The 72,089-nt window shown below is 44.5% G+C and overlaps 1 long non-coding RNA gene across 1 annotated transcript; it reads left to right on the top strand.

Annotated features, from left to right (window-relative positions):
* The first annotated feature begins 13,885 nt into the window (after window positions 1-13,885).
* On the top strand, window positions 13,886-42,308 carry LOC115481134. The gene is made up of 3 exons (XR_003943894.1): window positions 13,886-13,960; window positions 40,664-40,803; window positions 41,875-42,308. It is a non-coding gene; the product is annotated as an uncharacterized LOC115481134 (long non-coding RNA).
* The last annotated feature ends 29,781 nt before the right edge of the window (window positions 42,309-72,089 follow it).

Here is a 72,089-nt window from a genome sequence, read left to right as displayed (position 1 = left end):
GTGCCTTTCTATCTTGGTGACAAATTTATAACTCAAAATAGCAAACCTCCTGCTGTAAAATAAACACCATTCTCTGTGATACAGTGAGAGTTTCCTGAATAAAAGGAGATGCAGATTTTGCTCATGTTCTGATACAATAATATTATTATTATGGTTATTTATATAGGTCTGTCTGCATATGGAGCTCTGCAGCTTTGGGAATGAAGAGCTATACTATCCCTTTCACAAAGGGTTTACTTGTATCTTTTGGCTCTGGGTAAGTTATTTGCTCTGAGGGGTTGCAAGCATGAAATGACTGGCTAAAAGAAAATTGTACAGTGATTCCATCTCACCTGGAACAGGCTAAGCAAATCAGACTTTTTGGCTTTCCTCCTCCCTTGCATTCATGGAGATGTCACAGCTGTTCTAACCAAACCTCAATTTACACTTAAAAACAATTTTATACAAATACATAGAAATAGAGGTTACTATGCTTTCGAGTGGACTAACATGGCAGCCACACATATACTCAAAGCAAGTTACATCTTATAATATACAGTAATACATAAACATATTTTAAAAATCCATAATATATGTCAATATATCAATATACAGTATATAACAACAACAGCATATGTCAAGTCACCAATATCAAAAACAAAAAGTTGCATGTAGTCATTCCTCTAATAAGTGGGGCTGAGGGTGACCCCTGAAGTGGCTATGAAATTGTATTTTGGAGGCTGGGGGTCTCACTATCTCTTCCCATGCTCACAGAACATAGATAAACCCCCCCTGTTTACTAAGCCATGCTAGCAGCTGCCACGTGGCGATGCTGACACAGCCCATTCAAAGGGCCTTTGGGGGGGGGGATGTGAGTGGGGGTTAGGGGGGCTGGAGATCCACCAGATCTCCAGCCCCCAATGAACTTGTGTTGAGGGGGTCAGGGGGACTGGAGGTCCACCAGACCTCCAGCCCCTGTGTTGCTGGCTTGGGGTGGGGGTTCCTGCTCATGCTGGAGGGGGCTGCATTGGGGGGGCCTGCTAGCATGCAAATGCATGCTGGACATGGCTCACCATTCCTTCCCAATGGTCTGCAAACCCCTAACATCAGCACCAATATGGTGTAGGGTTTGCCATGGACAGCACGCCAATGTTTGGCGCACTGTCCGCTGCTCATTTGGGAGGAATATGTTTAGCATGCATTTGCATGCTACTTGTGCAAAGAGCCCTGTTTAGCATTTGCATGCTAGTTGCAGTCAGAGCCTGTGAGCGTGTTGTTTCACATGCTTGGGAGCTCCGATCATGGGGAGAAAGCAAATGCAGGCGTTAGTATGTCACTAGTAGCCTCTAGCACCTGTGTTTGCTTCTCATCATTGGCTCATTAGAGTACTGTGTACAATTCTGAAGACCATGTCTTCAAAAAGATATAAACAGGACAGAGTTGGTCGACAGAAATGAATCCTCACATGGGCCTAATGGGCACAAACGTTTGGGGAGCATTTCTCATTATTAAGCGGGCTGTGCACAACAGGCTACTTGTGCAGTCTTGTGGTTTTGTTTTCCAGGAATGAGATAAATCTATTTATAAACTCAGAGATGCCAAGGGTGGCCCATCCCAATGCTGGAGATTTACCAACACAATGCTGGAGATTGAAGACCAAATGAGTGAGATTTTCCTCGCGAGCCACAGCCATGTCTAAAACTAGTTCTTACAGATGCACATTCCAAAAACTGACATATTCAATCAATAAATAGAAAATATAATTATTTTTTCTAAGAGTGACATGTACCTTCCCAATAAGTGAAACTGAAGGTCAATAACTGAGGTTTTTCTTGCAGTGCGTTCAATATATAAATTTGAAATGATGGTGAAGAGACTGAAGTCCAAGAGACTGCTAGCTACACTTATTGAAAAATAATGTGTCTTCATGGATGACGTTACATATTTTAAACATAATTATTTCAAACACTTAACACAAAACCATATGGAAACACTTCAACTGTATTTAAAGATCCCTCATCTGGCAGTATCTCATGATTTAAACTTGATCACACACATGTCTACTATAAAGACAACTAGCTCAACACACAACAGATTCTGCAACATTTTCCAAAACCCTGTCTGATGTTATAACAAACTAAAATTAGATTAAAGTTTTGGTATCACCTGAAGTAGAGAGGTGTGGTGTTACTCCACTTTTAAAGGTAATCAATAGAAATAAAACAAAATAAAACATGGAAAAGAAAATAAGATGATACCTTTTTTATTGGACATAACTGAAGAGTAGTAAATCACCGGGACCTGATGGTATTCATCCCAGAGTATTAATAGAACTAAAAAATGAACTTGCGGAGCTACTGTTAGAAATATGCAATCTGTCCCTAAAATCGAGTGTAATACCGGAAGACTGGAGGGTAGCCAATGTTACTCCGATTTTAAAGAAAGGTTCCAGAGGAGATCCGGGAAATTATAGACCGGTGAGTCTGACGTCGGTGCCGGGCAAGATGGTGGAGGCTATTATTAAGAATAAAATTGCAGAGCATATACAAAAACATGGACTGATGAGACAAAGTCAGCACGGATTTAGTGAAGGGAAGTCTTGCCTCACCAATCTAATGCATTTTTTTGAGGGGGTAAGCAAACATGTGGACAATGGGGAGCCGGTTGATATTGTATATCTGGATTTTCAGAAGGCGTTTGACAAAGTGCCGCACGAAAGACTCCTGAAGAAATTGCAGAGTCATGGAATCGGAGGTAGGGTATTATTATGGATTAAGAACTGGTTGAAAGATAGGAAGCAGAGAGTAGGATTGCGTGGCCAGTATTCTCAGTGGAGGAGGGTAGTTAGTGGGGTCCCGCAGGGGTCTGTGCTGGGTCCGTTGCTTTTTAATGTATTTATAAATGACCTAGAGATGGGAATAACTAGTGAGGTAATTAAATTCGCCGATGACACAAAATTATTCAGGGTCGTCAAGTCGCAGGAGGAATGTGAACGATTACAGGAGGACCTTGCGAGACTGGGAGAATGGGCGTGCAAGTGGCAGATGAAGTTCAATGTTGACAAGTGCAAAGTGATGCATGTGGGTAAGAGGAACCCGAATTATAGCTACGTCTTGCAAGGTTCCGCGTTAGGAGTTACGGATCAAGAAAGGGATCTGGGTGTCGTCGTCGATGATACGCTGAAACCTTCTGCTCAGTGTGCTGCTGCGGCTAGGAAAGCGAATAGAATGTTGGGTGTTATTAGGAAGGGTATGGAGTCCAGGTGTGCGGATGTTATAATGCCGTTGTATCGCTCCATGGTGCGACCGCACCTGGAGTATTGTGTTCAGTACTGGTCTCCGTATCTCAAAAAAGATATAGTAGAATTGGAAAAGGTACAGCGAAGGGCGACGAAAATGATAGTGGGGATGGGACGACTTTCCTATGAAGAGAGGCTGAGAAGGCTAGGGCTTTTCAGCTTGGAGAAGAGACGGCTGAGGGGAGATATGATAGAAGTGTATAAAATAATGAGTGGAATGGATCGGGTGGATGTGAAGCGACTGTTCACGCTATCCAAAAATACTAGGACTAGAGGGCATGAGTTGAAGCTACAGTGTGGTAAATTTAAAACGAATCGGAGAAAATTTTTCTTCACCCAACGTGTAATTAGACTCTGGAATTCATTGCCGGAGAACGTGGTACGGGCGGTTAGCTTGACGGAGTTTAAAAAGGGGTTAGATAGATTCCTAAAGGACAAGTCCATAGACCGCTATTAAATGGACTGGAAAAATTCCTCATTTTTAGGTATAACTTGTCTGGAATGTTTTTACGTTTGGGGAGCGTGCCAGGTGCCCTTGACCTGGATTGGCCACTGTCGGTGACAGGATGCTGGGCTAGATGGACCTTTGGTCTTTCCCAGTATGGCACTACTTATGTACTTATGTACTTATGTATGTACTTATTAGCTTTCGAAGGTTGCCCTTCTTCGTCAGATCGGAAATAAACAAGTGTTGGTAGATGACAGCATATTTAAGTGAAACATCAAAGCATTTCAGTGACAGTCTAACAGGGTGGGAGTGGATAGGTGAGAGACCAGGAGGTATCACCTCAGTAAGGCCAACACATAATCCCACCACTACAAAACACTATGCAGAAACTTGTGAAAAAACACATTCAGAACCTTACCATATCTTAACAGCACTAGCTCCAAAGACACAAAAAGCGACAACCTTGCGCGTGAAAAGGCAGCACTGTAAATATTATATCATGCCCTAAAACATCTATACCCTACCCATTGAAAAAAACAAACACGACTGAAACAAGATCTCTACACAGGCACTACATGCTAGCAGAGTACCATACCTTATTCCAGTGATTCCCAAACTGGGTTTTTCAGAACCCAAGGGATCCTCAAACTCTCTTCCGTAAGAAGATTGTAGAATCTGTTTGTATGAATATATACATGTTTACATATATTGAGGGTTCCTCGGTGTATGAAAAAATATTTTAGGGGTTCTGCCATAGTAAAATGTTTGGGAATCACTGCTTTATTTGGAGACAAAAAACCCAGATAGCCCTCAACAAATATGAAACAAGGGACCACACATCAGTAATAGAGGTATGAAGGCATGAAACTGAACTGTAAACCATGCCAAACTCTGCACACAACAATAACAGAGAGATACAAACTGAAATGCAAAATACCAGAGATGAGCATTTTCAAAAGCTGACATATTTCAATTAATAAATTCAGAATAACATACTTTTTTCTACCCTTGTTGTCCGAGCATTTTTTGTCCTATTCATGTTGCTCCTGGTGTCTCTTTTCTGCTTTTTTCCTGTCATTGCAGGGTCTCCTGTCTATTTGGCTTTTCTTCTCTCTTCACATCCACCATCCATCTTTCCTCTGTATCCCTATCTGTCATGTCCAGCATTTCCCCTCTGTATCTGTCTCTATACCTCCCTCACTCCACGTTCATTACCTGCCCACTCGGTGTCCTTATCCTCCTCTATTTTCAGCATAGGGACCTATCTTAACCTGTCCTGCAGTCTATATCCCTTCCTCTGTGATCAGCAACCCCCCTCCCCCAGTGTCCAATATTGTCCCTATGTGTCCCTATTTCCTCTTTGTCCTGGTTTGCTCTTGTATCCCTGTCCCTGTGGTCCCTCCATGGCTAGTATCTCTTCTCTGTCTTCCTGTCCCTCCTCTCTCTTTTCCCTTCCTCCCATACCTCACACCCCCTACCCCCTAATCTCTACCCTGGGGCCAATATCTCTATCCTTCACTGTCTCTCTTCCTCCCCCCCCCCCCCCCCCACCTCATTATATCTCCCTCTTGGGTCCATTGTCTTTCCCCCCTAACTTCCTGTCCTCCAGTCTCATTCTCTTCCTCCCTTCTACTCCTCCCCCCCCCAAGCTGGTCCAGCACCTATCCCTCTCCCTCCAGCTCCTTGGTCCAGCACTTCTTGTCTGTCCCTCCCTCCACCCCCTTTCTCTGGTAAAGCAGCACCTCCATCTTTCTATCCCTGGATCCAGCACCTCCTTCATCTTTTTATGCCTAGGTCCAGCACCTGTCTTTCCCTCTCCATCTTGCAGGTCCAGCGTCTGTCTAGCCCCTTTCCTCCCCCTTCCCGGTTCCAGCATCCCTCCCCTTTCTCTCCCCACCCTTCCAGGTTCCAGTGTCTGTCCCCTTTCTCCTTCAACCCTATCCTGGTCCAGTGTTTGTCCCCTTTCCTCCCCCTGCAAGTTCCAGCATCCATCCCATTTCCTTCCCTTCCCTTCCTTCCTTGCCCCCCACCATACTGCATCTCTCTCCCTGTTTGTCCTCCCCCCCGCCCACAATCCAGTACCTGTCTTCTTCTTTTAAAAGTTCTTCTTGCCACAATCTATGAAGTGCTGCCACTTTCAGCAAGAGCAGCCTGCTTTAGCTAATCCCAGGGCCTTCATCAAGGGCAGGGTTGCCAGGTGGAAAATTTTTTTCCCACCCAAAGGAGCCCAAATCCAGCCCAAAACCCGCCCAAAGTCAAACCCCGCCCCTGACACCCCACCCCCGCGTCATCAACCCCGCCCCCGCTGTCATCAACCCCGCCCCCACCGTCATCGACCCCGCCTCCCCCATCATCAGCCCCGCCTCCCCCGTCATTGGCCCCGCCCAGAATGTCACTAATCCCACCCAAAATGTCACTAGCCCCGCCCCCACTGCTGAAAAAACCGCCTAAAAAACCGCCCAAAAGACAGAAAAGAAGCCCAAAAAACCGCAACCCGCCGCGGGCAAAAATTACCCGCGGCGGGTCGCAAAAAAACGCCCACCTAGCAACACTGATCAAGGGTGAAATGCAGCTGAAAGAAGGCCCCCGGGATTGGCTGAAGCAGCTATTGCTGAGTAGCAGGCAGCTTCAGCCAATCCTAGGGCCTTCCTTAACCAAAAGCAGGATGCAGCTGAAGGAAGGCTCCCGGGATTGGCAGAAACAGCTACTGCTGAGTAGCAGGCTTCTTTAGCCAATCCCTTGGCCTTCTTTCAGCAAGGGCGGAATGTAGCTGCAGGAAGGTCCTGGGGGATTGGCTAAAGCAACCTGCTATTGCTAAGAGTGCTGGCACTGCACAAATTGTGGCAAAAAGAACTTTTAAAAGTAGAGAAGAAGTACTGGGTAGCGGGGGAAGATGCCAGTGTATGAGATCAGGCTCCTTAAGCGTGTGAGCTGGAGAAGGAGCCTGATTGCATGTGTCACATGCTAAATGTATGTGACTTGGAATGTCTGTAAACTTTTCCAAAACTCTGATGTTTACCATTTATTAATGCTCATGTCAATGTAACCAGAGTAGAACAATATATTTACCCGGCTCTGGGACTCTGGGGGGGGGGGGCTCTGGGGGTTTTTCTGCAGCCAGTGGCAGGTTTGCTGCAGGATAACATTTCCAACATGAACCACGGGGTTCCAGGCCACCACTGAGTTGTAGGGAGTCAGGCATGGCCGGCAGGAGGAGTCCCAGACTTGCTGGGGCCTGCTGGGGCTTGGGAATAGTAACATATACATGGGCAGCACTGGCGAAGCATGCTGATGTCATCGATCATGTCATCCATGCATGTGTGGTAGAAAAAATATGCTTGATGGTTCTGGAGGTGTACTGGGGTCTCAGGAACGCTGAAACATCAATGATTTAATTAAAATATTAGCAGGGGTCACTTGTTTTGAACCTAGGAAAGGTCTGATTATTGTAGCTGTATTTATTTGATTATGTGTGATCACGCATGCGTGAACGGATGCGCGTATGGTGCACTTTTAATTAATTTGAGCCCAGAGGCTGCTGGGAGTTGAGAGAGGCTATTTGGTGACCCGGGTGACCTTTAAACGACGCAAAAAATCATGCAGCTGTAGTGAGGTCACCGGAAACCTGCACTGACACCTACAATATAAAATAAATAAATATTAAAGTTTAAAAGTGTGTGCAAGAGTTTTGATGATAGTATTTAGATGTGAGAAGCTTGCATATGTGTGTTATGGTTTCATTTGGGGTCTGGCTTTATGTAAATCAGTCTGTTTTTATAGAGTTCTATTTTGGGTATTTAAGGGTCTAGTTAAATGCAAATTTTTACATAATTCATGTTAAGGCATTGTGCTGATCTTAATTATATAGTTTAAATCCAAAAATGAAGGTTTTAAGTAGTATTTTTAATTAAAACAGCATAATGGAATGTTAGTGTTGGCCTAAGGGTTTGAAACGAGCTCTCTGATTGGCTGCACTGCTCAAGAAAGGAGCCTGACAAGAAACAGTTAGAGAGAGAGAGAGAGAGAGAGCAATTGAAGACTTCAAAGAGAGAAGAGGTGTTTCTTGAGATGTCGAGAGAGTGGAAAGTGAGAAATAATGTAAAAGTTTGAAATAATAAAGGAATATTTGAATGTGTAGCAATTGAGAATATTTAAAGTTTGTGGGGTTTATTAAAATTTTTGAGAAGAACTTAACTTTAATTCTTCTCTGAAGAAGAAACTTGAAATTTAGATGGTTTAATCTAAGGAAAATTGATAGTATTTAATCTGAAGAGTAATTTGAATATAATTCTGAGGAACAAATCTATTTCTCACTGATTAGTTCTGTGTTGGTTCAGAGTATGTGGAAATAAACTGGACAATTTTGAAATATTATATAAGGAACTAATATAATACTGTTTCTGAGAGAAAATAAATTGTCCTCAGAGATTTAAAAAAAGTTTTGAACCTAATTGAAGAAAAGAAATTTGGAGCCATACAAATTTTCTCCATTAAGATTCAGAATCGGAATCAACCATAAGATTCACTTGAGTCCAGAGAAAACTAAGGAAGATTTTTTCTAATTTAACACCTCCTAGAACATTTTGAGAAGTGAATGAAATTTGGTGTGTATTTATGTGAGTGCCAAAAGAACTTCATTGAACAGTCTACATCAGTGAAGAGGACCTGCTCTCCTCAGACAGATTAAGGAACCAATAGTAAAATAAAGTCAGTCAGGAATCTAGAATAGGAGATGTGAATTTATTTTATTTTTATTTAATTAGAATTTACAATATAGGCATATATCCATATAATCTACACACACTGAAGGGAAGCAGATTCTCTCTAATTATTTTTATTTGAAGAAAAGGTTTAGGGTGAAGATAAAGATAAAATCATCCAAGACAGATGAAAAAATGAAAGCCAAGAGAGCTGGAAGATAAAGATAAGTAAAGAAGAAGAAGAAAAAACAGTTACAAAGGACTTTAGGACTTATAAAAGAATTTACACATTAACATTTTCACATATACTTACCTATACTTACCCTGAAGGACCTGAGTCCTGGAAAAGAGAGAGAAATGTGTTAAGATATTTTAATTTTTAATGTAATACAAATGTAAGAAATTAACTGCAAGTTATACTTATTTTTATAGAACACCCTGTAAGAAAAGGGACAAGAATTTATTAGTATAAACTCGTTTAGCTTTGTTAATGTAAAAATTATTTAACATGCTTTTTGTGCAATATTTACCTAAATGTTCTGTGTGGATATATAAACACCTGTGAAAGAAAGAGTATTAGAATTGTAGAATCTGGATCCAGTAGGTTGAATTTTAATTATTTATTGTGAACGTTTTAAGATATTTAAGTTTTAATATTTTAATTAGTTATATTTAATGACAGGTGCAATAAATGTAGTGTTTGCACTTTATTTAAGTGTTTATCTATTCTTATCTGTTTGTGATATATGAGACGTCACATCAATTGATTTTCTTAATAGCTTTACACTTACACACAATAATTTATATTAGTTTTCATCCGGACATCTTTTATGGATGGAGTAATTTCTTTTGTCATATCTCCCTCCTGTGAGTTGAATGCAGTCTGAGGTAACTCAGCTAATCCATGACTACAAAACAGGTAAAATATAGGGCTGTGTGCATCTCATAGCTGGCTTTTTACATCAATACCCTATAATAGTAACTTGACCAAGCAAAATATTTTCTTTTCTTCCATTTACCAGTATCTGTTTTCTCAGAGTCAGCTCAATCATTCTGCAGAAATGGGTTGTTATCCTTTCCTATTAGCAGGTGGAAGGAAAGACTAAATTCTACCAGTAACATTACCAGTAATAAGCTGTGATGCCCCCTGGAAGATTCCAGTATGTTTCTCTACCTTCAGCAGGCAATAGGCTGCTGTTCAGTGAGTCCCTGGCCTAACTCCCTGCTTTGCTGGTCATGACCGCGCAGCATGGTTAAGTCTAAGGACCACTCCTAGGCTTACAAATTTGCTCTGTGCCAAGTCAAGCACGGAGTTTAGCTTCTCAGTGCACATTTGATAGTGCTACTGGTTGTGGCTTTGAGCTCAATCCCCTGGGACCTTGTCAAGGGGTATGGGTCCCCATCCTCATCCCCCCTCCCCTGCCTTGCCCAGCACCCCTGAGGGGTGGACTTTCCCCAGGCCTCTCTTTAACTCCAAATTCCTTTTTTTTTTTTTGGAGCCTGTCAGTTCTTCCCTATGTAGGGAATAGAACTATATTTTTTTCTGCTACCGCAGCTTTAAGAGCTCTGTAAAAAAAAAAAAAAGAGCAGCATAGAGCTTAATTAGAGAAATCCATTGAGGGATTTCCACAATTAGCACCCAAGGAGAGCTCAATGAGCATCAAGGCTGCCCGGACTTCAGGCTGAGGGAATTCCCTGAGGTTTGGCAGGCCCTCCCGCACTTGCCACATGGTCAGAAATGCTATTGGGCAGGCGTTGCAGATCCTGCAAGGGCCGGCAGCTTAATACAGCTGTTAGTTTGGTGTGTCCAAATTGTGATGGGCTGCTTCCAAATTTAGAAATGGCGTTGGGGGGGGAGGGGATGGAGCGAAAGCATGGTTGGGTCCAGCTCTGCTTCTCCCTCTCCCTGGACGACTGGTTGGTTCAGACCGATTCAGAGGTGGAGTCTGTTCAAGCTACTGCTCAGTTGATTTATCTTCTGGAGTCCTTGGTCTGTGTAGAGAATCACACCAAGAGTCACATAGTTCCTTCTTAGGTGTTGGAGCATCTGTGGGTCTTGTTTGACATGGTCCGGGGGATGGTGTTCCTTCTGGAAGAGCGGGTACAGAAGCGACGGTTGTGCAAGCTTCAGATGCCCCTGGTTTGGGTCTACTTGAAGCTTCTGGAATCCATGGCGGCAACTCTTGAGGTTATCGCTTGGGTGAGGGCCCACATGCATTCTTTGCAGCGGCCTCTTGTAATGCAGAGGTTTCCAGTCGGTCAAGACTTTCACCGTCCTCTTCCTCTCACACCCAAGGAGAGGCTCAGTCTTGGCTGGTGGAACAGTACGCCCATCTGTTGAAAGGGGTCCCTCTGAATCTCCCTCAGTGGGTTTTGATCACTACGGATGCAAGTCTCCTCCATGGGGGAGCTCACTTCCTGGGTCATATAGCTCAGGGACTTTGGTTGAGCCAAGAAGCAGCTTGGACCATCAACCACCTGGAAACCCAGATGGTAAGCCTGGTCTTGCTAGAATTACGGCCACTGCTGGAGGGCAAGACAGTCAGGGTGATGTCGGACAATGCCATGGCTGTGGCATACATCAACAAGCAGGGAGGTACCCAGAGTCAGGCAGTGGCTCTGGAGGTGGTGAATCTCTGTCACTGGGTGGAGAACCATCTGCGATTCACATTGAGGGCAAGGACAATGTGCAAGTAGACTTTTCAGCAACTCTCTCCTGGATCCAAGGGAGTGGGAGCTGGGGCATCAGGCCTTTCAGATCATTCTGGACCACTGGAAGCTCCCACTTTTCGACTTGATGGTGACATGGGCCAACATGAAGATGGATCACTTCTTCAGTTGGTGGAGGAATCTAGCCTCCTAGGGAATTGATGCCCTGGTTCAACCATGGCCAGAGGAGGAGCCCCTTTACATCTTCCCTCCATGGCCCCTCATAGGGCGTCCTTTGCCCACGATTGGCCCCGTAGACCTTGGTATGCAGACCTCAGGCATCTTCTCATGGAGGACCCACTTTCTCTGCCAAGAGGTTGGGGTCTACTTTGGCAGCAACTAGTAGCAATGGAGAATCCGGATCCCTTCTGGCTTTCACTTTGGCCATTGAAAGGAGGTACTTGGAGAGGTGAGGGTACTGCTTGTGGGGATTTCTATGCTGCTTCATTTCTAAAACTCTTCTATAAACCTAGCCTATGTCAGGGTCTGGCGCTTGTTTCAGTCCTGGTGTGAGGAGCATGCTTTGTCGCCTTGGAGGGCTCAGGTTTCCAATACTTTGGGGTTCTTGCAGTGAGACCTGGACCAAGGATTGGGCTTGAGCTCCCTGAAAGTTCAGGTGGTGGTACTCTCCAGTTTCTGTGGGAAAGTGAATGGCAGCCATGCACAGAGAGGTAGCGCAGTTTATGAAGAAGGTGGCACACGTGTGTCCTCCGCTTTCCCTTCTTTTCTGGGACCTCAATCTGGTGCTCAGGGGACTGTCTGAGGCTCCATTTGAGCCCTTGCGTTCATCCTCTATTAAGGATTCAACCTTAAAGCTGTTTTTTTTGTGGCCATTACTTTGGCTCTGAGGATGTCAGAGCTCAAGGCTCTTTCCTTTTCGGAAGATTCCTTGTCCTCCTTGTGGAGTGTTCCCTCCTTTCTGCTGAAGATGGTTTCTCCATTCCATGTGAATCAGGAGATCTGCTTGCCTTCCTTTGTGGAGGGTGGTTCCTTGGCCACAGATCAACGCTTCACAGGTTGGATGTCCAGAGGACTCTTCTCCGGTACCTGATGGACACGAATGAATTTCATCTCTCTGACCACCTTTTCATGCTTTTCCATGGCCCTCAGAAGGGTCAGGTGGCCTCAAAGGCCTCCATTGCGAGGTGGATTAAGGTGATGATTGATTCCGTCTACATAAGCAAGAATAGACTGGTTCCTCAAGGGCTGAAGGCCCACTCTTCCAGGGCTCAGGCCGCTTCTTGGGCAGAGGCTCGGGCGGGGCCCCAGAGGAGATTTGTAGAGCGGCGATGTGATCATCGCTTCATTCATTTATCAAGCATTACAGTTTGGATGTGCTGGCCAGAGCCCAGTCGGACTTTATTGCTGTCATTCAGGGGCCCTGTCTTCCCCGACCCAGTAGATCTGCTTGGGTACATCCCATTTGTGCAGAACGGTTGAGCTGATGCAGAGAAAGGAGAAATTATGCCTTACTTGATAATTTTCTTTTCTTCAGTCAGTGAAACAATTCTGCAATCCTGCCCTTGGAAGGCCTCAGCCCAGGGTTCTAGATGTGCTTAGTATTCTCTCATTTGCTTGACACAATAAAAAAAAGAAAGAAACAAAAAACAAAATAGAATGATTAATTCTTCCCCCCCCCTCCCCAATTTATAGCTAAATTTTGCATTACTCTGGTGTATGCAGGGAACGAGTACCACACTGTGGTGTTTTGCTCGCTTGCTGCTCATTGCAGTTGCAGTAGTTGATGGGGCATGGGTGCATTGCAAAGAGACTTTTTGCTTTGACAGATGCATACAGGGGGCACCACAGCTTATTACCATTGATGTCACTGGAAGAATTTAGTCTTTTCTCTATTTTATTTATTTATCGGGCTTTATTAACCGCCTTTATGAAGAGATTCACCCAAAGTGGTGTACAGTAGGTACAGTTTAACATCAAACTTACAATTTTGTTAACAGCAAAACAATAATAAAATGTATAAGCATAAACATAAATACAATGAAAGAGGAAACTTGAAAACAGCAAATTGAAACCTAATAATAAGACTACCTTGAAACAGGCTCAAAAATATACACGTTTAACAACATTGAAATTCAAATAACGGAGATTTAATATGATGCAAGCGTAGTAGTGATGGAAAATCTAATAAGCACACAATTAGAACATTTAAATTGCATTGCTATGATACTAATGCTTTTCTACAATACAGCTCACTATATAGCTGAGGGCCAAATGCAGATATATAGTAAAACACAGGTCAAGCAGGCTTTTAACTGTCAGCTAGGCTTGAAATAAAATCATAAGACCATCTCTGAGTCTAACAAACTGAAAACCAAGTTACACAGTATTACAGAAACCTAATGCAATAGAGTGCAATAAAGTGTTGTGACAGATTAAGCATTACTGAAACTTGGCAAGTGTACAGAATGATGTACCAACCTTTGAAATGCCAAGTTGTACAGAGCAAAATAGGACAAAACATGGCAAAAGGGGAAATTTGTGGCTATGGCATTCTGTCAGATAATATGAGTAGTTGGCAGGTGCAAGAAAACAAACAGAAATTTAGGGAAATTCAAAGGGGCTACAGGAGGGGCTAACAAAACTTTGAAGGTCCGAAAGTAAAAATTCATTGTGGTCTGAGTAATGATTTCTACATAAATTGCAATAAGTGACTAATTGTTAATAATGAAATTGATAGGACAGAAATAGGTATATAAGATGTCTGATTGACCAATGTCACAGAGCTTACAGTACAGATGAGAAATGATAGCTTCACTTGCTGTATCTCTCCAGTAGAAATGATTAATGACTTGTGATTTATTTTGGGTAAGTACAAATAAAAGCTATTTACTTTATTTCTCATATCTACTGCTTCCATTGATTTATTTATTATCTCCTATTTATTTATTTATTACATTTGTACCCCGTGCTTTCCCACTCAAAGCAGGTTCAATGCGGCTTACATAGTAATTGGGATTACAAAGTATTGATGAAGAGAAATTAGTTGGGTGTAGAGTCTTCTCTTTGGGTGGTGGGACACTATGCAAAGGGATTTCCTTTCACCCTCACTGTTGGCTTTAGGAAAATATTAGGCCAGTGATGAACCACAGGTTTTGGGCTTGAGAGAGCTCCACCTATTCTTGGGGACCCCATGCAGAATGACAACAGACATTATGAATTTCTCCACATGGACATATAGGGATGTTCCCTCCAAAGTTTACCACAAGATAGTACCAGATTTAGTATCCTGGATCCCTCACTGACAGGCTCTTTCACTTTGGGTTAGCCATGATCCCAGTGACATGTTGGTCAAGGAGTAATAAATTTATATATTTGACTATTTAGGAATGAGTCAGCACAGGAGAGTTTGATAGTAACCAGGGTTCTGAAGGATTAGAACTCCTGCACTGATTAGCATGAAAAACAATTTTGTTCTTCCTAGTTTCTGGAGCATAGGAGTGCCTCTTGTCTCACAAGATGAATATGGTCTTGTGGCCTTGGACAGAGTCCTTCAGAGTTACTGCACAACTCTGTTGCATAAGGGAGTTTAGATAAACAAGGGAAAACTTACCAGAAGCAGCCTTGGAGTTATTTATCATTCTCATATATCAGTGGCCTTACCACTATATTGGGAGTGATAGATAACCCCAAAACTTTTCAGGGCAAAATGCGTTGTACAGAGTCAGTTGGGATAAATAAAGTTCTTTATATAGTTAATCAAGATATAAGGAACTGGTCTAAGTTATAGTGTATATAGAAAGCTAGTTCAGGTGCAGAATGGGTATATAGTCAGTTACCCTATGTATTAAAGGCTTAGGAGAAGAGCCAGACTTTTACCTGCTTCCTGAAGTAGAGGTAATCTTGAGTTATAATATGTATGTATGTATGTCTCTTTCTCTCTCTCTCTCTCTCTATCTATATATACATACAAACATACATATCTATCTCCACCTGCGTTTAACTATAGAAAAGGTGATTACGACAAAATGAGAAAAATGGTGAAAAAAAGACTGAAAGGAGCAGCTCGCAGAGTAAAAAACTTGCATCAGGCGTGGATGCTGTTTAAAAACACCATCCTGGAGGTTCAGGACAAATATATTCCACGTATTAGAAAAAAGGGAAAAAAGACTAAACGTCAGCCGGCGTGGCTAAACAGTAAGATAAAGGAAATCATTAGAGCCAAAAAACAATCCTTCAGAAAGTGGAGAAGAGAACCAACTGAAAGTAACAGGATAGATCATAAGGAATGCCAAGCCAAATGCAAAGCGGAGATAAGGAGGGCAAAAAAGGACTTTGAGAAGAAATTAGCGTTGGAAGCAAAAATACATAGTAAAAATTTTTTTAGATACATTAAAAGCAGGGAAACCGGCCAAAGAGTCGGTTGGGCCGCTGGACGAAAATGGTGTTAAAGGGGCGATCAAGGAGGACAAAGCCGTAGCGGAGAAATTAAATGAATTCTTTGCTTCGGTCTTCACCGAGGAGGATTTGGGGGGGACACCGGTGCCGGAAAGAATATTTGAAGCGGGGGAGTCGGAGAAACTAAACAAATTCTCTGTAACCTTGGAGGATGTAATGGGTCAGTTCAGCAAGCTGAAGAGTAGTAAATCACCGGGACCTGATGGTATTCATCCCAGAGTATTAATAGAACTAAAAAAATGAACTTGCGGAGCTACTGTTAGAAATATGCAATCTGTCCCTAAAATCGAGTGTAGTACCGGAAGACTGGAGGGTAGCCAATGTTACTCCGATTTTTAAGAAGGGTTCCAGAGGAGATCCGGGAAATTATAGACCGGTGAGTCTGACGTCGGTGCCGGGCAAGATGGTGGAGGCTATTATTAAGAATAAAATTGCAGAGCATATACAAAAACATGGACTGATGAGACAAAGTCAGCACGGATTTAGTGAAGGGAAGTCTTGCCTCACCAATCTAATGCATTTTTTTGAGGGGGTAAGCAAACATGTGGACAATGGGGAGCCGGTTGATATTGTATATCTGGATTTTCAGAAGGCGTTTGACAAAGTGCCGCACGAAGACTCCTGAAGAAATTGCAGAGTCATGGAATCGGAGGTAGGGTATTATTATGGATTAAGAACTGGTTGAAAGATAGGAAGCAGAGAGTAGGATTGCGTGGCCAGTATTCTCAGTGGAGGAGGGTAGTTAGTGGGGTCCCGCAGGGGTCTGTGCTGGGTCCGTTGCTTTTAATGTATTTATAAATGACCTAGAGATGGGAATAACTAGTGAGGTAATTAAATTCGCCGATGACACAAAATTATTCAGGGTCGTCAAGTCGCAGGAGGAATGTGAACAATTACAGGAGGACCTTGCGAGACTGGGAGAATGGGCGTGCAAGTGGCAGATGAAGTTCAATGTTGACAAGTGCAAAGTGATGCATGTGGGTAAGAGGAACCCGAATTATAGCTACGTCTTGCAAGGTTCCGCGTTAGGAGTTACGGATCAAGAAAGGGATCTGGGTGTCGTCGTCGATGATACGCTGAAACCTTCTGCTCAGTGTGCTGCTGCGGCTAGGAAAGCGAATAGAATGTTGGGTGTTATTAGGAAGGGTATGGAGTCCAGGTGTGCGGATGTTATAATGCCGTTGTATCGCTCCATGGTGCGACCGCACTTGGAGTATTGTGTTCAGTACTGGTCTCCGTATCTCAAAAAAGATATAGTAGAATTGGAAAAGGTACAGCGAAGGGCGACGAAAATGATAGTGGGAATGGGACGACTTTCCTATGAAGAGAGGCTGAGAAGGCTAGGGCTTTTCAGCTTGGAGAAGAGACGGCTGAGGGGAGATATGATAGAAGTGTATAAAATAATGAGTGGAATGGATCGGGTGGATGTGAAGCGACTGTTCACGCTATCCAAAAATACTAGGACTAGAGGGCATGAGTTGAAGCTACAGTGTGGTAAATTTAAAACGAATCGGAGAAAATTTTTCTTCACCCAACGTGTAATTAGACTCTGGAATTCGTTGCCGGAGAACGTGGTACGGGCGGTTAGCTTGACGGAGTTTAAAAAGGGGTTAGATAGATTCCTAAAGGACAAGTCCATAGACCGCTATTAAATGGACTTGGAAAAATTCCGCATTTTTAGGTATAACTTGTCTGGAATGTTTTTACGTTTGGGGAGCGTGCCAGGTGCCCTTGACCTGGATTGGCCACTGTCGGTGACAGGATGCTGGGCTAGATGGACCTTTGGTCTTTCCCAGTATGGCACTACTTATGTACTTATGTTGGTAGGAAGTGTGGTAGGAAGGGATGACAACCCACTTGTGCAGAACGGTTTCGCTGACTAAAGAAAAGAAAATTATCAGGTAATTAGATTGTAAGCTCTGTCGAGCAGGGACTGTCTCTTCATGTTCAAGTGTATAGCGCTGCATACATCTAGTAGCGCTATAGAAATTTCTCCAACAATGGGACGACAAATGCAAAACCGTACTAGACAACATAGCACCGCTACAAACCAGAACCTCACGCAGAAAAAACTTAATACCATGGTTTAACAAAGAATTGAAAGAACTAAAAACACATGTCAGAAGACTAGAAAGAGCATGGAGCAAGAAAAAAGACGAAACCACACTCAAAAACTGGAAACTACTACAAAGAAAATACAAATACATCATTAGACAAACTAAAAGAACATATTACAAAACCAAAATAGGACCAAACTACAAGGATACACACAAACTCTTTTCACTCGTAAACAAACTACACCGGACACTTCCAATAATATGGACACCCCATCCGCAACCAATCTTGCGAACTACTTTAATGAAAAAATTATAAAGCTTCGACTTATGATACCAACCAACACAACTGATTACACAAACCTCCTCGAATGCCTAGACCCAATACCGGGGGAACATCCAGCAGATCGATCATGGACCAAGTTTGATACGCTCTCGCTCGACGACATCTCACAATCGCTTGGCAGATACGCCAAGTCGCAATGCAAACTAGACATTTGCCCGACTAGCCTAATTAGATCAGCCCCTAAACAATTCAAAACAGACTCATGAAACACATAAACTACAGGCTTTTTCCATGGAGAAAAGAAACATCTTACTCACTCCTCTACCTAAAGATGCCAAGAAAGACACAATGGACATAACCAATTACCGCCCAGTAGCATCTATTTTTTTTTTGTTACATTTGTACCCCGCGCTTTCCCTCATGGCAGGCTCAATGCGGCTTACATGGGACAATGGAGGGTTAAGTGACTTGCCCAGAGTCACAAGGAGCTGCCTGTGCCTGAAGTGGGAATCGAACTCAGTTCCTCAGGACCAAAGTCCACCACCCTAACCACTAGGCCACTCCACCCCTCATAACCAAACTCATGGAGGGCATAGTGACGAAACAACTCACTGAATACTTAGATAAACACTCAATTCTGCATGAGTCCCAATCAGGATTTAGGACGAATCACAGCACCGAAACTGTTCTAGTGTCTGCAATGAACTCATTCAAACAAGCAATTGCAATGGGCAATAGCATACTCCTCCTACAATTCGACATGTCTAGTGCCTTCAACGTGGTCAATCATGGAATACTATTACATATACTAGAACACTTTGGAATAGGAGGTACAGTTCTCAAATGGTTCAGAGGATTCCTGACCACAAGATCATACCAAGTAACAACGAAGACGGACATATCAGAACCATGGACACCTGAATGTGGAGTCCCCCAAGGATCCCCCCTTTCACCAACCCTCTTCAATCTAATGATGACACCTTTAGCCAAATTACTAGCCAACCAAAACCTCAACCCTTATATATATGCAGATGATGTCACGATATATATCCCGTTTAAATACAACCTAAATGAAATCACCAACGAGATCAACCAAAGCCTCCAAATCATGCACTCCTGGGCGGATGCATTCCAGCTAAAACTCAACGCAGAAAAAACACAATGTCTTGTACTCACATCACAATATAACACAAACAACTTCACCACCATAACCACACCATATTGTTGCCTTCCCATCTCACAAAATTTGAAAATTCTCGGAGTTACCATTGATCGAAACCTCACACTCAATGCCATGTGAAGAATACGACGAAAAAGATGTTCCAATCCATGTGGAAACTCAAAAGAGTAAAACCTTTCTTCCCGAGATACATCTTCCGTTCCCTGGTACAATCGATGGTACTGAGTCACCTGGACTACTGCAATGCACTGTACGCTGAATGCAAAGAACAGAACATCAAAAAACTCCAAACAGCCCAAAATACCGCCGCCAGACTCATATTTGGAAAAACTAAGTATGAAAGTGCAAAACCCCTAAGAGAGAAACTTCACTGGCTCCCACTTAAGGAACGCATCACGTTCAAGATCTGCACGATTGTTCACAAAATCATCCACGCAGACGCCCCAACCTATATGCTAAACCTCGTGGACTTGCCTCCCAGAAATGCCAAAAGATCATCGCGCAAATTCCTGAATCTACACTTCCCCAGCTGCAAAGGACTAAAATACAAGCAGATGCATGCAACCACCTTCTCTTACATGAGTACGCAACTGTGGAATGCATTACCTATTACCTTGAAAACCATTGAAGAAATAACCACCTTTCGAAAATCTTTGAAGGCACACCTCTTCAACAAAGCTTACAAAGAGAACCCATAACCTTACTAAATCACCCCGCCAACTAGCCCAGCTACGACAGTCTAATCTCTTTACCTATCCACCTAATCCTTTTCTTCTCTCCCTATCTAACACTTTTATATCACTAATCATATCTAATATCCTGGAATGGCAAAGCCATAACAGAACTCTGTAAGCCACATTGAGCCTGCAAATAGGTAGGAAAATGTGGTATACAAATGCAATAAATAAATAAAAAGTAGTAGTAGTGGTAGTAGGTAAGGCATAATTTCTCCTTTGTACTTTATGCAGTGCAATCTACTTCTGCTTACATCATTTATTCTTGTCATTAACATTTTGTCACAAGATGGCTGGATTAACACTGTATGGGGCCCTAGGCAAACATATATTTGTAGGCCTACCAAGGGCTCCTCTCCAGATTTACTTCTTTTCTCATCACTGCTCTCATCCCTCTCCTTTGCCCCTGCATTTAATGAAGGACTACCAAGTTACCCAGTTCCAGGAGGGAAATTTTGAGCCCATCCTGGATTTCCGACAACCCTATCCTGGTATATTATGGGCCTAAAGCACTGATTTCAGTTGGTGGTATCAGGGACTACAAATAAAACACTGAATTAGGGATAAAATTTCAAAAACAGGACTGTAAAAAGTCTCCCTCCTGGAAATGGGTAACTTGGCAGCTCTGGAGCAGTGGGCTGAGAAACAGGAAAGTAGGGCAAGTCATTTTCACTTTCCATTGCCTTTAGTAAAACCAGGGATGCCAAGGGTGGACTCTCCCAAAGAGTAAGATTTAAGGGCAATGTATCTGAGGTATAAATTTACAAAGTGTTACATGTGAAAAATGCTTCACAAATGAAAGCTTTCTTTGGTGCTTCTGAAAGGAAGCATCAAGAACGTATGGGAGAATGTGTGAGAAGTGAAGAGTACAGGAGTTTCATGCTCCCCTTGCTGCAACGAAGTTCTGGAGCTACTGTGAATTATAGGCTGTATCAGCAGGTCATGGAGAAAAGGTGCTATTGGCAGGAGTGTTTTGAAGAGAGTGGTGGTGGTAATAAAGTTTTTGACTAAGAGGGGACTGGCTTTTGGGGACGATGACAAAATAATAGGGTTGCCAAAGAATGGAAATTATCTGAGGATTCTGGAGTTACTGACAGAGTTCGACCCATTTTTGAAAGAGCACTTCAAGAAATACAGCCAGCAGGGCCGCAGCAGTGTTTCATATCTGTCATCAATCATTTGTGAAGAATTCATTCAGCTAATGGGTGACAAAACAAAACAGAAGATAAAGGAAGAGCTGCAAGAGGCAAAGTATTTTTCTGTGATTGTTGCCTAATACCTGACTTGTTAACATTTATTTTCAGATTTGTGAACAGCAACAGTAAAGCTTTAGAATTATTTGTAGCATTCCAGCCAATCTACAGACACACTAGAGAAAGTCTGGCAGACTTTGTGGAGTTGATGGTAAAAGATTTGGGGATAGATATACAGAGCTGCCACAGCCAGATGTACAATAGTGCCAGTAATATGTCTGGAACCTACAATGGTTTGCAACCACACCTCATGAGAAACAATCCTTTGATCCATTATGTTCCTTGTGCTGCACATTTGTTTAACATAGTTGATGTGAACAGTATTGATAAATTCAACACGGTAGTTCATAACTACTTTGACCCCCCCCCCCCCAAAAAAAAAAATGAATAATGTTCAATGGACTTTTCCCTCAGGAATCTGTCCAAACCCCCTTTAAATTCCACAAGGCCAGCTGCTGTCATTACATTCTCCGGCAACAAGTTCCAGAGTCTAACTACATGCTGAGTAAAGAAAAAACCTTTCTCCTATTTGTTTTAAATTTACCATATTCTAGATTCATCTTGTGTCCCCTGGTTTTGTTGTTGTTTGAAAGTGTAAACAATCCCTTCACATCTGTCCGCTCTACTCCGCTCATTATCTTGTAGACTTCTATCATATCACCCCTCAGCCGTCTTTTCTCCAAGCTGAAGAGCCCTAACCTTCTCAGCCTTTCCTCATAGGGAAGTCGTTCCATTCCCTTTATCATTTTCGTCGCCCTTCTCTGCACCTTTTCTAATTCCTTTATATTTTTTTGAGATTCGGCAACCAGAATTGGACACAGTACTCGAAGTGCAGTTGCACCATGGAGCGATACAACGGCATTATAACATCCTCGTGTTTGTTTTCCATCCCTTTCCTAATAATACTCAACATTCTGTGCGCTTTCTTAGCCACCGCAGCACACTGGGCAGATGTTTTTAACGTCTTATCAATGACTACTCCCAGATCCCTTTCTAGGTCCATAACTCCTAACGCGGAACCTTACATGACATAGCTGTAATTTGGGTTCCTCTTACCCACATGCATCACTTTGTACTTGTCAACATTGAACTTTATCTGCCACTTGCACGCCCAATCCCCCAGTCTCGCGAGGTCCTCCTGTAAACTTTCACACTCCTCCTGCGACTTGATGACCCTGAATAATTTAGTGTCATCTGCGAATTTAATTACCTCACTAGTTACTCCCATCTCTAGGTCATTTATAAATATGTTAAAAAGCAGCGGTCCCAGACCCCTGCAGGACCCCACTAACTACCCTTCTCCACTGAGAATACTGACCATTCAACCCTACTCTTTGCTTCCTATCTTTCAACCAGCTCTTAATCCATAGTAATACCCTACCTCCGATCCTATGGCTCTCCAGTTTCCTCTGGAGTCTTTCATGAGGCACTTTGTCAAACGCCTTTTGAAAATCCAGATACACAATATCCACCGGCTCCCCATTGTCCACATGTTTGTTGACCCCCTCAAAAAAATTAAGTAGATTGGCGAGGCAAGACTTCCCTTCACTAAATCCGTGCTGACTTTGTCTCATCAGCCCATGTTTTTGTACGTGCTCTGTAATTTTATTCTTAATAATAGCCTCTACCATTTTGCCCGGTACTGACGTCAGACTCACCGGTCTATAATTTCCCAGATCTCCTCTGGAACCTTTTTAAAAAATCGACGTAACATTGGCTACCCTCCAGTCTTCCGGTACCACACTCGATTTTAAGGATAGATTGCATATTACTAACAGTAGCTCTACAAGTTCATTTCTCAGTTCTATTAATACTCTGGGATGAATACCATCAGGTCCTGGTGATTTACTACTCTTCAGTTTGCAGAACTGGCCCATTACATCCTCCAAGTTTACAGAGAATTCGTTTAGTTTCTCCGACTTGCCTGCTTCAAATATGCTTTCCGGCACCAGTGTCCCTCCCAAATCCTCCTCGGTGAAGACCGAAGCAAAGAATTCATTTAATTTCTCCGCTACGGCTCGGTCATCCCTGATCGCCCCTTTAACACCATTTTCGCCAGGGGCCCAACCGATTCTTTAGCCGGCTTCCTGCTTTTAATGTATTTAAAAAAAATTTTTACTATGTATTTTCGCTTCTAATGCTAACTTTTTTTCAAAGTCCTTTTTTGCTCTCCTTATCTCCACTTTGCATTTGGCTTGGCATTCCTTATGTTTTATCTTGTTACTTTCAGTCGGTTCTCGTCTCCACTTTCTGAATGATTGTTTTTTGATTCTAATGACTTCCTTTACCTTACTGTTTAGCCACTCCGGCTGATGTTTGGTCTTTTTTTCCCTTTTTCTAATACGCGGAATATATTTGTCCTGTACCTTCAGGATGGTGTTTTTAAACAGCATCCACGCCTGATGCAAGTGTTAATTAAGGTGTGGGGAAGTAGAATACTTGCATAGGTTGCTGAGTCAGCTTCAAAGAGTCTGTTTAAAAGAGGCCCCTTAGATTCAAAACTATATAAAGAGGAAAGGTCCCACTGAACTTTCTTTCTGAGAAGTTACAAGAGAAGAGGACATTTCTCTGGTAAGTGAACATTATTTTGCTTTGTGCTTTGGGAACTTATAGATTCGGGTTTAAAGGAGGAATTGTAGGTTAGTGTTAGGCAAAATAAAAATATAAAAAGCAAATTTTATCAACTAATCTCCATAGTCTTTTCCACTTAGTTTTAAAAACATTGTACCACAGCATTAACAGATAGAATCTAGCAGGATCCAGTTTAGTATTAAGGGGGAATAAAAAGAGAGAGAGAGAGAGAGGGAAAAGCAAGCAGGACCTAATTTAGTATTAAGGGGGGAATAAAAAGAAAGAGAGAGAGAAAAGCAAGCATCATTAACTAGTTGCCATAGTGTACAAACCCTTTTCCCATAGTTTTAAACTGAAACCTTTTCTAGAGGTAAAAACTAAACAGCCAAAAACTCTTGTTCTAAAAGTCAGTTATTTTCTGTTCCTTGGCTGCTGGAGAGGTAGATCATCCAGCGACCTCAAATAAGTGTTAATTAAGGTGTGGGGAAGTAGAATACTTGCATAGGTTGCTGAGTCAGCTTCAAGGAGTCTGTTTAAAAAAGGCCCCTTAGATTCAAAACTATATAAAGAGGAAAGGTCCCACTGAATTTTCTTGCTGAGAAGTTCCGCGAGAATAGGACATTTCTCTGGTAAGTGAATGCTATTTTGCTTTGTGCTTTGGGATCGTAAAGATTGGGGTTTAAAGGAGGAATTGTAGGTTAGTGTTAGGCAAAATAAAAATATAAAAAGCAAATTTTATCAACTAATCTCCATAGTTTTTTCCACTTAGTTTTAAAAACTTTGTACCACTGTATTAACAGAACCTAGCAGGCACTGCAGGATTTAGTTTAGTCTTCCCACCCACCCTCCCTAACATCCGCCCACCCCTAGGACAACTCTTCATTTAGAGTCAGTTATTGTAATTAGGGTAATAAGCAAGGAGTGCTCTAACAGAGTTTTAAATACATTTCAATACCATCTAAGAAGGAAACACTAAATAAATCATACAATATACTATATAATCTAAAAGACACATTTATATTAGGCTAATATCCTTAATACTGTAGCAAGTTTTAAATTATTGAAAAACTCAAAAACACTAAGATGGAGTCAGCAGTCCAGCAGCAAGAGGGGTGCTATCCAGTCTTTTCCATTGAGTGTCACATGTATGATTATCTCCCAGTTGGTGAGATGTCATATGGGTGTGCCCGATGCAAAGAGCTCCTAGCTCTCAGAGAACATGTCCGTTCTCTTGAGGCTAGAGTAGCAGACTTGGTGGAGCTGAGGGAGACAGAGAGGTACATAGAGGAGACCTACAGGGATGTTGTAGAGAAGTCCCACCTCCACTCTGGTAGCCTTTGTGCTACCTTGGAGGAGAGAGGTCTCCTAGAAGGAGAGCATCACCCTGGTGAAGTAGGAAGTACTCATGTAGCCAGGACCTGCCCACCAGAGGATGTACTATCCTCTCGCACCGAGGATATGTCTTCAAGTGCTGCCCGGGAGAGAAAGGTTAGGACAGCTGTTGTAGTTGGTGATTCGATCATTACGCATATAGATAGCTGGGTGGTTGGTGGACGTGAGGATCGCCTGGTGACTTGCCTGCCTGGTGCGAAGGTGGCGGACCTTACGCGTCACCTAGAGAGGATTTTAGATAGTGCTGGGGAGGAGTCAGCTGTCTTGGTACATGTGAGTACCAATGACATAGGAAAATATGGGAGAGAGGTTCTGGAAGCCAAAATTAGGCTCTTAGGTAGAAAGCTCAAATCCAGATCCTCTAGAGTAGCATTTTCTGAAATGCTACCCGTTCCACGCTGTAATAGGTTGCTGGGCGTTGCTCAGCCTCTAGGGCTATTCGCCCTTCTCAGCAGCCTTTAGCATACAAGTCTTGTTCAACAAAGAAACAAACAAAAAAACACATCAGGATCAAATACAACCTTTTCCCTTTTATTGTTCTCTCATTCAGCTTGGGAGAACTCAGCCCAGGCTTCAGCCGCTGGTTCCCCTTTTCGGTTTCCTGGGGTGGAGCGGCTCCAAAAGAGAGAAACCCTAATTCAGTCCCCCCCCGGGCTTGTTATAACCCAGGCACCATACAGCCTGGGTTCAAAAAAAAAACACCCAAAAACAAAACAGCTCAGGACACCTTGGTTTTTATAAATCCACAGTTCAGGTAACCAAGCGCTCAAAACAGCACTATACCTTGGCTCTTTAAATCCACAGTTCAGGTAGCCAAGCGCTCAAAACAGCACTATACCTTGGCTTTATAAATCCACAGTTCAGGTAACCAAGCGCTCAAAACAGGACTATACCTTGGCTTTATAAATCCACAGTTCCTCTGGCTTTGCGCGGGCTCAAAGCCTGGGGTCCCACCCACTTGGTCAGACTTTTACTTACTCTTCTGACCTCCTCCCGCTTGACCCCTTTTTCTCGGGCCCGTTTAGCCAGGGACTGTCCTACCTCTGTGTGTTTCTCTGGGCCAGGGCTGATATATCCATGGGCTCCTCCAGGGTTTGCTCTGGTACTGTCAGCTCCATGGGCCAAGGCCCAAACTCCTCTTTCTCCTTTCCAGGAGCCCAGTCCATACTCTCCTCGCCCCACCCTCTCCCCAGCTGCTCCTCATTTTCCTCATTAACCCTTTCGGGCTTTTTCTCTTCTTTTTCCCACCTGTTCCACCTCTCTTTCCCCAGGTTGGAGAATTAGTATTACTCCTTCTCCTGTAGCCCCCTTCTGGTGACTCTTGTGAATGCACCCTGGTTTGTCTCTCTTTTTCCCAAGGTGGCTGCTGGGATTTGTAGTTCTTGCCCCTAAGTTGTCTCTTGGGAAAAAGCGGCCGGTAAGGGAGAATCTCCTCTGTGTCTTTTTGGGGGTTGTAGGATCTGGTTCCCTGTGTTTCTCTCAGGTCCCTATGGTTTTCCACATTCCCTTTACATACCCCCCCCCTTAAGCTCGCCTCTCTCCCTTTTCTTTCATTTGCTCCCTTTTCTTCGTCTACCCGGGATAGGGCGTCCACATGAGCCAAACACTTCCCAGGACGATGCTCCACCTCATATTGAAATGGCTGTAAAGCTAGGTACCATCGCATTAATCGTCCATTATTGTTTTTCATCATGTTCAGCCATTTCAATGGAGCATGGTCCGTTACCAGTTTGAATTTTTTTCCTTCCAAATAAACATTACATTCCTGTATGGCCCACCGTATGGCCAAGCATTCCTTCTCTATTGTGGAGTAATGCTCTTCATGGGGCAATAATTTTCGGCTCAAATATAACACGGGATGTTCTTCCCTGTTATGCTCCTGGGATAGTACCGCCCCCAACCCCCTCCCTGAAGCATCCGTTTGCAGGATAAAGGGCCTCTCGAAATCTACTGCCTTCAAGACCGGCTCTTGACACAGGGCCTTCTGCATCTGTTCAAAAGCCGTCAGTTCCCCCTCCCCCCATCTCAAATGATCAGGGTTCTTCCCTCTTAGCATGTCCGTTAAGGGGGTGGCCATAGCTGGAAACCGAGGGATGAAACGGCGGTAGTACCCTACCATTCCCAGGAAGCGCCTCAATTGCTTTTTGGTGTTTGGGCGGGGAAACTCCTGTATGCTTTTAACCTTATTTATCAAGGGCCTCACCTCCCCTCGGCCCACATTGTAACCTAAATACTTCACCCGAAATTGCGCAAAATGACATTTCTTTGGGTTCAGGGTGAGTCCTGCCTCTCGGAAAGCCTGCAGCACCGCCCCTACCTGTACCACATGGGTATCCCATTCCCCACTGTGTATGACCACATCATCCATGTACGCCGCTGCGTAGGCCTGATGTGGTCTAAGAACCCGATCTAGCAATCTTTGACAGCTCGCAGCTGCTGAATTCAGGCCAAAAGGCAACCTTTTGAACTGGTACAGGCCCATGGGTGTGCTAAAAGCTGTCTTTGCCTGAGCCCCGGGAGTAAGTGGGATTTGCCAATACCCTTTTGTTAAGTCCAGGGTGGTGAGATATTGGGCGGTTCCTAACCGGTCCACCAGCTCCTCAATATAGGGCATAGGATAGGCGTCTGCCCGAGAAATGGTGTTCAGCTGGCGGAAATCGATACAGAACCGCCACTCCCCCTCGGGCTTGGGTACTAGCACCACGGGGCTGGACCAGGGGCTATTGGATTCCTCAATCACCCCAAAGTTTAACATTTCCTGCACTTGTTTTATTACCTCTTGCCTTTTCATGGGAGAAAGCCTATAGGGTTTTTGTCGTACTATCTTTCCCCTCTCCGTTACTATGTCATGCTGCACTAGCTAGGTACTTCCAGGGCAAGCTGTTAATACGTCCTTAAACCTTCTTAGTAAGCTCCCTAACTCCTTTTTTTGTACCGGGGTCAAATGGGGATTAACCCCCGGCTCCCCAGGCTGGAAGATATCCCTTATTTGGGGGCCCAACTCCTCTCCCTCTTTTTCTTCCACCCTAGCCTGTAAGCCTACCCTGGCTACCCAGGGTTTTATCAGGTTTACATGGAAAGTTTGGACTCTTCCCTTCTCGTTTTCTACCTCATACGTGAGGGGGCCTAGTCGCTTCTTCACCACCCAGGGGCCCTTCCACCTAGAAGCGAACCTATGCGGGTCCTCCGAGATTAAGATGAGGACTCTATCCCCTGGTTGAAACTCCCTTTCTTTAGTACCCCTATCATAATATTCCTTTTGGAGAATTTGGCTCTCTTCGAACCTCTCCTGGGAATATTCTTGTATCTTACCTAATCTTGCCCTCAGATCCTGTAAGTACTCGACTACTGACTGATCAGTGGCCTCTGGGGTTACCCACTGTTCTTGCAGTATGTCCAAAATGCCCCGGGGCCTCCGGCCAAACAGGAGTTCAAAAGGGGACACTCCTAAGGAGTCGTGCACCTTTTCTCAGTAAGCGTATAACACAAAAGGCAGCAGTTGGTCCCAGCTGGTCCTATCTTCCCCTAGAGCTCTTTTTATCATGCCCTTTAAGGTTTTATTAAACCGCTCTACCATCCCATTGGTTTGGGGATGGTAGGCCGCTGTACGGAGATGTTGTATCCCAAACGCCTCCCACACTTGCTTTAGGGTCCTGGACATGAAGTTGGATCCCCTATCTGTCAGAGCTTCCCGGGGAAAACCCACCTCACAGAATATTTTTATTAGCTCCCGGCCAATAACTTTAGCGGATATGCTCCTTAAAGGCACAGCCCATGGGTATCTCGTGGCCATATCCATTACCACCAACACATATAAGAAACCCCTTTTTGATTTCGTGACTGGGCCAATAATATCCATTGCTATCCTTTTCCCCGGCTGTTCCACCCTCGGAATAGGATTTAAAGGGGCTTTGGGTGGGAACCTGTCTGACACCTTCTGACAGTTGGGGCAGGACTTACAATAATTTTCCACCTCCCTATAGACTCCCGGCCAATAAAATCTAGCCAAAATCTGAGTCAAGGTGGCTTGGGTGCCCTTATGCCCACCTAACGGGTGATCATGCGCGAGCCTTATGACCAGGGGACGGAAAGCCTGGGGAACTACCAGCTGTCGCCCCCCCTCAGGGCTCTCCCAGTTTGGCACTTGCCGATATAAGATGTCCCCTTCTATCCGGAACCCCGGAGCCTCTTGATCTTCCCCCTGTCGAGCCCTCCCCCAGGCATATTCTAATGTCGGATCATTTGCCTGTTCCCTGTGAAATTGAGGAAACTGTTCCCTCAGTTCTTTTGGGGCTACCGGTAGATAGCTTTCGGCCCTCACCTGCTCCAATGCCTCCTGTCTACCCCTCTTCTCCTTTTTTTTCACGGCCTTCCCTTTTCTCTCTTTTCCCGGCTCCCCTAAGACCTCACCCTGGAACGGAAAGATATCTTCTATTCCCTCTTCCTGCCCCTCTAGGTCCCGAAGAGCCTGAGCCCGAGTAGTTACCCATACTCTTCTCTCTCTAATACAATCGGAAAAAGGGGGCCAATCCCTTCCCAAAATCATCTCCTGGGGTAACCTTGGAAGAACAGCCATAGCCATTTCTATGTCGCCTGTGGGCCCTTTTAGGTTCACTCTATGGAGGGTGTATCGTGTACTGGCCCCATGGATACACTGTATTGCTACTGCTCCCTCATAGGTATCCCGTCCCCTATTCCTCCTCCCTCTTATTCGGTCCCATAACCGCCGGGAGATCATGGACTGGTCTGCCCCGGAGTCCAACATGGCCACTACCGGTAAACCTTCCACCTCTAAAGGGGCCGTATACCTGGGTTTAAATCCCTCGTTAACCTGGGAGATCCATCCCTCCCGACCCGGGCAATCCTTCCTGAAATGCCCCGTTCTCCCACACTTATAACACTTCTGTACCCCATAAGAGGCCACCTTCTTTTCCTCCCATGGGAGCCCTCGTTTCTTTTTCCCCAGCCAAGTGGAGTCCGGCATCCCTTCCTTTTGCCCCATCTTGGAGGAGCCACTTTTGGTACCCCCACCCCCCTGGGGTCGGGGCTTTCCCCCCTCCCTCTCGGGTCCTCCCCAATGTTGGGCTTCCAGATACCACTCCAACCCGGCAGTCACTCCCTCAACTGTCTTACAGCCTCTTTTTACCAATTCTGCTCTTATTTCTCCAGGTAGGCCTTGGAGGAATTGCTCCACCACCAATTCTTGGAGAATTTCCTGGATAGTGTGGTGGTCGGGCTCTAACCATCTTTTTAATAAGTCCATCAACCTATTGGCCACAGCTTTCGGGGTTTCTCCCTTTTCCCACTTAGTGGCGCGAAACTTCCGCCTATAGGCCTGGGTACTAAGGCCATAACGGTCCTTAATGGCCTCTTTCAGCCTCCCATAGTGGGCAGCATCGCCGGGAGACAGGTCTCTAAAGGCGGCCAGGGCCTCCCCTGCCAGGGAAGGGACTAAACGCATGGCCCACTGTTCTTGTGGCCAACTAGCAGCCACGGCCACCCTTTCAAAGGCTGTTAGGAAATCATCCACATTGTCCTGCTCTGTTAACTTTCCCCAGGTCAGTGTGTTCATGGATAGTGTTCCTACCGCACCGCTGTCTCCCGTCCATGGTCCTAAGGCTGCTGGGTCCATGTCCCTTGGAGCGGGGATCCCCCTCTGAAAGAACTCCTGGAGCATCTTTAGCACCGGCTGCTGTTGGTCTCTCGCCGCCGTCAAGGAGTCCTCCACCATCTTAGCTGTTAGTTCCTGCTGTTTTTGGAACTGCATGGTCATCCACGCGAAGATTTCCTTCGGATCCATCCCCTGGCTCCCGAACCGCCTCCTGGAAGAAAAAAAAAACAGAGGACCACTCCAAGTGCGATTTCCCCCACTTCCTTGGGTCTTTCTAAGATCCCTCCGGCCCCCCCCCCCCCACCTGTCTAGGCCCCGCTTACCGGAACCCCAGATGGGTCTGCGCCTTTATCAGCGTTGGCCCCTCCGTCGGGCTTTTCTGCTGGGCTGGTCTCGACCTCCTCGAGCGACAGGTTCAAAAAAAAAAATTAGATCCCACTCCTGACACCAATTGTAATAGGTTGCTGGGCGTTGCTCAGCCTCTAGGGCTATTCGCCCTTCTCAGCAGCCTTTAGCATACAAGTCTTGTTCAACAAAGAAACAAACAAAAAAACACATCAGGATCAAATACAACCTTTTCCCTTTTATTGTTCTCTCATTCAGCTTGGGAGAACTCAGCCCAGGCTTCAGCCGCTGGTTCCCCTTTTCGGTTTCCTGGGGTGGAGCGGCTCCAAAAGAGAGAAACCCTAATTCAGTCCCCCTCCCGGGCTTGTTATAACCCAGGCACCATACAGCCTGGGTTAAAAAAAAAAACACCCAAAAACAAAACAGCTCAGGACACCTTGGTTTTTATAAATCCACAGTTCAGGTAACCAAGCGCTCAAAACAGCACTATACCTTGGCTCTTTAAATCCACAGTTCAGGTAGCCAAGCTCTCTCAGAATGGCAATATAACTTGGCTTTTTTAAATCCACAGTTCAGGTAGCCAAGCGCTCAAAACAGCACTATACCTTGGCTCTTTAAATCCACAGTTCAGGTAGCCAAGCGCTCAAAACAGCACTATACCTTGGCTTTATAAATCCACAGTTCAGGTAACCAAGCGCTCAAAACAGGACTATACCTTGGCTTTATAAATCCACAGTTCCTCTGGCTTTGCGCGGGCTCAAAGCCTGGGGTCCCACCCACTTGGTCAGACTTTTACTTACTCTTCTGACCTCCTCCCGCTTGACCCCTTTTTCTCGGGCCCGTTTAGCCAGGGACTGTCCTACCTCTGTGTGTTTCTCTGGGCCAGGGCTGATATATCCATGGGCTCCTCCAGGGTTTGCTCTGGTACTGTCAGCTCCATGGGCCAAGGCCCAAACTCCTCTTTCTCCTTTCCAGGAGCCCAGTCCATACTCTCCTCGCCCCACCCTCTCCCCAGCTGCTCCTCATTTTCCTCATTAACCCTTTCGGGCTTTTTCTCTTCTTTTTCCCACCTGTTCCACCTCTCTTTCCCCCAGGTTGGAGAATTAGTATTACTCCTTCTCCTGTAGCCCCCTTCTGGTGACTCTTGTGAATGCACCCTGGTTTGTCTCTCTTTTTCCCAAGGTGGCTGCTGGGATTTGTAGTTCTTGCCCCTAAGTTGTCTCTTGGGGAAAAGCGGCCGGTAAGGGAGAATCTCCTCTGTGTCTTTTTGGGGGTTGTAGGATCTGGTTCCCTGTGTTTCTCTCAGGTCCCTATGGTTTTCCACATTCCCTTTACAACGCGCAGGGCCCAAGAGACAGGCAGAGCTCCGGAGTCTCAATGTGTGGATGAGACAATAAGTACATAAGTAATGCCACACTGGGAAAAGACCAAGGTTCCATTGAGCCCAGCATCCTGTCCACGACAGTGGCCAATCCAGGCCAAGGGCACCAGGCAAGCTTCCCAAACGTACGAACATTCTATACATGTTATTCCTGGAATTGTGGATTTTTCCCAAGTCCATTTAGTAGTGGTTTATGGACTTGTCCTTTAGGAAACCGTCCAACCCCTTTTTAAACTCTGCTAAGCTAACAGCCTTCACCACGTTCTCCGGCAACGAATTCCAGAGTTTAATTATACGTTGGGTGAAGAAAGATTTTCTCCGATTTGTTTTAAATTTACTACACTGTAGTTTCATCGCATGCCCCCTAGTCCTAGTATTTTTGGAAAGCGTGAACAGAAGCTTCACATCCACCTGTTCCACTCCACTCATTATTTTATATACCTCTATCATGTCTCCCCTCAGCCGTTTCTTCTCCAAGCTGAAAAGCCCTAGCCTCCTTAGTCTTTCTTCATAGGGAAGTCGTCCCATCCCCGCTATCATTTTAGTCGCCCTTCGCTGCACCTTTTCCAGTTCTACTATATCTTTCTTGAGATGTGGTGACTAGAATTGAACACAATACTCAAGGTGCGGTCGCACCATGGAGTGATACAATGGCATTATAACATCCTCACACCTGTTTTCCATACCTTTCCTAATAATACCCAACATTCTATTCGTTTTCCTAGCCGCAGCAGCACACTGAGCAGAAGGTTTCAGTGTATTATCGACGACGACACCCAGATCCCTTTCTTGGTCCGTAACTCCTAACGTGGAACCTTGCATGACGTAGCTATAATTCGGGTTCTTTTTTCCCTCATGCATTACCTTCCACTTGCTCACATTAAACATCATCTGCCATTTAGCCGCCCAGTCTCCCAGTCTCGTAAGGTCCTTCTGTAATTTTTCACAATCCTGTCTCGAGTTAACGACTTTGAATAACTTTGTGTCATCAGCAAATTTAATTATCTCACTAGTTACTCCAATCTTTAAATCATTTATAAATAAATTAAAAAGCAGCGGTCCTAGCACAGACCCCTGAGGAACCCCACTAACTACCCTTCTCCATTCTGAATACTGACCATTTAACCCCACTCTCTGTTTCCTATCCTTCAACCAGTTTTTAATCTACAATAGGACATTTCCTCCTATCCCATGACCCTCCAATTTCCTCTGTAGACTTTCATGAGGTACCTTGTCAAACGCCTTTTGAAAATCCAGATGCACAATATCAGCTGGCTCCCCTTTGTCCACAAGTTTGTTTGCTCCTTCAAAGAATTGAAGTAAATTGGTCAGACAAGATTTCCCCACACAAAAGCCATGTTGACTTGGTCTCAGTAATCCATGTCCTTGGATGTGCTCTGTAATTTTGTTTTTGATAATGGCCTCTACCGTTTTCCCCGGCACCAACGTCAGACTCACCGGTCTATAATTTCCCGGATCTCCCTTGGAACCTTTTAAAAAAATCGGCGTTACATTGGCCACCCTCCAATCTTCCGGTACCATGCTCAATTTTAAGGATAAATTGCATATCACTAACACAATGGTGCAGGGAGGAGGGTTTTAGATTTGTTAGGAACTGGGCAACATTCTGGGGAAGGGGGAGCCTATTCCAAAAGGATGGGCTCCACCTTAACCAGGGTGGGACCAGGCTGCTGGCATCAGCATTTAAAAAGGAAATAGAGCAGCTTTTAAACTAGAAATGGGGAGAAGGCCAACAGTCGCTCAAAAGCGCATGGTTCGGGATAAGGTATCTTTCAAAGATATCACCAAAACAGGGAAGATAGGGTATCCTGATAGTGAGATTGCAAAAGAGAACATACAGTGGGGGAAATAAGTATTTGATCCCTTGCTGATTTTGTAAGTTTGCCCACTGACAAAGACATGAGCAGCCCATAATTGAAGGGTAGGTTATTGGTAACAGTGAGAGATAGCACATCACAAATTAAATCCGGAAAATCACATTGTGGAAAGTATATGAATTTATTTGCATTCTGCAGAGGGAAATAAGTATTTAATCCCTCTGGCAAACAAGAACTAATACTTGGTGGCAAAACCCTTGTTGGCAAGCACAGCGGTCAGACGTCTTCTGTAATTGATGATGAGGTTTGCACACATGTCAGGAGGAATTTTGGTCCACTCCTCTTTGCAGATCATCTCTAAATCATTAAGAGTTCTGGGCTGTCGCTTGGCAACTCACAGCTTCAGCTCCCTCCATAAGTTTTCAATGGGATTAAGGTCTGGTGACTGGCTAGGCCACTCCATGACCCTAATGTGCTTCTTCCTGAGCCACTCCTTTGTTGCCTTGGCTGTATGTTTTGGGTCATTGTCGTGCTGGAAGACCCAGCCACGACCCATTTTTAAGGCCCTGGCGGAGGGAAGGAGGTTGTCACTCAGAATTGTACGGTACATGGCCCCATCCATTCTCCCATTGATGCGGTGAAGTAGTCCTGTGCCCTTAGCAGAGAAACACCCCCAAAACATAACATTTCCACCTCCATGCTTGACAGTGGGGACGGTGTTCTTTGGGTCATAGGCAGCATTTCTCTTCCTCCAAACACGGCGAGTTGAGTTCATGCCAAAGAGCTCAATTTTTGTCTCATCTGACCACAGCACCTTCTCCCAATCACTCTCGGCATCATCCAGGTGTTCACTGGCAAACTTCAGACGGGCCGTCACATGTGCCTTCCGGAGCAGGGGGACCTTGCGGGCACTGCAGGATTGCAATCCGTTATGTCATAATGTGTTACCAATGGTTTTCGTGGTGACAGTGGTCCCAGCTGCCTTGAGATCATTGACAAGTTCCCCCCTTGTAGTTGTAGGCTGATTTCTAACCTTCCTCATGATCAAGGATACCCCACGAGGTGAGATTTTGCGTGGAGCCCCAGATCTTTGTCGATTGACAGTCATTTTGTACTTCTTCCATTTTCTTACTATGGCACCAACAGTTGTCTCCTTCTCGCCCAGCGTCTTACTGATGGTTTTGTAGCCCATTCCAGCCTTGTGCAGGTGTATGATCTTGTCCCTGACATCCTTAGACAGCTCCTTGCTCTTGGCCATTTTGTAGAGGTTAGAGTCTGACTGATTCACTGAGTCTGTGGACAGGTGTCTTTCATACAGGTGACCATTGCCGACAGCTGTCTGTCATGCAGGTAACGAGTTGATTTGGAGCATCTACCTGGTCTGTAGGGGCCAGATCTCTTACTGGTTGGTGGGGGATCAAATACTTATTTCCCTCTGCAGAATGCAAATAAATTCATATACTTTCCACAATGTGATTTTCCGGATTTAATTTGTGATGTGCTATCTCTCACTGTTACCAATAACCTACCCTTCAATTATGGGCTGCTCATGTCTTTGTCAGTGGGCAAACTTACAAAATCAGCAAGGGATCAAATACTTATTTCCCCCACTGTAGTAGATCAGGTGTCCTTAAATAAAAATAAAAATCAGACAAAAGATTGCAAATTAATACTGTCAAGTACTGAGCATGATGTAAATAGTTTGAAATGTCTATATGCGAATGCCAGGAGCCTAAGAAATAAGATGGGAGAGTTAGAATATATTGCACTAAATGAAAAATTAGATACAATAGGCATCTCTGAGACCTGGTGGAAAGAGGATAACCAGTGGGACACTGTCATACCGGGGTACAAATTATATCGTAGTGATATGGTGGATTGAATTGGTGGAGGGGTAGCATTGTATATTAACGAGAGCCTTGAATCAAAGAGATTGAAAATTCTGCAGGAAACAAAACACGTCTTGGAATCACTGTGGATTGAAATTCCATATGTAAAGGGGAAAAGGATAGTGATAGGAATGTACTACCGTCCGCCTGGCCAGGATGAACAGACGGATGCAGAAATGTTAAAGGAAATTAGGGAAGCAAACAAACTGGGCAACACAATAATAATGCGTGATTTCAATGACCCCGATATTGACTAGGTAAATGATACATCGGGACACGCTAGGGAGGTAAAATTCCTTGATGAAATCAAGGACAGCTTTATGGAGCAGCTGGTACAGGAGCCGACGAGAGAAGGAAAAATTCTAGGCCTAGTCCTTAGCGGGAGATAATGGTGCTGAGGTCACTTGGTAACAGTGATCCTAATATGATCAGATTTGATATTAGCTTTGAAGTTAGTATACGTGGGAAATCAAATACGTTAGCGTTTAACTTTATAAAAGGAGACTATGATAAAATGAGCTCCATCCTTGGCCTCCTTCAAATCCGGGCTAAAGGCCTACCTGTTTGATGCTGCTTTTGACTCCTAACTTGTCACTTGTTCATAACCTTTATCTTGTCTTCCTCTCTTCAATAGACCCTTTTCCCTATGTGTCCTATCTGTCTGTACTACCCTTATCCCTTATTTGTCCTGTCTGTCTGTCCTGATTTAGATTGTAAGCTCTTTTGAGCAGGGACTGTCTTTTCTTCATGTTCAATTGTGAAGCGCTGCGTACGACTGGTAGCGCTATAGAAATGATGTGTAGTAGTAAAATGAGAAGAACGGTGGAAAGAAAACTTAGAGGAGCGACTGCGAAGGTCAAAAATTTACATCAGGTGTGGATGCTGTTCAAAAACATCATCCTAGAAGCACAGGCCAAATATATTCCGCGTATTAAAAAAGGAGGACGGAAGACCAAATGACAGCCAGCGTGGTTAAAAAATGAGGTGAAGGAAGCTATTAGAGCTAAAAGAAAATCCTTCAGAAAATGGAAGAAGGCTGGAAAATAACAAACAGCATAAGGAATATTAAGTCAAATGCAAAGTGCTGATAAGGAAGGCTAAGAGGGACTTCAAAAAAAGATTGCATTGGAGGCAAAAACATATAGTAAAAATTTTTTTTAGGTATATTAAAAGCAGGTAGCCAGCAAAAGAATCGGTTGGACCGCTAGATGACCGAGAAGTAAAAGGGGCAATTAGGGAAGACAAAGCCGTAGCGGAGAGATTAAATGAATTCTTTGCTTCGGTCTTCATAGAGGAAGATATGGGAGTGATACTGGTGCCGGAAATGGTATTCGAAGCTGACAAGTCAGAGAAACTTAATGAATTCTCTGTAAACCTGGAGGATGTAATGGGGCAGTTCTACAAACTGAAGAGTAGCAAATCTCCTGGACAGGATGGTATTCATCCCAGAGTACTGATAAAAACGAAAAATGAGCTTGCAGAGCTATTGTTAGAAATATGTAATTTATCCTTAAAATTGAGAGTGGTACCGGAAGACTGGGGGGTGGCCAATGTAACGCCGATTTTTTTAAAAGGTTCCAGAGGAGATTCGGGAAATTAAAGACCGGTGAGTCTGACGTCGGTGCCAGGCAAAATGGTAGAGACTATTATTAAGAACAAAATTACAGAGCATATTCAAAAGCATGGATTAATGAGACAACATGGATTTAGTGAAGGGAAATCTTGCCTCACCAATCTACTACACTTTTTTGAAGAGGTGAACAAACATGTGCATAAAGGGGAGCCGGTTGATATTGTGTATCTGGATTTTCAGAAGGCGTTTGACCTCATGAAAGACTCCAGAGGAAATTGGAGAGTCATGGGATAGGAGGTAGTGTTCTACTGTGGATTAAAAACTGGTTAAAAGATAGAAAACAGAGAGTAGGATTAAATGGTCAGTATTCTCAATGGAGAAGGGTAGTTAGTGGGGTTCCCTAGAGATGGGAATAACTAGTGAGGTAATTAAATTTGCTGATGGCACAAAGTTATTCAAAGTCGTTAAATCGCTGGAGGATTGTGAAAAATTACAAGAGGACCTTACGAGACTGGGAGACTGGGCGTCTAACTGGCTGATGATGTTTAATGTGAGCAAGTGCAAAGTGATGCATGTGGGAAAGAGGAACCCGAATTATAGCTACATCATGCAAGGTTCCAAGAAAGGGATCTAGGTGTCGTCATTGATGATACGTTGAAACCTTCTGCTCAGTGTGCTGCTGTGGCTAAGAAAACAAATAGAATGTTAGGTATTATTAGGAAAGGAATGGAAAACAAAAATGCGGATGTTTGTATCGCTCCATGGTGCGACCTCGAATATTGTGTTCAATTCTGGTCGCCGTATCTCAAAAAAGATATAGTGGAATTAGAAAAGGTGCAGAGAAGGGTGACGAAAATGATAAAGGGGATGGGACAATTTCCCTATGAGGAAAGGCTAAAGTGGCTAGGGCTCTTCAGCTTGGAGAAAAGGCGACTGAGGGGAGATATGATAGAGGTCTATAAAATAATGAGTGGAGTTGAACGGGTAGATGTGAAGCATCTGTTCATGCTTTCCAAAAATACTAGGACTAGTGGGCATGCGATGAAGCTACAATGTAGTAGATTTAAAACGAATCGGAGAAAATATTTCTTCACTCAACATATAATTAAACTCTGGAATTCGTTGCCAGAGAATGTGGTAAAGGCGGTTAGCTTAGCAGAGTTTAAAAAAGGTTTGGACGGCTTCCTAAAGGAAAAGTCCATAGACCCTTATTAAATGCACTTGGGAAAAATCCAGTGTTTCTGGGATAAGCAGTCTAAAATGTTTTGTACTTTTTTGGGATCTTGCCAGGTATTTGTGATCTGGATTGGCCACTGTTGGAAACAGGATGCTGGGCTTGATCGACCTTTGGTCTTTTCCAGTATGGCAATACTTATGTACTTATGCACTTATGTAGTTTATCTTGTTGGGCAGACTGAATGGATCGTACGGGTCTTTATCTGCCGTCATTTTCTATGTTACTATGTAACAGTATTGTTTGTCTGAAAACCCATTAGAGAAGGGATAAACAACATGAGAATGGTACAGAATTGGAATGTTTAAGTGTGTGATTTACAGCTAAAATGCTTGCCAGAATACTTTAGTTAAAATGATCACTGAGAGTATTGTTGTAAAGTGTGACGCAGTTAGAATGCTGTGTGATTTACGCAGTTAAAATGATAACTGAGTGTGCCGTGTCGTCGTAAGTGTGACGCAGTAAGAAATGAAGAAGGGAGAATTAACAAAAAGAAAGTATTTAAAATTATGTTTGCACTCATTTGCAGTGATTAATTGCACATAGATAAATCTTATAAGATTCAAGGACCATTTCAGGCAGGGAAACTTTTAAACTGTCAGATATAGGAATGTGTTAATTACTTAGCTTTTCCAAGTAGTGCATATCAGGAAAAATGACCTTTAGTGAAGGGAAACGAGCAACAGGTTTTTTTTTAAAACAAGCTTTTCACAACACAGACTGCCTTAGATCTGTGGCCAGTGAAACTAGAAGTAGAATTAAGTGTCTCAGGGAATTAAAATTATGCTAATAAGATCTTTTGCCAAAAATAAATGGATTTGGCAAAAACACTGGGGTTTTAGAGCCGTAGAGTTTTTAGAATTAGAAAAGAAAATATAAAGAACAAAATCAGGGATTGGGTGAATTCCCTTACTGCATGAAAATGCACGTGCTCTAGTGGACACTGGAGCTGAGGCCACTTTAATATATGGGAATCCATGTAAATTTAAGGGTCAGAAAGCTGTTATTACTGGGTTGCGGGGAAAAAAAAATTGAGGCTGTACAGACTTGGATGGCATTAAAAATTGGAAATCTACCTAAAAAAGAATATAAAGTTATGATTGTGCCTGAGTATATACTGGGTATAGATATATTAAAAGGTTTGGCATTAACATTAGATGAGAATACCAGGGGGGGGGGGCACCTTGAGATCAGTAAAACTATAAAAGAGTTAATGGAGAAGGGGGTTATTAAAACTAGATACTGAGCAATTAACTATAGGACATATAGTTGTCCTGAAACCCGAAATACCAATAATGCAATGGATTCAAAGTTCCCCGAAAATCCATAGGATAGGGCATGCACAGGAAGCCAGCATAATTAAGTGGAAATGGTATATTCAGGAGAGAACGAAATCAGGAATTGGAGGAATTCCCTTATTGCATGAAAAAGTGTCAGCCCTTCCAGAAAGAGGATAAATTGGGCTAGAGCCTCTGGAACAGGTGGAAAGCCCAGTCAGGTGGGGAAAAGTTCAATGAACTAATGAGGCTTTGAAAAGTGAGAATTTAGGGCAATGTTATATATATATATATATATATATATATATATATATATATATATATATATATATATATATAAATTCATGGCCTGTGGCAAATGGATTAGTCATGTGGCTACCTTCTTGGTACAAAAATAACTGGAAAATTAATATCAAAGATTTGTGGCAAGCAGAGAATTGTGGCAAGACATTTGGAATTATGTATAAAATACTAATGTTATTGTTTTTTATGTAGATGCTCATTGCAAGGGTGATACTCTAGAACATCTCTACAGCGCAGTGGCTGATGACTGTGGAAGAGCCAGATAATTGCTCAGGTTTGGTGAAATGGGTGCACCAAAAATATGAACATCTGGGAAGAAAGGCCACTTACAGGTGGGCAACAGATTGTGGTATTAGTTTAATTATGAATGTTATTAAAATTGTTATTGTTGAATGTCTGGCCTGTTAATACCACACTAGGCGATCTGTTCCCCACATATCTAAGAGGTAATTAAAAAGGGGAAAATTACCTGAACAAATTTGTTAGATGGATTAGACAGAACCTTTACCCAATTTGCAAGGATGTAAGAATGTGTGCACATCAGTAGATAATTATTCTAGATATGTAATTGAACATCCTTGCAGGCAACACTATTAAAACTTTAGAATTCATAATTGATAATGGTTCCCATTTTGGAAGGCTAATTGGTGCAACAATATGCTTCAGACCATAATATATATTGGAGCAGGTTTAATTGAACAAATGAATGGTCTGTTGAAACAACAAATACGTAAAATAGGGGGATCATTAAAGAATTGGAATATAAATTTGGTAGAGGCCTTAAGGATACTTAATAATTGGCCTATTGGGGAGGTATAAACACCCCAAATGCGAATGTTTACTCCTAACCTACAAGTCTTGACTACCAAACATGACTAATTAGGATATTGGGGAAATTATAGCAGGAGCTATGATGCCCTACAGGGCCACTCCAAGAGTGGCAGGGCTGGATTTATATGCTCTACAAATGGTTAAATTGTTACAAAGAGATATTTAAATAATAAATACAGGTTTTGGAAGGGGTGATTGATACAGACTATCAAGGAGCAGTAAGGGTTATACTTAATTACCAAAGTCCACATGATGTGTTAATTCAGGCTAATGATAGAATTGCTTAATTATTAATATTACCCGTGTTACAACCTGGAATTGTGAAGGTGGATCCACCCACCACCTTTACCACACAAGGGGATAAAGGCTTTGGATCCACTAATCTGTCTGCAGGTGCAAAGGTGTGTGTTACCCAAGAAAATGGGCCCCCACAGCCTGCTGAAATTATTGCCCAAGGGGCGGACAATACCATCCTGATCCTCCAATCTGGGCGGGGACAAAATGGACTTATGTCCCAGCGAATAAATGTTACCTTAGAGAGTAATTAATCTGTTAATATGTTTCATTTATAGATCCTTGTAAGAGTCAGTATAAACCTCCTTCTTATGGTGTCTTTGGGTATTGCCATTACCCCCGGTGGACGACTACATCTTACCACCGAAAGTCAAGGCAAGCTGATTTGGCAGTGGGAGAATCAGAGTGAAATCTGACATACATGTTCAGCTAACTAGATGTGTTCTGTGGCAACTGTCAACAACACTCAAATATGGAAAGAAGTCCTGTCACATGAATGAGTTTAATATGACTTGCACAAGTCAGAGACAGACAATACAGTATTGTTGACACAAAAATGCGGACATTGTTGACATTTACACCATTAGCAAATGTTTAAATTCTTCTTGTAGGAACACTACACCTATGAAGACCTGTGTAAAAACTGTAGTACTCTTGATTGTCTTAATTGTAAAGTAAAGTGAGCTTGGTATGATACATTCTTAAGAGCTTTTGGTACAGGTGTAGAGATAATAAATGCTATTGATGCTGAAACTTTAGACAAAACAAAATGTATTAGAACTGATATTAATCAGCTTATTATTTTTTAATAAGCTAAAGGGTTTTTTTAAAATTATACTCAGATAGTTGATTATACTCAGATAATTTACAAGTAGGAATTAATATAGCATAATTTACTACTTGCATGTTGTAACATTTATTTGCCTTTATACAATGGAATAAGGCTCAAGATGACTAACTCTGAACACTTGCGGAGGTGAATTTCACCGGCGGGTTCCTTCCACAACCTGATTAATAATTTCAAATACTGCCTTGTGCACTGACCTTTTTTGTTATGGGCAAATTGTGTAGTTTAGTGAAACCAAGCAGTGTGTATTATTTGTAATACTGAATTTTGGTTAGTAATTAGTGGGCAGCATTATTACTATTTGCCCTTGAATTATCCTTCCTACTATTTTTAGTATGTTTGTTGAAATTAGTGCTCAGTATATTATCCATTTGTATAATCTGTCTTGTTACTTTTTTTGGTTGTTTTACTTGATGTAGATGTAGAGTAATAACTTATGTATGGACTATCATTCAGACAGAGTTGAAAATCAAGGACCGATTGTAATGGAAGTGAATTTTAAAGATTGTTTTTCAACCCTGTCTTGAATGACTAGTGCACTTGGAGTCTGTATTGTTGATTAGAAGTAATTCTGTTTAAAAATGATTGTTTAAGTGTTACCTTAAAGGATTGCTTTTCAACCCTGCTTTTGTCCGATAATACACTCTGAAATCTTATCTTTGACCGAAAGAAACTTTTCTTGTAAATATAAAAAAACAAGTTGGGATGCAGAAGATAAGACACAGCTCTAACTAATTTGGTATGTGAAGGGGAGGATGGCACTTGTTTTTCCGGGCCCAGCTTGGCCACCAGGACTTTGGAAAGCATGTGACCATGTTCCCACAGTAAGCTTTCTGTAATTTTCCTTAGCTGTAATTTTCCATAGCTCTGAACATGAGCTCAGAGCCTAATAAAAAGGGAGGGCTTGTCACAGCAGAGCTGAGGTTCATCTGTGGGCAGATGTGTCGTGCAGGTTTGTTCCTGGTCAATGAGGAGACTCTGAGCTTTCGCTGAAACGGACCTCCTGGCTGATGAGATAAGAGCCTGAGCTTCTCGACCAGTGATGTATATATTGTAAAACTCCTGGCCACTGGGTGACTCTGAACTGCAGCCCTCTGCTGGCCGGGGTCTCACTTGCCAGTCTCTTCGGAGTTCCCTTGGCTCAGCCAAGCCATGTATTGCAATGGGCCAGGCCAACTGCTCAGCCACTGACAGTTCCAACACAATCCTCAATGTAACTCCAGTAAGCACAGCACAGAAGCAAACAGTCCAGAGCAAAGGGATTCCCTTTATCTTCCCCTCCTCAAGGTAGTCTTGAATTAAGCCCGCTTGAGGTTCCCTGGCACTTGGCTTCAGGACAGTCTGTAAAGACCTGTGCCCTTCCTGCTCTCTACCTAGCCTCACTGGCCCCAGGCTGCTGAGCAGACTTCTTGCTGGTCTTCAACTAGTCACTTGCAAGCACCCACCTCTATATCTGGGGCTCCTGCCTTACTCAGGTTGACTGCTCAGGCATGCCTTCCTTCGGCTGGAAATCCTCTCCGGTCCAGTCCAGGGTGCCCCGGTCATCCCTCTGATCCACGGGCTGTGGCACCTCACACTCTCCAGGAACTGCAACTAGGATTCTCCAGCCTTCCCATATATGCAAATGAGACAATCAAAATGCAAATTCACTTTATTAGGACTTGGATTCAATCTTGTGGGGCACCACTTCCTTCCAAGTATCCTTCATTCGCAAATACACTGACTGAACCCCTTTTCTTGGAGAGACCGGGGTCTCAGTGTAAAACAGCCACCACCCCTGGATAGGACTTCTTCACTCGCATTGACCTTACGGTCCTATCCTCCACCCCACGGCTGTTAGTTCATTTTAAATAAGTCACACATCCATCAACCACATGCCCTGGTTCACCAGTCCATCAACAACCTGGTCTGGTAAGTACCTTCCTAGACTTTTAGAGTCTCCTTTTCTCTCTCTTCCATCTTCCCAGTACTCCTCCTCCAGCCAGCTTTCCAGGCTCTCGTCTCATCGCCTTCTCCTTGGCTTAGAGGGTGCTTTATATAGGGTGGCCAATAATCCACCCCACCTCTATAGGCCTCTCCCCTCTACTTCCAGAAAGGGCCAGACCCAGAACTCTCTCCAACTTTCCAGCTTCTGAGAGATCCCCCGGGTGGCCTCTTCAGGGAAGGACAGGTCCTATACCACGAGCACCCCCTAGCTGTCCCTTCAGGTCACTACACTGGTATATCCCCTTTGGCTCCCTCTAGTGACCAGAATGGGCATATCCCAGGTTTTTGGGTGGAGAGCGCCCTCTGGCGGTCTCCTCAGGGTAGGGCGGTCACTGTGTTTATCACAATATATATATATATATATATATATATATATATATATATATATATATATATATATTGTAGAAAGTCTCTTGCTGGTCCCGGCGGTGGAGCCCTGCCCCCACCAGCTAAGAGCTCCTGTTCTTCCTTTTTTTCTTTCTTCAGCAGGCTTTTTTTCTACAGCTCACTAGAGCCAGGGCTGTGTAAACACAGGTTAATTTACAGCCAGGCCTTTCTCATACCTCTCACTAGAACCAGGCTATTTTAAACACAATCTCCAAAATATAGCCAGGCTTTTCAAACACAGGCCCAAAATATAGCCAGGCTTTTCAAACCCAGTCTCCAAAATGTAGCCAGGCTTTTCAAACACAGTCTCTCCAAAATATAGCCAGGCTTTTCAAACACAGTCCCCAAAATATAGCCAGGCTTTTCAAACCCAGTCTCTCAAAACATAGCCAGGCTTTGCAAACACAGTCCCCAAAATATAGCCAGGCTTTTCAAACACAGTCCCCAAAATATAGCCAGGCTTTTCAAACACAGTCTCTCAAAATATAGCCAGGCATTTCAAACCCAGTCCCCCAAAATGTAGCCAGGCTTGTCAAACACAGTCTCTCAAAATATAGCCAGGCTTTTCAAACCCAGTCCCCCAAAATGTAGCCAGGCTTTTCAAACACAGTCTCTCAAAATATAGCCAGTCTTTTCAAACACAGCCCTAATTGCAGTAAGGCTCTTTTCAACACAGTCCCAATTGCAGCACTGCTTTTCCAAATGCAGCCCTACTTGCAGTAAGGCTCTTTTAAACACAGTCCCAATTGCAGCACTGCTTTTCCACATACAGCCCTACTTGCAGTAAGGCTCTTTTAAACACAGTCCCACTCGCATTCAGGCTTTGTGTGGGGTCAAAGCCTCGGGTCCCACCCTCTTGGTCAGCCTTATTCTCCTGACCTCCTCCCGCTTGACCCGGGCAGCCCACTATACCTCATGCTCTGACTGAGTCAGAGCCAACAGTTCCAAGGGTTCCTCTGGTACATCCTCTGGTTCTCCTTGTTCCATCTCCTCTGGCTCATCTCCCCCTCCCTCCTCAGGAGCCCAGTCCATTTTCTCCTCTCCCCACCCCTCTTGCAGCTGATTCCCTTTTTCCTCATTAACCGGGCTCTGGGGCTTTTCTTTCCCCGCCCACTTATTCCACCACCTTTTCCACCAAGGTGGAGCCTCAGCTTTCTCCCTTTTTGGTTGGCCCCCTTCTGGAGCTTCTGGGATGTGCACCCTATTTCTCCTCTTTACTAGGTGCTCTCCTGGGGCTTTCTGGGACTTGTAGTTTTCTACCCTTATGTCCCTCTTGGGCAGGATCGGACCCTCCCCAGTATCTTCTTTCCTTTTTTGGTAGCTGGGGTTCCTCCCCAGCCTATTTCTTCCTGCATGCTCCTTACCATACTCCTTACAATATATATATATATATATATATATGTTTTATAACTTTCTTTTAGTTAGATGGTTTAATTAGTGTGCAATAATGATTTATACACTCTCCATTTAAATAAAGAGTTTCATTTACCCAATACGAATCCAAAAAAGAATCTGTGGTATTTTATTCGGTGAACAGTCTATGGTGATCAAGTGAGCAGGCTGCAATACCAAAGCAATACACCTACCCACCCCCAACCTATTAGACTGTCACTGAAATGCTTTGATGTTTCACTCATCCCCTGTCTCCATGCATATAGACTGTCACTGAAATGCTTTGATGTAGTGGAGAGATTGAATGAATTCTTTGATTCGGTCTTCACCGAGGAAGATTTGGGTGGGATACCGGTGTCGGAAATGGTATTTCAAGCGGACAAGTCGGAGAAACTTACTGACTTCACGGTAAACCTGGAGGATGTAATGGGGCAGTTCTACAAACTGAAGAGTAGCAAATCTCATGGACCGGATGGTATTCATCCTAGAGTACAGATAGAGCTGAAAAATGAGCTTGCAGAGCTACTGTTCGTGATATGTAATTTATCCTTAAAATCGAGCGTCGTACCGGAAGATTGGAGGGTGGCCAATGTATCGCCGATTTTTAAAAAAGGTTCCAGGGGAGATCCGGGAAATTATAGACCAGTGAGTCTGATGTCGGTGCCAGGGAAAATGGTAGAGGCTATTATCAAAAACAAAATTACACAGCACATCCAAGGACATGGATTACTGAGACAAAGTCAGCACGGCTTTTGTGTGGGGAAATCTTGCCTGACCAATTTACTTCAATTCTTTGAAGGAGTAAACAAACATGTGGACAAATGGGAGCCAGCTGATATTGTGTATCTGGATTTTCAAAAGGCGTTTGACAAGGTACCTTATGAAAGGCTACAGAGGAAATTGGAGGGTCATGGGATAGGAGGAAATGTCCTATTGTGGATTAATAACTGGTTGAAGGATAGGAAACAGAGAGTGGGGTTAAATGGGCAGTATTCACAATGGAGAAGGGTAATTAGTGGGGTTCCTCAGGAGTCTGTGCTAGGACCGCTGCTTTTTAATATATTTATAAATGATTTAGAGATTGGAGTAACTAGCGAGGTAATTAAATTTGCTGATGACACAAAGTTATTCAAAGTCGTTAACTTGCAACAGGATTCTGAAAAATTACAGAGGAACCTTACGAGACTGGGAGACTGGGCGGCTAAATGGTAGATGACGTTTAATGTGAGCAAGTGCAAGGTGATGCATGTGGGAAAAAAGAACCCGAATTATAGCTACGTCATGCAAGGTTCCACGTTAGGAGTTACGGACTAAGAAATGGATCTGGGTGTCGTCGTCGATAATACACTGAAACCTTCTGCGCAGTGTGCTGCTGCGGCTAGGAAAGCAAATAGAATGTTGGGTATTATTAGGAAAGGTATGGAAAACAGGTGTGGGGATGTTATAATGCTGTTGTATTGCTCCATGGTGTGACTGCACCTTGAGTATTGTGTTCAATTCTGGTCGCTGCATCTCAAGAAAGATATAGCAGAATTGGAAAAGGTGCAATGAAGGGCAACTAAAATGATAGCGGGGATGGGACGACTTCCCTATGAAGAAAGACTAAGGAGGCTAGGGCTTTTCAGCTTGGAGAAGAGACGGCTAAGGGGAGACACGATAGAGGTATATAAAATAATGAGTGGAGTGGAACAGGTGGATGTGAAGCGTTTGTTCACACTTTCCAAAAATACTAGGACTAGGGGGCATGCAATGAAACTACAGTGTAGTACATATAAAACAAATCGGAGAAAATCTTTCTTCACCCAACGCATAATTAAACTCTGGAATTCGTTGCCGGAGAATGTGATGAAGGCGGTTAGCTTAGCTGAGTTTAAAAAGGGGTTAGTCCATAAAGGACAAGTCCATAAACCACTACTAAATGGACTTGGGTAAAATCCACAATTCCAGGAATAACATGTATAGAATGTTTGTACGTTTGGGAAGCTTGCCAGGTGCCCTTGGCCTGGATTGGCCGCTGTCGTGGACAGGATGCTTGGCTCAATGGACCCTTGGTCTTTTCCCAGTGTGGCATTACTTATGTACCACACCTCTCTACTCAATTTGTTTAGAAAGTCTTATATGAAATTGTTTGTTTTGTGCACTGTTTAAGAATACCCTCTAAGTCTTCCTTATCTCCTGGCTGAACGAAACTCACACAGCTAAGACTTGTGCTGGCTAAATCCCTGGTTATCCCTATCCTTTGGCTGTGTTTTCTCTGGGCATCTCTTCCTTCTTTCCTTGTCTATCATTGTCACTGCATTTCTATCTTTCCTAGAAAAAAAAAACAACCTCTTGGCTCTGAAAATAGTGTGATCTGACTGTTTCATTCTGCTCTGCAAATAGTGTGATCTGTTTTATTAATATGCTCTGCATATAGTGTGCTCTGACTGTTGTGATTTGATTGTTGTTTCTAACTGGTTTATTGATATCTGTAAATCTGAAAAAGGAGATTTCAGATTTCAAAACTGCTAGCAAGTATTAGAACTTTTTTCCTTTCCTGGAGATATGTTTTAAAACAAACACATTCCACAGGTTTTAAAGTGTTGCCCCTACAGAATTCTTTTGCTCCATTACAGCATGGTGATGATCCTGAAAATAGAACTGAGGCAGAAGAGAAAGAAATGAAGTTGGAACAAAAGGATATGAAGGTATCCAAAGAGAAAAGACAACCTCAAATCACAATTGTTGAAGCACATACCAAGAAATGTACATGGAAAGCGATGGCCACAAATGCTCGCAGTCTAAGCAGTAAAGTTCATGACCTTCAACCCCTGATGTTAGAGGCAGACTTAGACATTGTTGCAATCACGGAGACGTGGCTAAATGGTTCCCATGAATGGGATGCAAACATACCAGGCTATAATCTATTTAGGAAGGATAGAGAGAGTCGTAAAGGTGGAGGAGTAGCTCTATATGTGAGAAATCATATCATGGCAACCGAAATGACAGGGACCTGGGGAAAGGAAGAAGCGATACGGATCACCTTAAAAAGAGAGGATAGAACCTCTATACACGTGGGTGTTGTCTACAGACCTCTGAAACAATTGGAGGAATTAGATAAAGACCTGATCGCAGATATTCAAAAGTTGGGAAACAAGAGAGAGGTGCTGTTGCTGGGAGATTTCAATCTGCCGGATGTAGATTGGAAGGTTCCGTCTGCGGAATCGGAAAGAAGTAGAGAGATCGTGGATGCTTTACAAAGTGCTCTGCTCAGACAAATGGTGACAGAACCCACGAGGGAGGGAGCAATGCTGGATCTGGTGCTCACGAATAGGGATAGCGTGTCAAATAACCGAGTGGGTGCCCACCTGGGCAGCAGTGACCATCAAACGGTTTGGTTTGATATTACAGCTAAAGTGGAAAGCGGCCACTCAAAACTCAAAGTTCTGGATTTCAAGCATGCTGACTTTAGTAAAATGGGGGAATACCTGAGGAAGGAGATGATGGGCTGGGAGGAAATACAAAAAGTGGAAGGACAGTGGTCCAGGCTGAAAGAAGCTATAAATAGGGCCACGAACCTTTATGTAAGGAAAGAAAATAAAAGCAAGAGAAAAAGGAAACCGATATGGTTCTCCAAGCAAGTGGCTGAAAAAATAAAGGCTAAAGAGTTGGCGTTCCAGAAATACAGAGAAACTCAAGAAAAGGAACACGAGGAGGAATACCGGATGAAACTGAAAGAAGCAGACTTATACGGTCTGTACCAGAGCCGGTGGTGGGAGGAGGGGCTGGTGGTTGGCAGGCGGGGATAGTGCTGGGCAGACTTATACGGTCTGTGCCAGAGCCAGTGGTGGGAGGAGGGGCTAGTGGTTGGGAGGCGGGGATAGTGCTGGGCAGCAGTGGCATTCCTAGGGGGGCTGACACCTGGGTGCAGCACCTGGGTGCAGCACCCCCCCCCCTCGGAGCAGCGCGACGCCCCCCCCACCGGTGAACCCCCCCGATCTCCCGGCGAAAGACCACCCCCCAGGTGCACGCCAATGGGGGGGGGGGTGCCGCGTGCCTGCCGGCTCTTCGTTTTCATGCTCCCTCTGCCCCGGAACAGGAAGTAACCTGTTCCGGGGCAAAGGGAGCATGAAAACGAAGAGCTGACAGGCGCGTGGCACCCCCCCCAGCGGCGTGCACCTGGGACGGACCGCCCCCCACTGCTCCTTTCCCCTTGGTACGCCACTGCTGGGCAGACTTACATGGTCTGTGCCCTGAAAAGGACAGGTACAAATCAAGGTAAGGTATACACAAAAAGTAGCACATATGAGTTTATCTTGTTGGGCAGACTGGATGGACCATGCAGGTCTTTTTCTGCCGTCATCTACTATGTTACTATGTACCCTCTAAGTGTCCAGATATTTCCTCTGTGAGTGGGTACATAATGGTCTATGAACTTTTCCTTTAGGAAGCCATCCAAACCTTTTTAAAACTCCGCTAAGCTAACTGCATTTACCACATTCTCTGGCAACGAATTCCACAGTTATTTACACGTTGAATGAAGAAACATTTTCTTCGATTTGTTTTAAATTTACTACATTGTAGCTTCATCGCATGCCCCCTAGTCCTAGTATTTTTGGAAAGCGTAAACAGACGCTTCACATCAACTCCACTCATTATTTTATAGACCTCTATCATACAGGGGCGTATCTGGACTCCGGCGGTAGGGGGGGCCAGAGCCAGAGGGAGGGGGCACATTTTAGCCCCCCCCCCCCCGCCGCCGAGCCCCCACCGCCACCAATGACTCTTTCCACCCCCCTCCCGCCGCCAACCCTCCCCCGCTGCCGTTCTTACTTTTGCTGGCGGGGGACCCCAACCCCCGCCAGCCGAGGTCTGCTTCCACCTGCCGCTGCCGTAAAAACTTCTTCTTCAGCCGGCGGGGGACCCCAAACCCCCGCCAGCCGCCCCGCGGTGTTTAAAATTCATCTTCGGCCTCCGTGGCCGTGCTGCTGTGATAGGCGCTGTTGAAATCCACTTCGGAGTCTGACGTCGCAGCACGTCGTCCTTCTCTGCACCCTTTCTAATTCTGCTATGATCTTTTTTGAGATGCGGCGACCAGAATTGAACACAATATTCGAGGTGCAGTCGCACCATGGAGCGATACAAAGGCATTATAACATCCGCGTTTTTGTTTTCCATTCCTTTCCTAATAATACCTAACATTCTATTTGCTTTCTTAGCCACAGCAGCACACTGAGCAGAAGATTTCAACATATCATCAACGACAACACCTAGATCCTTTTCTTGGTCTCTGACTCCTAACATGGAACCTTGCATGACATAGCTATAATTCGGGTTCCTCTTTCCCACATGCATCACTGAGCTAAAGTGTACATCACTGCAGGACAGATATGATCGGTCTGCCAAGGTTTCTAGGTTTATGAATTTTAGGTAGCATATAGAATGTGCCTGCAGAAGGGTGGTTTGGTATGAATTTCTTTAGCTATGGCTGTACTTGCTTTGGGAGTGTTTTCATAAGATTTTTTAAAACTGTTTTGCAAAATTATCTATGGAGATGCCCCTTCCTATATGGTCCCTCTTGTTAACCTACCGCCCAGGAACTCCGGAAGATCGGCCCGCTCGTACCTCACTCTCCATTACCCTGCTTCCTGTGGCCTCAAATATAAGGCCATCTATGGCTCCTCTTTTCCTTATCTCAGCACTCAACTGTGGAGTGGGCTGCCTCGGGAGATCAAAATCACTTCAGATCACCCGACCTTTAAGAAACGTCTCAAGACCTTCCTTTTTGGCAGAGCGTTTACCACAAGTCCTGCAGGAGCTGCAGCCTTTTAGCCCACAGCTCACTCTGTGATACCCAATCACCCACCCTCTCTTCCATTCCCTCATCAGACTTCTCTTTCCCCCTCCTGTGACCCTGTCCACTGTACTTTGTGCTATTGTGTTATGGTTTGTTTATTAACTATTGTACGCCACATTGAGCCTGCCCATGGGTGGGAATATTGTGGGATATAAATGTTGTAAATAAATAAATAAAATAATCATGTGTGGGTTCCTCAGTCATTTCCTATAGTATGTGTCATCTGAGAGCTGTCTGTGTCCTTCTACGACATATTTTTGTGTGCCTGTAATCAATGCAGAGCCTCCTTTGTCTGCAGGTTTGATGTCAATGTTTTGATTGTTTTATAGGTTTTTATGGCAGCTTGCTCTAGTGGAGAGGGGTTGTACAGAATTTTCTTTTCTATGCCAGAAAGTTGTGATTTCACACAATGGGCCCTGTTTACAAAGCCGCATTATAAGCATGTTAGCATCTTTTATCGCACGTTAACCATGTATGTCCCTACAATATCCCTATAGGCGCCTACACAGTTAGTGCGCACACTAATTGTAGGTGCATTAAAAACACTAATGCTCCTTAGTAAATACGGCCCAATGTCTGAAACTTTCCGTGTAGTTGTCTAGTTTATTGTTTTATCCATCATGTAGGGTGAAATACGTGTTCTTTTGTTTAAAATTGTATTCCAGTCTGTTGGGAGTCTCTCTATTGTAGAAATGTACTTTCAGGTGAAGTTTCCTAAAGAATTCTTCTAGATACATTAAGTAGAATTTGATTAAAAGTTTAACACTTGAATTCTATCTGTTGTAATACAAATATATATTCAGTTAAGTTTTGTCAACTTTTTATATTTTAGTCCTTCAGTTTTAGTCCTTTCAGGATCTAGGATGAGGTTAGTTTTTTCTATTTCGCTTCCACTCCATTCTTAAGAGAGAGAAAACCTGCCTGAGGTAAATTTGTAACTCTGACTCAGAGCTCACAGTAGGGCAGGTTGTCAGCTCCTGAAGGTGGCGTCACACGTAGCAGGACTCCAAATGTACCTTCCTATGCAGTTGCAGAAGGAATATTCTAGGTCTCTGCTCTAGAGAAAGGTGCCGATCAATGTAGAATAGTAGGAGGTCTATTCTGAGAAATAGCCCAATAATATCTGAGCTTGATCTTTTGGAGGCTTGGGTGTGGCAGAGAAAAAGCTCTGGTTCAGCTCAGCAGTGTGTGATGGCTGCCGTTGCCAGCAAAGAAATGAAGTTTGTAGGACTGGGGTGGGAGAGGAGGGGGCTGGAGAAGGATGAGGGAAAAAGTGCTGAATCCGGGGGGGGGGGGGGGGGGGGGGGGGTGGATGGGCTGGAGGAAGACAAGAGACAGATTCTGGATCTGTGGTAAGAGGGATTAACAGAAAGACTCTAGAAGGAGCAGCAGGGCCTAGTTCTGTCCTTATTCTCACACACCCTCCCCAACTCCCACCCACCCATAGCTTAACGCTTCATTTATAGACAATTATTCTAATTAGGACAACAAGAGGAGAGTTTTCATTAGAGTTTTAATAACATTTAATTAATTCAATTAAATATTAATTAAATTAACGCTAAATAAATTACATATTACACCATATAATCTTAAGGCTCTTTATAGTAATCTGATATCCCTAGTACCTTAAGAAGTTTTAATTAAACAACTCTATAATACTAAGATGCAGACAGAAGTACAGCAGTTCTGTACGTGCAGGATGTCACACTCACAGAAACAGAAGCCTGACCTTGCAGATCAGCAACACGGCCGTGCCTGAGAAGAGGACCCCCGCCAGCAAAGGTACCCGACAGCGGTGGTGGAGGAGGGTTGGCGGCGAGGGGAAGATGGGGTCAAAAGGGTTGGCACTGGGGGGGGGGGGGGTCAAAGGTGGTGGTGGCGGCGGGTTAAAATGGTGGTGGGGGGTCAGCGGCGCTGGGGGGTGGCTAAAATGTGCCCCCTCACCTCAGGCTCTGGACCCCCCTCCCGCCGGTCTGGCTATACCCCTGCCTCACACGTCACCTAGATAGGATTTTAGAGAGTGCTGGGGAGGAGCCAGCTGACTTGGTACATGTGGGTACCAAAGACATAGGAAAATGTGGGAGAGAAGTTCTGGAAGCCAAATTTAGGCTCTTAGGTAGAAAGCTCAAATCTAGAACCTCTAGGGTAACATTTTCTGATGTGCTCCCTGTTCTACGCGCAAGGCCCAAGAGACAGGCAGAGCTCTGGAGTCTCAATGTGTGGATGAGGCGATGGTGCAGGGAGGAGGGTTTTAGATTTATAAGGAACTAGGCAACATCCTGGGGAAGGGGGCGCCTATTCTGGAATGATGGGCTCCACCTTAACCAGAGTGGGAACAGGCTACTGGTATCGGCATTTAAAAAGATGATAGAGCAGCTTTTAAACTAGAACCTGGGGGAAGGCTGACAGTCATTCAAAAGTGCATGTTCGGAACAAAGTACCTGTCAAAGATATCATCAAAGTATAAAGTCACAGCGAAGGAGACAAGGAAGATGATGCCCAAAACAAACTGCTACTGGACTCGAAAAAGTTCACAGCAAAAGTTTTTTGAAACAATCTGTACTCGACACGAGTCATGTTTGAGCCGCTCAGGCCTGCCTCAGGAGTCCCTAAAACAATAAATAACATATATATAAAAAAATAAAATATAAAAAATATATAAAAATATTATCTAATATACAAATGAAATAAAACTATATCATGTAGAGAGGCATAATCGAAAGGGATGCCCAAGTTTTCCTGGGGAAGTCCTTGCAGGATGGCTCCAGCAAGGGGCAGGGAAATCTGTATTATCGAAACAAGATGGGCGTCCATCTTTCGTTTTGATAATACGGTCGGGGACGCCCAAATCAGCAAATTTAGGTCGACCTTAGAGATGGTCGTCTCCAGGACTTGGTCATTTCTGATTTTCAGCGATAATGGAAAGCGAGGACACCCATCTCAGAAACGACCAAATCCAAGCCATTTGGTCATGGGAGGAGCCAGCATTCATAGTGCACTGGTCCCCCTGACATGCCAGGACACCAACCGGGCACCCTAGGGAGCACTGCAATGGACTTCACAAATTGCTCCCAGGTACATAGCTCCCTTACCTTCAGCCAGATGCACTAACTGAACGGAAAAAGCCCTTCCCTTACCGATCCCATAGCAATTTGGAAAGGAACGAGCATGCATGAAGGAAAACGCATGCAAATGAGCTGCTCGCTGTTAGCTCATTAGCACACGATTTCCTTCCTAAGGAGGGGAAGCCAATGAAGAGCAGCCAAGCGTTATGCATGGCTGCTCTGCACATGCCAAAGACGGCTTCATACATGCAGACAAGCTGTGTGTATAATAGCCATCTACAACCTTAAATAAATTGCCGTCTACAACCTTAGAAAAACACAAGTCCAGGTGAAAACATCCAAGTGCTCATCAGGGACGTCTTTTTTTTTCTTTTTTTAGAGTATGGGTGAAGGACGTCCTTCGCTATGCCTCCGTTGACGTAAAAAATGTGGATATTTCTGTGAGAAGGACATCCATGCCTTTGCTATGTCCCTGACACCCCCTTTATTTATTTGGATTTTGGATCACAAGTAGCAGCAGTGGAATTTGAACCGGCCACCTCTGCATTGTAAGGCCAGTGCTCTAACCACTAGGACACTCCTCCACTCCACTCTCTTGAAATTTGGCCGTCCCTGTGGGGGCTGCAGTTCAGGATGTCCAAAATGTTTGAAAGAAGGACGTCCATGCCTTCGCTATGCCTCCGCTGATACACACATACCCCCCCCCCCCCCAGGGACCTGCATACTGCTGCGATGGACATTTCAGGCTGGCAAAAAAAGTTTTTAAAGTTGTTTTTCAGGGTGGGAGGGGGTTAGTGACCACTGGGGGAGTAAGGGGAGGTCATCCCTGATTCCCTCCGGTGGTCATCTGGTCAGTTTGGGCACCTTTTTGAGGCTTGGTCATAAGAAAAAATGGACCAAGTAAAGTCACCCAAGTGCTCTTTAGGGACACCCTTCTTTTTTCCATTATCGCTCAAGGACGCCCATCTGTTAGGCACACCCCAGTCCTGCCTTCGCTATGCCTCCGACACGCCCCTGGGAACTTTGGTCATCCCCGTGATGGGAAGCAGTTGGGGACGCCCAAAATTGGCTTTCGATTATGCCAATTTGGGCGACCCTGAGAGAAGGACACCCATCTCCCGATTTGTGTCAAAAGATGGGCGCCCTTCTCTTTCGAAAATAAGCCTGATAGTCTGAACTATGAAGCAAAAGACCAAAATTTAAACATGTAAATGAGTGTTATATATGTACAAATAAATTTGTAAAATTAGAAAATAAAGGAGAAAAAAAAAAGAGAGATATATGTCCCATCTTACAAATTAAGTACACATATAATCCTACTAAAGTTATGCAGAAGTGACTTTAACATAAAAAATATATGTTTCAAAATTAAGACATTAAAAGGAAGAAGAACTAAAATTGGATAAGGACAGGTGAATATAACACCCTGCATATATGAGATAGAAACAACCTTGACCTTATTACTTACAAATATACAAAAGAAGAATTGTATATTTTAAAAATCAGAACTAAATATTTAAAAATGTACAAACAAGTGTTTAAAACATCTTCTCAAATGGAATTTTAAAACACCATTATATAACATCTTGCCAAATGAAATTTCAAAATTTTACCAAATGAAATTTTAAACCAATAAAGCAGAAAACGACCTTAACCTAATTTCTTATAATTGTGCAAAAAAGAATTTTAAATTTTGTCTAGACAGAAGTCAATAACGTATTTTGATGTTTGAAAACTAAAATTGTAGTAACCATACGTCTTTTAGTATAGCTCAAATAGATATCACACCATAAATAAAAATAAATAATAAATGAGAAGATACCTGTGTGTAGTTGCTACAATAATTCCAGGAAGATGACTATGTCTTCTGAAGATGTGCAGCTACCAAACTCTAAAAAAGATTAAATTGAGTACAGCAAACCTGAAGGAACTAAAGAACGCCAACGCATGCATTTTCTGCTGTGCTCTAAGATGGTCCTGACGAGGGATAGTCGCTAGCTTTCTGGAAATTTAATCACATGGGAATGAGTTACAGTCATAAAACTGAGTGGGCTGTACCAGACTGAGAAGTGAACAGTGTGTGTGGAACTACCGCCGTTTGTGAGGGCGTAAAGACTTACTGATTAAAGTTCTTAAAAGTTCAATCACCAGATGAATTCATATCAGAGTTTAGTGAGTGAGCCGCATTGAAAGAATACAAGTACATACAAACCGACCAAAAGATCTTGTGGGAATGGGTTACATTCATAAAACTAAGTCGGTTGTCCCAAATCAGAAAGTTCAAAGTCGAAAAGTACACGCAAGATAACCACCGTCTATACGGACGTGCAGATTAGCAAGTTAAAGTAGTGAAAAGAAGCATCGTGAACACTCTGCTGGCTTCCCCCCTAGCAGGGAAACATAATAAAAGTGTTCCTGGTTTCTAAACAGCCTAATGATGTATAAAAACTCATGACTCACCTCAAAAAGCTGTGGTAAGATAAAATTTCTCTCTGGTGTGCACTGTCAAAACAAGACGAGCATCTCCTCAGAGTCATCAAAACTGAGCCGGTGAAAATGGCTGCTAAATATACCGTCATGATAATATATTCATTGACGTAACAAAGTGACGGAGAAACGGGGGTACGAAGAGCATGATGACAAGTATAGTTATGATGTCAAACCACCGGGGGATAGGGTATCCCAATAGCGAGGTTGCAATAGATACCATAGTAGACCAGGTATCTTTAAATAAAAAGCAGACAAAAGATTGCAAATTAACACTGTCAGCTGCTGAGCAAGATGTAAATAGGAACAACATACATAGTTTGAAATATCTATCTGCGAATACCAGAAGCCTAAGAAATAATATGGGAGTGTTAGAATATATTGCACTAAATGAAAAATTAGATATAATAGGCATCTCTGACCTGGTAGCAGGAGGATAACCAGTGGGACACTGTCATACCAGGGTACAAATTATATCATAGTGATAGGGTGGGTCGAATTGGTGGAGGGGTAACATTGTATGATAAGGAGGGCCTTGAATCAAATAGATTGAAAATTCTACAGCAAACAAAACTCATCTTGGAATCCGTATGGATTGAAATTCCATGAGTAAAGGGGAAAAGGATAGTGATAGGAGTGTACTACCACCCACCTGGCCAGGATAAACAGACAGATATACATAAGTGCATAAGTATTGCCATACTGGGACAGACCAAAGGTCCATCAAGCCCAGCATCCTGTTTCCAAAAGTGGCCAATCCAGGTCACAAAAACCTGACAAGATCCCAAAAAAGTACAAAACATTTTATGCTGCTTATCCCAGAAATAAGCTGTGGATTTTCCCCGTCCATTTTAATAATGGTCTATGGACTTTTCCTTTAGGAAGCCGTCCAAACCTTTTTCCAACCCCGCTATGCTAACTGCCTTTACCACATTCTCTTGCAACAAATTCCAGAGTATAATTACACGTTGAGTGAAGAAAAATTTTCTCAGATTTGTTTTAACGTGGAGGGGCATAATCAAACTGGGCGCCCATCTCTAAGGACATCCCGGCGAAGGGGCGGGGCATCCCGTATTATCGAAACAAGATGGGCGTCCATCTTTCTTTTTGATAATACGGTCAGGGAAGCCCAAATCTCAACATTTAGGTCGACCTAAATGTTGAGATTGCCGACCTTAGAGATGGGCGACCTCAGTTTTCGCCGATAATGGAAACCGAGGACGCCCATCTCAAAAACGACCAAATACAAGCCATTTGGTCGTGGAAGGAGCCAGCATTCGTACTGCACTGGTCCCCCTAACATGCCAGGACACCAACCGGGGGCACTGCAGTGGACTTCAAAAATTGCTTCCAGGTGCACAGCTCCCTTACCTTGTGTGCTGAGCCCCCCAAACCCACTCCCCACAACTGTACACCACTACCATAGCCCTTAGGGATGAAGGGGGGCATCTAGATGTGGGTACAGTGGGTTTGTGGTGGGTTTTGGAGGGCTCACATTTACCACCACAAGTGTAACAGGTAGGGGGGGATGGGCCTTTGTCCGCCTGCCTGAAGTACACTGCACTCACTACAAATGCTCCAGGTACCTGTATACTGCTGCGATGGACCTGAGTATGGCATTTGAGGCTGGCATAGAGGCTGGTAAAAAAAGTTTTTAAAGTTTTTTTGAGGGTAGGAGGGGGTTAGTGACCACAGGGGGAATCAGGGGAGGTGATCCCCGATTCCCTCCAGTGGTCGTCTGGTCAGTTCGGGCACCTTTTTGAGGCTTGGTCGTGAAAACAAATGGACCAAGTAAAGTCGGCCAAGTGTTCGTCAGGGACGTCCTTCTTTTTTCCATTATCGGCCAAGGACGCCCATCTCTCAACTACACCCCCGTCCCACCTTCGGTACGCTGCCGACACGCCCCCGGGACCTTTGGTCATCTCCGCGACGGAAACCAGTTAAGGACGCCCAAAATCGGCTTTCGATTATGCCAATTTGGTCAACCTTGGGAGAAGGACGCCCATCTCCCGATTTGTGTCGGAAGATGGGCGCCCTTCTTTTTAGAAAATAAGCAGGATAGTAACATAACATAGTAACACAGTAACATAGAAGATGACGGCAGAGAAAAACCTGTACGGTCCATCCAGTCTGCCCAACAAGATAAACTCATATGTGCTACTTTATATGTATACCTGACCTTGATTTGTGCCTGCCATTTTCAGGGCACAGACTGCTCAGCACTAGCCCCGCCTCCCAACCAGTAGCCCTGCCTCTAAACCATTGGTGCTGCCACCCAATCTCTACTAAGCTTCTGAGGATCCATCCCTTCTGAACAGGATTCCTATATGTTTATCCCACGCATTTTTGAATTCTGTTACCGTTTTCATCACCACCTCCCGCGGGAGGGCATTCCAAGTATTCACCACTCTCCGTGAAAAAATACTTCCTGACATTTTCCTTGAGTCTGCTCCCCTTTAGCCTCATTTCATGTCCTCTAGTTTTACCGCCTTCCCTTCTCTGGAAAAGGTTTGTTTGCGGATTAATACCTTTCAAATATTTGAACATCTGTATCATATCACCCCTGTTTCTCCTTTCCTCCAAGGTATACATGTTCAGGTCAGCAAGTCTCTCCTCATACGTCTTGTAACGCAAATCCTATACCATTTTTGTAGCTTTTCTTTGCAACACTTCAATTCTTTTTACATCCTTAGCCAGATACGGCCTCCAAAACTGAGCACAATGCTCCAGGTGGGTCCTTACCAACGACTTGTATAGGAGCACCATCACCTCCTTCCTTCTGCTGGTCACACCTCTCTCAACAGCCTAGCAACCTTCTGGTTCCTGAGATCATCGCTGCACTAAATGGTACCCAATGATAAAAGAAAGAAGAAAATACAAGAAAGCAGGAAAAAGTATCCTTTAAACCCTTTTGCACGCTTCAGTGGGACTGCAAAGGACTGTCAGATTTAGTGAAAATTGATTGTTTAGCAGTGTTGAATAAATTAATTAATTTTAAAAGTGAAACATCTGCTTGATTAAATTATTTACTTTAGATTTAATTCCCTTCTTGTTTTAGAAACAAGTAAGCGAGGTTAGTGAAAATAAGTGCACCTCACCTCTGTCCATTTCACAAGAGTTCACCTGAGGTATTTCAAGGGTAACTGTAGGGTGAGCAATTGTATCCAGAGGTGGGGTCAAAATTGCCAAACATTAGACCATTCTTCTAGCTTCTGCAGATCCTTTTTCATGTTTTCCACAACCTCTGGGATGTCCACTCTGTTACAAATCTTGGTATCATCCGCAAAAAGGCAAACTTTACCTTCTAACCCTTCGGCAATGTCACTCACAAATATATTGAACAGAATTGGCCCCAGCACCAATCTCTGAGGCACTCCACTACTTACCCTTCCCTTATCTGAGTGAATTCCACTAACCACCACCCTCTGCCCTCAAACAGTTCCTAACCCTGTTCACCACGTTGGGTCCTTTCTTCAGCCTGTCAAGTTTATTCAAGAGCCTCCTGTGGGGAACCATGTCAAAAGCTTTGCTGAAATCTAAGTAGATTACATCTATAGCTCGTCCTTGATTCAATTCTCTGGTCACACAGTCAAAGAATTCAATGAGATTTGTTTGGCACAATTTACCTTTGGTAAAACCATGTTGTCTCGGATCTTGCAACTTATTGGCTTCCAGGAAATTCACTATCCTTTCCTTCAACATCGCTTCCATTACTTTTCCAATAACTGAAGTGAGGCTTACCAGCCTGTAGTTTCCAGCTTCTTCCCTATCACCACTTTTGTGAAGAGGGACCACATCCGCTCTTCCCCAATCCCACAGAACCTCCCCCGTCTCCAAGGATTTATTAAACAAATCTTTAAGAGGACCCGCCAGAACCTCTCTGAGCTCCCTCAAAATTCCGGGGTTGAACCCCTCCGGTCCCATGGATTTGTCCACCTTTAGATTTTCAAGTTGTTCATACACACACTTTTCTGTGAACGGTGCTATATCCGCTCCATTCTCATATGTACTTTTGCCAGTCAGTCATGGTCCTTCTCCAGGATTTTCTTCAGTGAAAACAGAACAAAGGTATTTGTTTAGAAAATTTGCTTTTTCTTCATCATTATCCACATAGCGGTTCGCAGCATCTTTCAGTCTCATAATTCCATTTTTAGTCTTCATCCTTTTACTTAATATACCTGAAGAAATTTTTGTCTTCCCTCCTTACATTTCTAGCCATTTGTTCTTGTATAATTATGGTACAGCCAGAGACCCCCCCCACTGGAATGGTGGCGGGCCCAGTCATAGAGCTCAGGCCATTACAGACCTTGGCTGAGTCAGAAATCTGATGGCTGACATAACTGGGAGCTTACTGGAAAAGCATGGCCTAGTTTGTAGCCCGGATTGAGGCCTAAATAGCAGGATTGTGGTCAGCCATGGTGTGAGAAAGGAAAGGTGTAGCTGGATGCAGGGTCTTGCTTAAGATTTGTGGTCAAGCGAGCTAAAGACAAAACCATGTTAGCAAGATAGAAGCTACTCATTAGCATGAGCCAATCAGTGACAACCATGACATTAGCATAGATCCAATCAGGTATATCTACTGTCATATTATCCATATCCTGAGGGCACCTATAAAAATCAGGGTATTTCCTGGTTTAAGTTAGAGAAAAGGGTTGCCACTCTCTCTCTCCAAGGGAAACCAATGTGTCCAGCAGAATTGACAAATTACCTAATTGCTTTCCCTTGTAAAACCTCTAATTGGTAAAAGAAATTATAAAAGATTAGGAACTAATTAACACCTGTTTGCAGCTGGATTATTATATTCCTATAACTAATTGATTGTACGTGCCTGTTGTCAATCACTGATTTGACTTGTATCTTGGCAAATAAACTCCTCATTCCAAATGATGTTCTGTGGGCTTCACTTTATGATCAGAGGCTGTAAGTATAAATGCTTTTGCTGTATCAGGCTATCTTTCGCTGCATTGTATAACTTGTAATCTAAATCCAGTTTGTCATAAGGCTGGTATCTTTTCCTTAGACCTAACATCTCTCTTAGTGGCAATTCCTTTTAGAACTTCACAACTCCTTGATTACCCCAGTACTGGTGCTATTTAGAGATGGAGTCAGATTTAAGGTCACTCCAGCCTTCTTGGGGGGCTCTGGACCCCTAAATTTAACATTCTTCTGCTTGCACTTTCGCCAGATGTATTTCTCTCTTGGCTTCTTTCGGTTTCATCCAGTATTCCTCTCTGTGTTCCCCTTCTTGAGTTTTTGTGTATTTCATGAATATCAACTCTTTAGCCTTTATTTTCTCAGCCACTTGCTTGGAGAGCCATATCGGTTTCCTTTTTCTCTTGCTTTTATTTACTCTCCTTACATAAAGCGAATGCTACAAACCTGTAGAAGGTATTCTCCGAGGACAGCAGGCTGATTGTTCTCACTGATGGGTGACGTCCACGGCAGTCCCTCCAATCGGAACACCTTACTAGCAAAGGCCTTTGCTAGTCCTCGCGCGCCGATGCGCACCACGCATGCGCGGCCGTCTTCCCGCCTGAACCGGCTCGTGTTCGTCAGTCCCATATGTAGCAAGACAAAACAAGGGAAGACACAACTCCAAAGCGGAGGCGGGCGGGTTTGTGAGAACAATCAGCCTGTTGTCCTCGGAGAATACCTTCTACAGGTATGTAGCATTCGCTTTCTCCGAGGACAAGCAGGCTGCTTGTTCTCACTGATGGGGTATCCCTAGCCCCCAGGCTCACTCAAAACAACAAACATGGTCAATTGGGCCTCGCAACGGCGAGGACGTAACTGAGATTGACCTAACAATTTATCCAACTAACTGAGAGTGCAGCCTGGAACAGAATAAACATGGGCCTAGGGGGGTGGAGTTGGATTCTAAACCCCGAACAGATTCTGAAGCACTGACTGCCCGAACCGACTGTCACGTCGGGTATCCTGCTGCAGGCAGTAATGAGATGTGAATGTGTGGACAGATGACCACGTCGCAGCTTTGCAGATCTCTTCAATAGTGGCTGACTTCAAGTGGGCCACTGACGCAGCCATAGCTCTGACATTATGAGCCGTGACATGACCCTCAAGAGCCAGCCCAGCCTGGGCGTAAGTGAAGGAAATGCAATCTGCTAGCCAATTGGATATGGTGCGTTTCCCCACAGCCACTCCCCTCCTGTTGGGATCAAAAGAAACAAACAATTGGGCGGACTGTCTGTTGGGCTGTGTCCGCTCCAGATAGAAGGCCAATGCTCTTTTGCAGTCCAATGTGTGCAGCTGACGTTCAGCAGGGCAGGAATGAGGACGGGGAAAGAATGTTGGCAAGACAATTGACTGGTTCAGATGGAACTCCGACACAACCTTCGGCAAGAACTTAGGGTGAGTGCGGAGGACTACTCTATTATGATGAAATTTGGTGTAAGGAGCATGGGCTACCAGGGCCTGAAGCTCACTGACTCTACGAGCTGAAGTAACTGCCACCAAGAAAATGACCTTCCAGGTCAAGTACTTCAGATGGCAGGAGTTCAGTGGCTCAACAGGAGGTTTCATCAGCTGGGTGAGAACGACATTGAGATCCCATGACACTGTAGGAGACTTGACGGGGGGCTTTGACAAAAGCAAACCTCTCATGAAGCGAACAACTAAAGGCTGTCCTGAGATCGGCTTACCTTCCACACGGTAATGGTATGCACTGATTGCACTAAAGTGAACCCTTACAGAGTTGGTCTTGAGACCAGACTCAGACAAGTGCAGAAGGTATTCAAGCAGGGTCTGTGTAGGACAAGAGCGAGGATCTAGGGCCTTGCTGTCACACCAGATGGCAAACCTCCTCCATAGAAAGAAGTAACTCCTCTTAGTGGAATCTTTCCTGGAAGCAAGCAAGACACGGGAGACACCCTCCGACAGACCCAAAGAGGCAAAGTCTACGCCCTCAACATCCAGGCCGTGAGAGCCAGAGACTGGAGGTTGGGATGCAGAAGCACCCCTTCGTCCTGTGTGATGAGGGTCGGAAAACACTCCAATCTCCACGGTTCTTCGGAGGACAACTCTAGAAGAAGAGGGAACCAGATCTGACGCAGCCAAAAGGGAGCAATCAGAATCATGGTGCCTCGGTCTTGCTTGAGTTTCAACAAAGTCTTCCCCACCAGAGGTATGGGAGGATAAGCATACAGCAGACCTTCCCCCCAGTCCAGGAGGAAGGCATCCGATGCCAGTCTGCCGTTGGCCTGAAGCTTGGAACAGAACTGAGGGACCTTGTGGTTGGCTTGAGATGCAAAGAGATCTACCAAGGGGGTGCCCCACACCTGGAAGATCTGGCGCACTACTCGGGAGTTGAGCGACCACTCGTGAGGTTGCATAATCCTGCTCAACCTGTCGACCAGACTGTTGTTTACGCCTGCCAGATATGTGGCTTGGAGCACCATGCCGTGACGGCGAGCCCAGAACCACATGCTGACGGCTTCCTGACACAGGGGGCGAGATCCGGTGCCCCCCTGCTTGTTGATGTAATACATGGCAACCCGGTTGTCTGTCTGAATTTGGATAATTTGGTGGGACAGCCGATCTCTGAAAGCCTTCAGAGCGTTCCAGACCGCTCGTAACTCCAGGAGATTGATCTGCAGATCGCATTCCTGGAGGGACCAGCTTCCCTGGGTGTGAAGCCCATCGACATGAGCTCCCCACCCTAGGAGAGACGCATCCGTAGTCAGCACTTTTTGTGGCTGAGGAATTTGGAAAGGACGTCCCAGAGTCAAATTGGACCAAATCGTACACCAATACAGGGATTTGAGAAAACTCGTGGACAGGTGGATCACGTCCTCTAGATCCCCAGCAGCCTGAAACCACTGGGAAGCTAGGGTCCATTGAGCAGATCGCATGTGAAGGCACATGAACTGTGGAGGCCATGTGGCCGAGCAATCTCAACATCTGCCGAGCTGGGGGTCACGTGATGCCTGCTACCTAAGTGGCAGCAAGAACTTGAGGCTCCGTTCCCACCCTGCTAAAACCAGCTATATTACAGGATTAAACCCTTGAAAAAGAATCGGGCGTGAACTGTTTACTTCGGGATCATCTCTGGAGCGCATTGCAGGGGGTCCCGACACGGTATGCCCCCAAGAGCGCATAAAAAAGCAACGAATTCTACAAAGCACGGCCACAGCAAGATGGCGGAGCAGCGGCCTGCCCAGAGCGCGCCTTTGACGGCGAGTACCGACTGGGCTCAGGAAATCTCGCGCTCAGTGTCCGCTGCCCTGGAGGACAAGTTAAATAAGCTACAATCGGCTGTGGACGAGATAAATGAAAAATTCGACTCACATTCAGCAAGGCTAACGGAGGTGGAGAATCGGCTGTCCGCAAGGGAGGATGAGGCGCAGGGCGCAGCTACACAGCTGGCGGCACTCCAGAAAGAGTTGGAGGCAATGAAAGAACGGGTTGAGGAGCAGGAAAATCGCTCCCGTCGGAACAACTTGAGAGTGATAGGCCTCCCCGAAACAGTGCTGGACAAAGACTTATACGACTTCTTTTCTAGATGGCTCCCGGAACACCTGGGCATAGAGGAGCATGGGGGCCATTTTGCCTGCGACAGAGCGCATCGGATGGGAGTGCGGGGAAACGATAAAGCCAGGCCCCGCACAGCGATAGCACATTTTGTGAACTGGCAGGCCAAAGAGAAGATCTTAAAAGCCTCCAGGAGCAAAGAGGCCTTACAATACGAGGGCCACCGATTGCTGTTATTTAATGATTACTCGACGAGAGTGGCGTTGTTGCGGAAGGCAATGGCTCCCACGTGCACCGCACTGCATAAAAAGGGGGTACGCTTTGCGTTAGTGTACCCAGCTAAATTAAAAATCTGGGCTGATGGAAAGACCATCGTACTCAATGACACAGCGGCAGCACAAGCGTACCTGGACAAATGTAATCAGGGTGCGGAGTCGGGTTCTGGAAGACCAGACTAGAGCAACTGAACAGATCCGGCATGGAGGATATGGGAGAGCCATGTGCCAAGTTGGTGTTAGAAATGACGGTTTGATGCAGATGAAGCTGGGTGAGCGTGGAAAAACGGGGCTGTGCAGGAGCTTATTCGCCTCTCCCTTGGACTGAATGAACGTTGTAATATTTTTTTTTTTTTTTTTGGGACAAAGGGACCACTGGCATGGAGTATGGGAAGTTGGAAATGTTCGACATGTGCAGTGGGCTAAAGGGGGAGGCGGATGCGTATTTCAGGCATTGGAACTTGGCAGGCCCTCAAGAAAGGTTCTTGGTTTGGGAGCTACGGTTGGAGTTGGGTACTTGTTATATTTGGGGTGTTAATGTTCATGTTTATAGCAGATAAACCTGTAATATTTAACTTACTGTAAGGAAGAACTGCGAGGGGGTGGGGGGAGGGGGGGCCTTGGGAATTCTTGAGCTGATTTGGGTAGGCGAAGGAAGCGGGGAAGGAATATGGTACGGGAGTGGGAGGAAGAGGGGAAGGGGGGAGGGAAGAGGGGAATGAGTGGGATTATGTGTGTGGATGTTAGGGAAGTTTGGGAGGGAGGGAACAAGTTTTGGATAAAGGGACTGCAAGGAGTAAGAAGCTTTTTGGGATATGAGGGGACCGCAATAAACACAAGATGGCCTTGGAGGAGATATGGGAAACATATCGGGGTGGCAGCGATAAAGAGAGCGCGATCTTGCGAGCCCTGCTGGGAGGCTGGCAAGGTATATATTCTGGTACAGCAGGTTACACAGCACACTCATTTCACGTATGGGTAGTTTGAAACTTATTACGCTCAATGTGGCCGGCCTACACTCACCAGTCAAAAGAACTAAAATTCTCTCTTGGTTGAAAAAAGAAAAGGCTGACATTGTATATCTTCAAGAGACACATCTTACGGCCCTAGAGCATCAAAAGTTGAAGAGGGGATGGGTTGGGGAAGTAGGCTATTCAGCATATAATTCCAGACAGAGGGGGGTGGCTATCTTAATCCATAAACAACTCCCATTCCACTGCCATAAAGTGATTCAGGATAAAGAAGGCAGATATGTATTGGTCATAGGAGAACTGTGGGGACAGCAACTGCTCCTTTGTAACGTATATGGACCTAATGTGTATTCCCATAGATTTTTCTCAGATATAGTGGCACGAGTGATACCATATTCTAATTATCAGATCATTATGGGGGGAGATTTTAATACTGTAGCAGACCCTACTAACGACTGTAAACCAATAAAGCCCAGAGTGCGAAGCTGGGGGGATAAGGGGATTCCTTTTGTGACATCTCAGCTAGGGTTGGTAGATATATGGAGACTCTTACACCCTCAGGACGAGGAGTACACCTTCTACTCCCACCCACATAACGTATACTCTAGACTGGACTATCTACTGGTAGCACCTTCCCTGGTCTCCAGAATTGTAAAGGCAGAAATAGTGGACAGTGCACTCAGTGATCACTCGGCAGTTGAGATGGCGATTTCTTTTGCAGCTGGGCTGGGTGAAAGGGTGTGGCGCTTTTCCCCCTACCTTTTACAGGATAGGGAGTTTCATGAATTCTTGCGTCTTAAGTGGCTGGAATATCAGGAATATAACAACACGCCAGAAGTGAGTGCTGATACCTACTGGGAAGCCTCTAAAGTCGTTATGAGGGGCCATATTCTTGCCTATGTGGCAGGAAAGAAAAGGCAAAGGGAGGTAGAATTGTTGAGGCTCTCGCAGGAATACCATCAGTTAAGGAGGGCACATATGCAACATATAAATGAGGCACATAAGGCACAGCTGGTTCAACTTAAGAAACAGATTGACGACATTTCACACATGAGGGCTGAACGGGATATATATTTCCAGCGCTTTAAATTACACAAATGGGGCAGTAAGGCAGGCAAACTGTTAGCTAATTTAGTGAGACCACCACGAAAACGGCAAATAATTTCCTCTATAAGGGATATGCGGGGGGAGCGGTATAGTACAGAATCCCAAATTCAGCAACAGTTTGTCCAGTATTATAGTTCCTTATATGAGGCGAGGGGTTTCGACATTACTCAATACAAAGAGTTCTTTAACGGGTTAAAGATACCACGACTGCGGGAGGAACAATTAGAAGCTTTAAATGGGCCGGTGACAGAGAAAGAGATAAGATTGGGTATCAAGTCACTGAAGCTTACCAAGGCACCAGGACCGGACGGGTTTGGACCTGAATATTACCGAATCTTGAGCGATTTAGTGGCGAAACCACTTGGGGCATGGTTTAATGGGATGGTACACGATGGCTTAAATATACAACCCAATGTGGCACACATAGTGCTATTGCCTAAGCCGGGCAAAGATCCAGAACAGGTGGGTTCCTACCGCCCAATTTCTCTGCTGAATCAAGACGTTAAGATATTGGCAGCCATTCTAGCAAGGCGATTAAATCAGGTCCTGCCCGAGCTGGTCCATGAGGATCAGGTAGGCTTTGTGCCAGGCCGCCACGGCTCCATGAACATCATCAGAGCTTTGATGGTCATCCATAAATTTCGGGGAGAAGGGGGGCTAGAGGCCATTGCTGGATTGGATATGGAGAAGGCCTTCGACAGTATATCTTGGCCTTACCTGTTTGAGACACTGGGCAGATTTGGACTTTCTGGTCCGGTGGTGTCCTGGATCGCGGCCCTTTATAGAGGTCCTAAGGCGCGGTTGATGGTTAATGGAAAACTTACTGAACAGTTCCCCCTGGGGCGGGGCACCAGACAGGGGTGCCCCCTTTCTCCCCTTCTTTTTCTGTTGGCAATTGAGCCATTGGCCATAAAATTGCGTAATGCTGCACACATAAGGGGACTCTGGGTGCGCAATAGAGAGTTTAAGGTGAACCTTTTTGCCGATGACATACTTTTGTATTTGGCCAATGGTCCCAGAGATCTGCCTGGAGCACTCCAACTAATTGGGGAGTTTGGAGATCTCTCAGGATTGCGAGTGAACTGCGACAAGTCGGAACTGCTCCCGTTGGCAGGCATAGAAGGAGATCCAGGGATGGAGGGCCTAGCAATAAAACCAGTAAAAGGGGCGATGAGGTACCTCGGGGTTTTCCTTAGTACAAATAAAAAAACTTTTTTATAAAAAAAATGTGACAGAGCATTTAGAGCGCATTAGGCAGCTATGTGATAAATGGAAAGAGTTGCCGCTCTCCCTGATGGGTAGAGTAGCATTGGTTAAAATGATTCTCTTGCCCAAAATTCTCTATCCCATACAGGCAGCCCCCATTTGGGTGTTACGGAAGGAGGAACGTTTGTTCCGGTCCATTATTAGGGGTTTTATCTGGCGTGGGAAAGGAGCCCGGATAGGATACGTAAAGTTGTCACAGAGAAAGGAGAGGGGGGGACTGGGCCTTCCCGATTTACGTATGTATAACGTGGCGGCGCTTATGCGCTTCATTTATGAGGGGGTTATTGAACAACAGAGGTATCTACCAGAGGGAGGGTTGGAAACCTGGAGTAGGCCTTGGTCCTTTATTAATCTCATACATGACGGTAAAAGCAATGATATTAATATTGCTAGCAGAAGGGAGCTCCTGGGACCTATGAGACGAGCTTGGGGGTGGTGGAGAAGACAACAACAAAAAACGCCAGTGGCCTCACCCTTCATGAGCCTTGTAGGCAATGAGGCGTTCCGGCCGGGGATGGGTAGAACGGCATTTACCACATGGAGGGATAATGGGTGTAGGATTCTGGGGCAATTATTAGTTGATGACACGGATGTTTTCGACACGTTTGACAGGGTTAAGGAACAATGGGATCTGACCAACAAAAATATGTTGCAATACCTTCAGGTTAGGCATTACTGGGCCACACTGAGAGCAGAATATGGGGAAGCTTGGACATGGGGACCATTAGACCGGATTCTTCTTAAAATCCCATATCAACTAAATGGCTTATCGACTTGGTATAAAGTGTTGAATGAAAATAGGCGGGTAGAGGAGATGCAGCAGTTGGTAGAGAAATGGAATGGGGAATTGGGAACTACGTATACTGAACAAACGTTTCAAAAGTTCTTCACGACTCTATATGAAATGGTCAAAGTGGCCGATTTGCAGGAGATGCAATTCAAGATCCTACATAGGGCACACATCTCTAGGGCTAAGGGGGTACAACTAGGACTTTGGGAGGATGATCGCTGTATTAAATGCCATAGGTGGGGGGGAACGTTGCTGCACTCCTACTTAGAGTGTCCGGCACTGACGCTGTGGAATGACGCCATACAGGTGATCAACACTGTTGTGCGACAGACACTGGAGTGGGACTATGCAACCTTGTTGTTAGGAGACCAATCCCTTTTAATTAAGCAAGGCCTAACACAACCTTATAGGAGGTTGATATATGTCACCTTGTTGCTGGTAAAGAAAACCATTTTATATTTCTGGACTGCTGAAGAAGGTGCATTAGGGGCAGTGTGGAAGTCGAGAATGCGGGAGGTGGGCACATATGAGAAGCAACTTTATTCAAAGGTCACCAAGTCAAATACCAGGGCGTATGCTATGTTGTGGGCGGAGTGTTTAACTACACTTACCTAAAGATGGAGATGGGGAAGGGTGACGAAGGCGAATGTTGGGCTGAATGGGGGGGGGGGGGGGGTATGATTGATGAGGCTTTGGACGGTGAGTTTGCGGGAGTACAAGAATGTATGACTGGGGGGAGTTTCTGGAATTATAATAAATAAAACGCAATGTAGAATGTTGTAGTAGCACACAGCTTGATGTGGATGTAGATCATTTATATGGACCTGTTGTTTTTCCTTATGCTGTATGAGGAGTTTTTTTTTTTTTTTTTTTTTCAATTATGTTATATGTAGCTACAACTTGTCATTGTGTGCATAAAAATAAAAAATAAAAAAACATCTGCCGAGCTGTGATCTGCTGGGACGCTCGCACCCGCGAGACGAGGGACAACAAGTTATTGGCTCTCGTCTCCGGGAGATAGGCACGAGCCGTCCGAGAATCCAGCAGAGCTCCTATGAATTCGAGTCTCTGTACTGGGAGAAGATGGGACTTTGGATAATTTATCACAAACCCCAGTAGCTCCAGGAGTCGAATAGTCATCTGCATGGACTGTAGAGCTCCTGCCTCGGATGTGTTCTTCACCAGCCAATCATCGAGATAGGGGAACACGTGCACTCCCAGCCTGCGAAGCGCCGCTGCTACTACAGCCAAGCACTTCGTGAACACTCTGGGTGCAGAGGCGAGCCCAAAGGGTAGCACACAATACTGGAAGTGACGTGTGCCCAGCTGAAATCGCAGATACTGTCTGTGAGCTGGCAGTATCGGGATGTGCATGTAGGCGTCCTTCAAGTCCAGAGAGCATAGCCAGTCGTTTTCCTGAATCATGGGAAGAAGGGTGCCCAGGGAAAGCATCCTGAACTTTTCCTTGACCAGATATTTGTTCAGGGCCCTTAGGTCTAGGATGGGACACATCCCCCCTGTTTTCTTTTCCACAAGGAAGTACCTGGAATAGAATCCCAGCCCTTCTTGCCCGGATGGCACGGGCTCGACCGCATTG

Source organism: Microcaecilia unicolor, chromosome 11 (assembly GCF_901765095.1).
Source record: "Microcaecilia unicolor chromosome 11, aMicUni1.1, whole genome shotgun sequence".
Taxonomy (NCBI): domain Eukaryota; kingdom Metazoa; phylum Chordata; class Amphibia; order Gymnophiona; family Siphonopidae; genus Microcaecilia; species Microcaecilia unicolor.
The sequence above is the reverse complement of the archived record's forward strand: the minus strand, read 5'-3'. Positions and strand labels throughout refer to the sequence as shown.